The sequence below is a fragment of the Panicum virgatum genome, chromosome 2N (assembly GCF_016808335.1).
Source record: "Panicum virgatum strain AP13 chromosome 2N, P.virgatum_v5, whole genome shotgun sequence".
In the NCBI taxonomy this organism is placed as follows: domain Eukaryota; kingdom Viridiplantae; phylum Streptophyta; class Magnoliopsida; order Poales; family Poaceae; genus Panicum; species Panicum virgatum.
This window is the reverse complement of record NC_053146.1, coordinates 40242376-40312488: the sequence shown is the minus strand read 5'-3', so window position 1 is coordinate 40312488 and position 70113 is coordinate 40242376. Positions and strand designations below refer to the sequence as shown.

At 53.4% G+C, this 70113-nt stretch overlaps 4 protein-coding genes across 7 annotated transcripts; 1 reads left to right on the top strand and 3 right to left on the bottom strand.

The window, feature by feature from the left end:
* The first annotated feature begins 29872 nt into the window (after positions 1 to 29872).
* Positions 29873 to 31576, top strand: LOC120660456 (3-ketoacyl-CoA synthase 17-like). The gene has a single exon (XM_039938998.1). The coding sequence runs from the start codon at positions 29960 to 29962 to the stop codon at positions 31346 to 31348; it is 1389 nt and encodes a 462-aa protein (XP_039794932.1). The 5' UTR covers positions 29873 to 29959; the 3' UTR covers positions 31349 to 31576.
* A 4511-nt stretch (positions 31577 to 36087) lies between these two features.
* LOC120660455 lies at positions 36088 to 40076 on the bottom strand. Its single transcript, XM_039938997.1, has 3 exons — positions 39673 to 40076; positions 37072 to 37152; positions 36088 to 36707 (listed from the first exon to the last, which is right to left on the bottom strand). Exons 1-3 carry the CDS (start codon positions 39832 to 39834, stop codon positions 36363 to 36365), a joined length of 588 nt encoding a protein of 195 aa, XP_039794931.1. The 5' UTR covers positions 39835 to 40076; the 3' UTR covers positions 36088 to 36362.
* Positions 40077 to 45916: 5840 nt separating this feature from the next.
* LOC120658834 (transcription repressor OFP14-like) lies at positions 45917 to 47444 on the bottom strand. The gene has a single exon (XM_039936993.1). It carries the CDS (start codon positions 47138 to 47140, stop codon positions 46346 to 46348), a length of 795 nt encoding a protein of 264 aa, XP_039792927.1. The 5' UTR covers positions 47141 to 47444; the 3' UTR covers positions 45917 to 46345.
* Positions 47445 to 49920: 2476 nt separating this feature from the next.
* Positions 49921 to 67571, bottom strand: LOC120660454 (histidine protein methyltransferase 1 homolog). 4 transcript variants are annotated; one of them, XM_039938993.1, is made up of 8 exons: positions 67052 to 67571; positions 66888 to 66953; positions 65455 to 65521; positions 65271 to 65371; positions 64973 to 65017; positions 51118 to 51423; positions 50919 to 51021; positions 49921 to 50254 (listed from the first exon to the last, which is right to left on the bottom strand). In XM_039938993.1, exons 1-8 carry the CDS (start codon positions 67208 to 67210, stop codon positions 50172 to 50174), a joined length of 930 nt encoding a protein of 309 aa, XP_039794927.1. In that variant the 5' UTR covers positions 67211 to 67571; the 3' UTR covers positions 49921 to 50171. The 4 variants fall into 4 exon arrangements, with proteins under 4 accessions (XP_039794927.1, XP_039794928.1, XP_039794929.1 ...); XM_039938994.1 differs by having other exon boundaries at positions 51118 to 51351; positions 67052 to 67563; XM_039938995.1 differs by having other exon boundaries at positions 51118 to 51336; positions 67052 to 67563.
* Positions 67572 to 70113: the final 2542 nt, after the last annotated feature.

The window sequence follows — 70113 nt, the reverse complement described above, 5'->3', positions numbered from 1 at the left end:
CCCTGAACCTTGTTTTTAGCCTAGATTACGCGTTTTAGCTCCGTTTTAGGCGTTCTTTATGTCCACGCGATCGTTGTAACGCGTAGAATAGTTTTAGATTAGTTTAGTGTGCTGTTTTTATGTATTGATGTACTGTTTCTTAGTTTTTGTTAGTGTTTGCTTGTATGCTTATTTATCGTGCATTGTTTTGGCCATGTGTTCGTGAGTAGACGTTGATCCATCTGAGGAGCCCCAGTACCAGTACCAGGAGCAGCCGTCTTCCGAGCACTTTGAGCAGCAGCAGGAGCAGTACGAGGAAGGCAAGTATAACATGAACAACCTATCATCTTTAAATACAATTTCATACTGCATTTTAATATTGTATGCCTATAAGGATTTCCTAGCCACTTTATATCCTTTATATATATCCTTTGGGTTGCATTTTGGTTAGTTGTGCTAGGTTGCTGCGCTATAACACACTCTGGTCCTTTTTAATTAAATTGATTAATGGTTTACTTGAACTTAATTCTGAGAGTGGCCCTCTGTGTGGATGAGTGGCTCACGTCTCGTTAAAAGATGGTTTTTATAGAAACATGGTTTAGGGGGTCAGCACGGTGCTTAGTGCTTGGTTGGCCACTCTCCATAAGGACCGGTTCATAGAGCGACAATCTGGGACAACAGCGCTACCACAAGGCTAGAATGGGATAGACTTGGCTTACTAATTAGGTCTTTTTGGTTTGGAGTAACTTACCTGCGGGGTAAGAGTAGTAAGCTTCAATGGTCCCTGCTCCTCTGGCTTGGTCTGTGCTTGGATTGCGCTCCTGTGCTTGTACCCCCGGAGGTGGGCCCCATCGTCGCTGACCTATCTCTCGCGGTTACGCCTTACCAACGAGATTCTTTGTAACGGCCTCGTAGTGAGTCGCTAGTCATCTCACCTAAGGAAGTGTGATGAACAACTGGCGTAGCTCACGACTTGTGGGTAAAGATGTGCAACCTCTGCAGAGTGTAAAACTGGTATACTAGCCGTGCTCACGGTTATGAGCGGCCCAGATCCTCCTTTTGATTAGTGGGGTTGTCTCCTTCCGACGAGGGAGGTGCCTCTCGGGGTTACATTGGTGGCTTGGTTTTGGTTTGGTTCTCAGTAGTTTCTTAATTAATTCTGATTAAATACTATGTAACTGGGATAATGGTAATTCATCAACTCGTAGTAAATAGCTATAATAAAACTTGCCAAGATTAAAAGCTAATGCAGTTGAGTCAGCCAGCCTAGAGCCTCATAGTTTGTGTTATACTTGTTGAGTACAAGTTGTGTACTCACTCTTGCCTCTTCTCTACTTTTTCCTCTTGGCTACGCTACTGCTGCTCAGTTCCTGCCGACACAAGGGAGTTCGTCCAGCGCTACCAGGACTACGAGGATTTCTAGGTGTTCGTCTCCCAGTCGACGTCCCTGTGGCGCCCTGCTTTAGCTTCGGAGAGTTTTATTCGTATTTTGTACTTCGCTTCCGCTGTATCAGACATTTTTGTCATTAATGTAATAAATAACATTTGTATTCGCTTTATTATGTCTTTTTACGTGATATGTGCTCTGATATACTGTTCATTTTGTTGTATATACGTGTGACTTGATCCTGGCACGTATATGATTGCTCGGTTTATGTCCTTTTATAAACCGGGTGTTACATCGCCTGCGCCATGCGTCGCCGTGGCAGCGTCGCACTTGGTGCGTGCACACGCCGCGTTCCGCGCGCGCGCACACACCCGGACCACACTCACGCACACGCGCACGTTGTTGCCCCGCGCGCCACCATGGTTATCTCACGCCTGACCCCCACCGCTGCGGCCTAGGATTCTTGGACTCCGCGAACGCACGATCCCGCGCTCGCCCGCGATGTCGCGTCATAGCGAGCCAAGCTATGCTCTGTTCTGCTCCACCTTGGCCTGCCCCTTCTTTGTAGCCGCTCCGCCTTGACCCAACCTCGCCTCGACCTTGCCTTGCCCAAGCCGTAGGTGAAGGAAGATCGTCCCGTTGCCGTCGCCGCCTGGAGGTCGCTCCGCCATTAGCCCACAACGTCGCCGCCCGCTGTGCCGCTCCGCCTCCTGGAGCCTTCCTGCCTTGCTCTGCCCTGGATCCGCCCCTTGCGATGCCACTGCGGGCCCGGAGTGATGGATTCTCCGCGCGCATCGCGCACGCCATTGCCTCGCCATCATTCTCGTGCTCAGGCGCTACCCCATGCACGCGCTGTCATGGCCACCGCCGCAACCTTGGTTCCACAAAGGCCACGCCCCGCCACAGCTCAGACCCCGCCTTACCGCCGACCCTGCTGCCCGAGCACGCCACCATCCTGGCCGACCTCGTCAAGCCGCACCGCCGGAGTGCCCTCGCCGTCGCCGCTGGAAGCCTTCGCCGCCATCGTCCATGACCAGGCGCCCCCGCCAAGGCCCGTCGGAGCAGGTGAGAGAAGCAAGAAGAGGAGAAGGACGCGCTACCATGCGAGCCCCGCTTGCCAGTGAAAGGAAGAAGGAAAAGAGAAGAATAGAAGAAGAGATGGGAGGAGAAATGGGCGCCGTTACCCGTTACCCGTTGGCCCAGTCCGTGACCCGCCCTTCCGAGCCACAGCCTGAGCCAGCCCGACAAGCCGAGTCGAGCCGGCCTGCTTCCTTCATGAGCCGGCCTGCCGAGCCGCGACTCAACCAAGCCGGCCCAGACTTCTTTGAGCCCACGAGCACAGCCGCACCTCCCTTTTCTTTTACCTGTGAAACCTGACGTGTGGACCCCGACCGTCAGTGGCATAGCGCCGCTGAAACATGGGCCCAGCTGACCCCGCTGACCGCGGACCTCGCTGACCAGTTGACTGGGTCAACATTGACCGAGTCAACACTGACATCATCAAAGGCCATGATGACGTCAGCTTTTGGCGGACCCCGTGCTGACGTCATGCTGACGTCAGTCGGACACGTGGCACTCCCCGGTGCTGCCACGTGTCCGCTTGTGTGTTTTTCTTTTTCCGAGAACCTTTTATTTAATTCCAGGAATTGTCTTAAGCTTCAAAAAAATTGATAATAAATCAACCGGAGCTTCGAAAATTATGAAACTAGTTTCATAATTTTTCTAAAATCATGATCTACGCGTTAGAGTAGGTTTTGTTGTGATTTGGATCTTATTTGGATAGTTTTGGGCGTTCTTGCACTTTGACCCCTATTGTAATTCGTAATTACGGATAGGTCCTGCTGCTGAAGAGAAGATCGACGCCCCGGACACCCAGAAGACCCAGGAGGACGTCCCGGACTACGAGAAGACCTCGAGGACCCCGGAAGACCACGAAGAGCTTCCAGGTTCACGCCCATCTTTGACTTGAATACCTATTAGGCATTGCTTGCTAGAATTGCTATCGCTTTACTTGTGTGTGTGAGATAAGCCTGCATGGCCTACTTGTTTACCGTATTCCTTGCATCCCTATTATACCTTGATTGATTCTTGGATGCTTTGGCTACTATGAGAGTGATTGGGTATGAGATTCCATGATACGATAGTCTTGGCATGCATGTTATCCACTTTGTGAGGAGCCAGAGATAGGGCTTTTAGCGGGGGCAAGCGACTGGCCGGGGATGTGTGGTGGGCACATCCTAAGGAGCACCTGTGGCGGGTGCGGGATGAGGAGGGGTGTACCTGTGTGGTTGCCCAAGGAGAGGCGATACCTGTTATGGGTGCCTTTGGTGGACCTTTGCGGAGGACTGCGCGAGATGATGCTTACCCCGGCAATATAGTTCGAGATAGTGCCCCTGGTGACAGAACTATGTCAAACATGCACACCACTTACCCCCGTATGGGCAGGGGTTCCAGCCATTCCTAGCTGTGCGGTACCAGACTGTGGTTGTGTTTAAGGAGAGGGTAGACCGAGCACGCCCATGGGAATTCGGGGTGCGTTGGGCCCGGTCGGGTGTTCCGACCCTAGTCTCCAGGAGAGGGTAGACCGCGCACGCCCAATTTGGGGTGCGTGGGCCCGGTCGGGTTCTCCGACCCTAGTCTCCAAGATTCTCGAAGCCATGGCCAGGATAGAGATCCACAGCCCCGGAACATTCATTGCGGCGAATGTATCCCACCCCGGGAATGCAGGATGATACCGTCATGGTTAGGGAGTCATGGTTGTAGGCTATGTCTCAAGATGGCGACGGCCGTCTTTGCAGCCCGAGTGGGTACAGGTGTACAACTCCTGCAGGGTGAAAATTATACGTATAACCGTGTACTCGGTCATGTACAACTCTTGATCTGGCTGCACTTTCATAGAGTAGTGAACCCCAGTATTCTACCTCATCTAGTCTACGCTCAAGTGCTTCCTGTGATGATGAAGTTCGAGTTGAAGGATGCCTTAAAGACTAGCTACCGTTACACTTTTTCTGTTTATTCCAGTTTACCCAATAGGCTTGTAATAAAAGTTTTGTACTGCAAATCCTCTGGATATTGTAATAATTAAACCCATGTTTGAATCTTTTAAGTGAGTATGAACTGATTTACTGCTTGAAATGAGTTCTGTATGTGATAGCTACTGATCCAGGGACTATCACGACAATACAGGGATTCGGGTTGTCCGTCCGGAAACCCGGGTCGTTTTACAAACAATTGTCATTAATTATCAAAACACGAATTAGGGGCCTAGATGCTTTCAATCTCCCCCTTTTTGGTAATTGATGACAACACTAATTTTGGAGTGATAAAAAGAGTTCAAGTCAACTTTATACACAAGGCATAAGGTAGACTTGGAGTTGAACTTTGGAAGAACTTACTCATTTTTCTTGAAAATTTCAGAATTGATATGAATAAATTCACCTAAGTTCGATGAATAGAGAGAACTCCCCCTTGATGTGTGCATATAATTTATAGATGAAATCCAAGAGCACATATATATGAAATTTGAGAATTTTGACAGAGTTTCCCCTACAAGTGGAAATCGAGGCAATACAACGCAATATATATATATATATATGAAATGAACTTGACAATATTAGCACAACCTCAATAATCCACAACGATGAACATAAGCCACAAAGAGTATTACAAGCCAACGAAGTTCATCACACATTACAAACCAAATTCTCAAATCCAGTTCGAATGACAAACCAAGTCCATGCAAGACACAAAGCATAAACATGTAATGCAATAGAGTTCGACACAAATAAAACATGAGAGGCAAGCGGAAGCAAATCGAATAGAATCTCCATGCGAAGTCCATGAGCTCCCCCTAGAACCATGCATCACTCCAAGCTCTTCTCCCCCTTTGGCATCAATTGCCAAGAAGATCAGTCCATCGGCGGCGGAGGCGGTGGTGATGAGTAGAATGCCTGATGCGGATAGAACTCTGGAGGCGGCACTGGAGCCGAAAACACCGAGTAGAAGTGATCAGAGAACCCAGTGAAGGTTGTGCTAAAGGTGTCAAACCTCTGCTCAACCTGCTGCTGCCTCTGCTCAAGCTGCTCAAACTGCTCAGATGACGGCATATCCTCAAAGTGTGAGTCCAGGGCTGCTATGTCAGAGTGAAGACTCTCCTGAACTCCCTGCATCTGAACCATCATGGGCTGGAACATCTGTTGTTGTATGTTCTGGAAGCCAAGGTTCATCTGATTCTGCATCTGGTTAGCCAAACCCAATCTGAGAAGACATGATCTGCTGCATGGATGCAAAGTATGTGTCAAAGTACCCTACTGGAGGTGCCCACTGTGGCTGGACTGGAGGCTGTGGAGGTGGCATGGCATGCTACGCTGCGGCTGCTCCCATATGAGCATCATTAGCACTATCATCACCATCATCATCATGCCCATGTGCTGCCTCATCCATATCATCTCCAGGGAAAGGAGTCAATGGCCTCAGTTGAAAACCTGTGTCATTCTTGAAAGGCCTAAATGGTATATGCATGCACTCACAAATGCCTCTGAAGCTGGTCTTAGCCTTGATGATAGGCATGATGTAGGGAGCAAAGTAAAGGTTCATCTCAAGGTTTAACCTCAGATCTGCTAGCTGATCCATGATAAGTGCAATGATACTGATTCTGTTGCCATTCATCACATGAGAAATGACATTCCAGTACAGACCTCTGATCTTGTCCTTGTTGCCACTCTTAGGCATAAAAGTGACTCTAGCAATGTTGTTGATCACTGCAGGATGATGCCTAAGACCCTGAGTACCTCCAAAGACCCTAGCAACCCCCACATTTGCAGGCTCATAGTACATAGGCTAATCATTCTCATCTAGAGGGTTCTCCAACACAAAATTTATACTTTGCTCATTTGTGATGAAATCATAATCCAATTCATTTGCAGCAGCAAACTGAGCAAATATAGCAAAATAAGTCGTCTTCCCAGTTGTCCACCATAATATTTCCTCTACTATGTTTATCTCTAGGGTGGCATAGAACTAACGAATAACAGTCTCATTCCAATCACATCTATGCTGAAGGAAATTTGCTAACCCCATAGCCTCAAATCTATCAACTAGTGCAGAATAACTGGCTGTGATCTCATATATGCTAGGTCTATGGTCTGATGTTTGAATACATTTTTCTTAACTAGATAACCAAAGTAAGCATCTTTTTGTACCTCAGTTCTGAAGTAGAGAATGTTGGTGTCTCGAGGCACGTCGAGCTGATTTACTAACCTTGCATGTGAATAAGACTCAGTAGTCCACTGCCTGCTCGGAAGGTCCAACCCCATGAGATCTGTGATATCATCCTCAGCACCCTCAACATCCTCATCAGAAGAATCATCTCCTACACCACCCACTAAAGATGTTGCAGCCAAGTCACTAGAATTGGGAGCATAATCCACATCATCCGAGTCATCACTGTCTCTTTGCCTCTTTGATGCACCAGCTTTCTTGATCTTGAAAGTAGTAGTCTTTTGGATCTTCCGAGGTGGCCTGAGATCAAGAATTTACCATACGAACAATTACAAAAGCAATAGAACCAATCCATTATGATTTATATCAAATTAGCAACCATCTGAAAAATCTGACAATTGCGGACCGTCCGCACTTCTGAAAGCGGACCGTCCGCGGGTCACTGAAACCCTACAGCGGACCATCCGTTGTCAGGGGGGCAGACTGTCCGCGACCCATCTGTTCTGTGCAGTAACTTGAAATCGCCCAAATTTTGATTCAATCACAATTCGTGTTCTAGATCAAATCCACCAACCAAACTTTAACCAAAGTATCTCCTCATCACCAGGAATAAGATCCCCCAACAATTTTCTTCAATCCATGGCCCAAAATAGATCGGAGCACCTAACCCTAACTCTTTCCAATGATGAAATCCAAGAACAAGAGTTAGGGAATCGACAAAATACCGAGAGGACATGATGAAGATCGTCGCAGAGTGTCCGGGGATGTGCTCGGACTGTTCGGGAATCACGCCAAACACCCTTGACCTTGAAGTCTCCCCCATGTGCTTGAGAGAGAAAGAGAAAGAGCCTTTGAGGGTATGGCTGTGGTTTGGAGGGGGGAAGTGAAAGAGACACCCCATATAAGTCAAGTCTGGCCGACCCCACCATTCTGCGCTGGAGCGGACCGTCCGCTGTCCATGGGCGGACCCTCCGCCTTTGAAAAATCTGACCAACACCGACTAGAACTGCGTCTGGTAAATTTTTCTCACCAACGGCGGACTATCCGCGGATCCATGGCGGACCGTCTGCGCTTTGCCCAGTGGATACATCACCGGTGTATCCGCAGCCGTTTGCACCGATGACCGGCGGACCGTCCGCTATATGATTTTTTCGGCTGAAACCTTTCTGCAGAGCCTCTGGTGAACATTTTTCATGAACGGCGGACCATCCGCCTCTTACCCGCGGACCGTCCGCACTACCAAATTCCAGAAAGCCCAGAAATTTGCCAATTTTCTAAATTCCAAATTCAATTTAGGATCACTACTCATATAAAAATCCAAAAATCTCAAAACTTGCATGAAAACCTTCCAAAGACTCATATGAGCGAATAACAGCAAGAATTCAAAAATAAATCAAGTAAAATCTTGAAAACCCATAAATGGCTCAAAAATTCCTCAAAAATTCAAAAAAATGCAACAAAGGATGCATCAAAGAACCACATGCCATATGTACTAGTTTTCCAACCACATTTGAGAAGTCAGTGATGTTTAGCTCATTCCTCAACTTACAAAACCGAGATTCATCCAATGGCCTGGTAAATATATCGGCCAATTGATCATCTGTGCAAATTCCATCAATTTTGATATCACCCTTATTCACATGATCTCTAAGAAAATAATGTCGGATATCAATATGCTTGGTTCTGAATGTTGCACTGGATTAGTTGCAATTTTCACGGTGCTTTCATTGTCACACAATAAGAGAATTTCATCAAACTTCACACCAAAATCAAGAAGAGTTTGCTTCATCCATAATAATTGTGCACAACAACTTCCGGCCGAAATATATTCTGCTTCGGCGGTTGAAAGAGCCACGGAATTTTGTTTCTTTGAAGACCAAGAAACAAGAGATCTTCCAAGAAATTGACAACTACCGGAAGTTCTTTTCCTATCAATCTTGCACCCGGCATAATCCGAATCCGAAAATCCAACTAAGTCAAAATGAGCACCCTTGGGATACCACAAGCCAATATTAGGAGAATATTTCAAGTATCTCAAGATCCTTTTGACGGCGGTCAAATGACATTCTCTAGGTGCGGCTTGAAATCGTGCACACATACAAACACTAAATATGATGTCGAGCCTAGATGCGGTCAAATAAAGCAAACTACCAATCATAGAACGGTAAAGCTTTTGGTCAACCGGGTTACCTCTGTCATCTAGGTCGAGATGCCCATTGGTGGCCATAGGAGTCTTGATTGGTTTTGCATCTTCCATACTAAATTTCTTCAAGATATCTGTAACACCCGGTTTACAAAAGGACATAAACCGAGCAATCATATACGTGCCAGGATCAAGTCACACATATATACAACAGAATGAACAGTATATCACAGCACATATCACGTAAAAAGATATAATAAAGTGAGTACGAATGTTATTTATTACATAAATGACAAATGTCTGATACAGAGTATGCGGAAGCGTAAAACAAGTACGAAACTCGGAAGTTGGGCGCCACAGGGACGTCGACTGGGAGACGAATGCCTAGAAGTCCTCGTACTCCTAGTGTCCCCAAAGAGAACAAGAGGAAAAGAGTAGAGTAGGCAAGAGTGAGTACACAACTTGTACTCAACAAGTATAACACAAACTATGAGGCTCTAAGGTTGGCTGAGTCAACTGCATTAGTTTTTAATCATGGCAAAATTTTATTAGAACTAATTACTACCAGTTGATGAATTACCATACCCTAGTTACATAGTAATTAATCAGAATTAATTATGAACTACTGAGAACCAAACCAAAACCACCAAGGTAACCCACTAATCAAAAGGAGGATCCGTGCCGCTCATGACCGTGAGCACGGCTAGTATACCAGTTTTACACTCTGCAGAGGTTGCACATCTTTACCCACAAGTCGTGAGCTACGCTAGTTATTCATCACACTTTCGTAGGTGAGATGACTAGCAAACTCACTACGAGGCCTTTACAAAGAATCCCGTTGGTAAGGAGTAACCGCGAGGGTTGGATCGGCGACTATGGAGCAGGTCAAGTGGGCATCAAGACATAGAAGCACAGACGAGGCCACTCAATATGAGGGCCATAGAAGCTTACCACCCTTGCCCCACAGGTAAGTTACTCCAAACCAAAAAGACCTAATTAGTAAGCCAAGACCGTCCCATTCCAGTCTTGTGGTTGCGCGGTTGTCCCAGGTTGTCGCTCTAATGACGTACGGTCCTTATGGAGAGTAGCTAGCACATCACACAGTGCGAGCCTCCTAAACCAAGTTTCTAGAAAAACATGTTTTAAAGAGACGTAAATCACTCAAGTACAGAGCACAGAGGGTAACGCTCAGAATTAAGTTGCATAAGACCATTAACAATTTAATTAAAAAGGACCAAGTGTGTTATAGCGCGGCACCTAGCACAACAAACCAAAAATGCAACCCAAGGGATATATATAAAGGATATAAAGTGGCTAGGAAAGTCCTTATAGGCATACAATATTAAAATACAGTATGAAATTGTATTTAAAAGTAATAGGTGGTGTTCATGTTATACTTGCCTTCCTCAAATGTCTCCTGCTGGTCAAACTGCTGTGAAGATGGTGGCTGCTCCGGATACTGGTACTCCTCCGAAGGCTCAGCGTCTACTCACGATCGCAATGCCAAAACAGGGTCCAGCACATAAACATACATGCAAACAAAAGAAAACACTAAGAAAGAGTACAACGATACATAAAAATAGCAAACAAAACTAAGCTAGAACTGTTCCACGCATTACAATGATCGCGTGGACGTAAAGAACACCTAAAACGGAGCTAGAACGCGAAAACTAGGCTTAAAACAAGATCTAGGGGCTAAACTGTAAGAAAAATAGACTTCCCAGGGGTTTTCTGCAAAAACCAGGGGTGGACTACCGCAATTAATGGTTAGATCCAGGGGCTAGCGCATAAAAACGCAAGGGGTGGACTGCGGGCGCTATTTCCAGAAAGCTCGGGGGCTAAAACGCTAAAAACTGGGCCTAACTGTAAATTCTTTTGAACTAAGAAGGATGGCGGGTTGATTTCAAGGAAACTGAGGGGCTCTTTAGCAAATTGGCCAGGGCGAAGGGGTACGCGCAGATCTCGGCCATTGGATCACGATCCGGTGGCTCAAATCTGATCGGTATGCGGCTTCTAATCTCGGGTGTCGGCTGCGAATCGGATGGTCAGGGCTCGCTCGGGCGCGGGGACGGCGGCGCTGGATCGCGGGAATCATTTCCCGCGGCGGCGCTCGCCGGGAACTCGTCGTAGTTCGCCATATACGGCGTTCCTAGGGTCAATCCGCCTAGGGTTTGGGTCTAGGGTGGTCTACGCGGCGTGCGTAACCCACCTGGGGCTACAGCAGGGGTCGGCGAGGCACAGTGCGGAGCGGGCACGGGCGGCGGCGGATCTACGGCGGCGAACTCGACGGCGCGCGTGTGTTCACCTGGTTCTGGGCACGGGTTTGGACGCAAACAAGTGTGTGCACGTGCGTAGAGCAGAAACAAGTGTGGGCAAGGCCTGCGCGGGACGGTGCTGTGCTGCGGGGTGCCCGCCACGGCGGAGCAGCGGCGGCGGAGCACCGGTAGCAACGTTCCGGCCACCAGGGCGGCCTATGGGCCTGGAAACCCAGCGCAATAGAGAAAGAAGGCCGGGCTGGTGCTCACCAAGGTTTGGTTCGGGTCGGAGATGCCGTGCAGCGAGGTCGGCGGCGAGGTCCGGGAGGTGGGTCATGGCGGAGCTCGCGGAGGAGGGTGCTGCAGAGGGCCTCCGGGCGTCTGGGCTGCACGAATCGACTCAGGGTGCTCCTACGGAGATCTCACGGGGGTCAGGGAGAGGCGGTGGCGTGAAATTGCGGCGGCGGACGATCTTACCCGAGATGGCGTCCGGGCTCAATTCCGGTTCATGCAGGTCGGGATCGATGGATGGCCAGCTCCGTGAGGTCCCTGGGCTCACGGCGAAGCTGCTGTGCGGCTCTGGTGAGGCTGTGGCATGGCGGAGCTGGAGTTCCACGGCAGCGCAGTGTTTTGCACGGCAATGGCGAGGATGGAGGCGATGGGATTCAGGGCGGCGGCTGCGGTGTGGCGTCGTGGCTCGCAGGAGGGGGTCACGAGCCACTTAAGGAGGGGTCCGGGGATCTTGGGCATTCGTGCCCGGCGTGGACGCCGCGGTGAATGCGGCCGTGATTCGTGTGCGGAAGGAGCGGATCGCGCAACAGCATTTCGTGATCCGGGACTCGGGCAGGGAAGCTTCTGGAAGGGAGGGGCTCCGGGAGGCTGGCCGGTGGGTCTCGCAGGGAAGTGCGGTCCACCGGGCAGGCGTGGGAACCGGAGTTCATGGCGGAGCTAGCGGGGTAGAGCTGCGCGTGGAAGAAGGAGAGGGAGGTGAAGGCGCCGACAGGTGGGCCCTGCTTGTCAGGGGCAAGGCGCGCACACGGGCTGGACGCGAGGCGCTGGGCTGCAGGAGCGGTCTGCTGGGCCAAAGCAGAAGTGGGCTGTGCGTGCGGGGTGAGGGAAAAGGAGAAGGGCTGGGCTGGCCTACTGGTGTGGGAGAGGGGGGGGGACTGGGCCGGCCGGGTGAAAAGGAAAAGGGGTAGCGGGTTGGGCCAAGGCTGAGTTGGGCTGGGTTTTCTATTCCTTTTCTTCTCTTTTTTCTTTTCCAAACTACACCCAAAACTATTTGAATTCAAACTAAATTTTTAATTCAAACCCTACCCACTCAACCAATAAAATTTATGCACCAGCATGAATGCAACAACAAGTTTAAACCTAGAAAAAATTTAATTACTTGTGAAAGAAAATTAATTTAAATGCAAGTCTAAGCATATTAAATCCTAGAAAATTAAATAAAGCCAATTAAATTTATTATTAAATGCTGAAATTTAAATTAGGGTGTTACGGTATCCTTCACGTATTTTGATTGACACACAAACGTGCCTCCTTGAGTTGCTTGATTTGAACTCCAAGAAAGAAACTCAATTCGCCAATCATGGACATCTCAAACTCCCTAGACATCATTTCACCAAATTCCTCACAAAAACTTGGATTAGTTGAACCAAAGATAATATCATCAACATAAATTTGACAAACAAACAAATCCTTACCAATTGCTTTAGTGAACAAAGTAGTGTCAATTTTACCAATTTTGAAGCCCTTAGAGATAAGAAAGTTTCTCAATCTTTCATACCAAGCTCGTGGAGCTTGCTTAAGACCATAGAGACCTTTAGAGAGCTTGTATACATGATTTGGATTCTTGGGGTCTTCAAAACCGGGAGGTTGCTCAACAAAAACAAGTTCACTAATCTTGCCATTCAAGAAGGCACTTTTCACATCCATTTGAAAAAGTTTTATGTTGTGAGAGCAAGCATAAGCTAATAAAATTCTAATAGCTTCTAATATAGCAACGGGAGCAAAAGTTTCATCGAAATCCAAACCTTCGACTTGAGTGAAGCCTTGAGCTACCAATCTTGCCTAGTTTCTCACAACCATTCTATTTTCATTTTGCTTGTTTCGAAAGACCCATTTAGTACCAATGACATTGTAATTCTTGGGCGGCTTTCGGCGTTCACCAACAAGGTCCTGTGGGAGAGGCCGGACGCGTGGAAGTGGGGGGTGTCACCCCCCGAGCACCAGGCCAGGCTCAGGGTCTTCACCGACGTGCTGCGGCACCTGGTGAAGAAGGGACTGACGGCAGCTGCCAACATCGCGAATTTTCACCGGCAGAGGGTGATTCCCCTCATGGAGAGGAGGTTGGCGATCTTCGAGATAACTCCCAAGGCTGCGGCCAAGGGTTCGAGGATGTCAAATGGGCTACTCTCCCTCGACGCCGCTGCCCAGAGGGCGAAGAACGCGGTGGCGAACTTCCCCTCCAACCCTGAGGACCTCTGGAAGATCAAGATGCGCCCCGAGGAGGGGTACATCAGTCTGGTGAGTCCGGCTTTCGATTGTTGTTGATTCCGTGCTGTTTCTTATCCTTCTTCTTGTTCTTGATCTAGGTCATGCTTATAGGGACGAAGCCATAAAGGCTATGTCTCGAAGCCCCCACTCCAAGAGGTACGCGAAGCGAACTGCCTGCACGTGCAGGCGGAGAAGAAGAGGAAGGACGACGCGAAGGCGACTGCCCTCAGGAAGAGGCTGAGGAGGGAGAACCATGAGAGGGAGTGCATCAGACGGGAGAGGGAGGGCCTCTCTCTGCCGACCACGCCCGAGTCCACCCCGGAGGAAAGTTTCTCGTCTGCCGGGGTGGATTTCTCGGAGTCCGAGGACTTCGAGGTGGTGACGGCCGGAAGCCCTCCGCCGGTCCAGCAATGGACCGGCATTGAGGCCTCGACATCGGCGATGATTGAGAGGACGCCCGTGTCGATGGCGGGCAGGGAGCAGGAGGTCACCCGCGCTAGCGGCAACGATGGGCGGGCGGACGCCCATGTTCGCGACGCCGGCGGGCGGCAGGACGTCCGCGGCGAGTGCGGAGACCCTCGGGCAAACAGCCCCGAGGGTTCAGGCTAGTCCAAGGGCGATGCACCCAAGCCTTTCGTAGGGAAGTGGTAGAGTTCCGCGAGCCCAGAGGAGCGGCACGGGCAGGCACAAGCTGAGCGCCCTATCGAGGTAAGTAGTTTTATGTTTCGCCCTTCACGTTTGTCGATCGATCCTTCAGTCTTTACTGATCTCCCCTGTTCGATCCAGCCATAAGGCTGCCACCCCGGACGCGGCCCTGCTTGCACCGTCCAAGATCCTCAAGTCGGGGGCGAGTGCTACGCCATGTTTGGTGGCGCAGCCCTCGACTGGGGGGCCTCCGACGCTAGAGGCGGCCACTGCGAGGCTCCGGGAGGCGCTGGCCCGGGGAGCCCAGGGGGTCCGGGCGCAGACAGGTTCGAGCAACGCCGGCCAGGGCAGCACAATAGTGGCTGCTCGGTCGAGCGCCGAGGAAGAGGCCGACCGAGGCAGTGAAGAGCGTGCTGCTCGGCCGGATGCCGTAGACGAGAACGGCCGAGGCAGCACGGAAGACGCCGCCCGGCCGGGAGCTGTTGATGATGCTGGCCGAGGCGATGCTGATAACGGCGCCTAGCCGGGTGCTGTTGATGATGCCGGCCGAGGCGACACTGATGACGCCGCCCGGCCGGGTGCTATAAGAGGAGAGACTGGTGGGGATGCATCGGAGTGCCCCGCCAGCCAGACAGAGGGAGAGGTCTTCGCCCCCAAGCCTGCAGGGGCTGGGGACGAGGGTGCCGCAGTGGCAGCGGTGGCACAAACGGCGCTAGCGGTGGCGTCAGAGGAGACCCTCGCCCATGAGTCCACGGGGGCTTTGGGTGAGAGGGCTGCCGCGGCGGCAATGACGCAGATGGTGCCGGAGAACGTGGTGCCGGTGGTGGAGATGCCGCCGGACGAGGAGTTTGGGGACTCAGAGGAAATCGACCCGAATGCTGCGGCTAGAGCCGTTGCCCGGATTACCAAATTCATCTCGACCTCAGAGGTTGTCCTCGGTGCGGGAACGTCGAAGGGGCCCCCCGTGGGGGTCGAGTGGACAATGGTCCAGCCCAGGGTCCCCTCGGATTTTGATCGCAATGAGCGGGAGGAGGAGGAGGTTTGCAAGGCGCAGCACGAGGTCGGCTCTCAGATCCAGGCCGCCCTTGACCGTGCCTTTCAGCTTCATCAGAAGACGGACTTCCTTATTAGCAAGGTAAATGCCTTTCCCTGGGAATTGTCTGTTTCTGACCCCGTTTGTGTGTCTTCCGCTTATGTCCTTCCGTTCACAGCGACTGAAGGAAATCTCGTGTAGCAAGAGCGCCGAGCTGGCCCGGCAGTATTCCCAGGTGCACTGGCTCGAGCAATGCAATGCCAGTATGGTCGCATGGATGAACGAGGCCAACATCTTGGTGTCCGACCTGGGGGCGCGTCAGCGTGCGCTGGAGGCGGAGCTGGCGTGAGCTGTCGACGAGCGTGACGCCCAGAGGGCCGCGGCGGAGCAGAAGGCCCAGGAGGTCGAGGCGCAGGCTGCCGAGCTGTGGCGGAACGAGGTGGCACTGGAGCAGAAAGACAAGGCGCTCGAGGCGAAGGAGGCTGAGCTCCAGCGCAAGGAGACCGAGCTCTAGCGCGACAAGGCGGCCGTCACCACGCTCATTGACACCCTTGTGGAGAAGGACGTCGTCCTTGAGGAGCAGGAGGTGGCCATTCGCGACACAGAAACTTCCCTTAGAGAGAGGGAAGCCTTCTTATCCGTGCTCCATCAGCAGGCAGACGCTACTCGGGCGTTGCTGGAGAAAGAGAAGGAGCATACCGAGGGTAAGTATCCCAAGATCCGCTTAAGCTATTTTTGATTCACTGGATCTCATCTTTGATTTCTTGTTAAGCGCTGAAGAAGGCGGTGACGGACGAGACCGCGGCGAGAGAGGCCCTCCAGGTCGCATATTCGTCGGTGCAGAAGGACCTTAAGGACCTGGAGGGCACCACCGTGGCCGTGTGCCAAGAACTTGAGGGGGAGGGGGGCTCGTCCGGGAGCTCGGTGGCCAGTCACCTGCGATCGCTGGGCGGTCAGGTGGCCGAGCGCCTCAAGAGCGCCTTCCGCCTCGGTGTTCAAAGGACCCTCGCCGTGGTGTCGACGCACTACATCATGGATCTCGATCAGGTGGCGATGGGATATGTCATTACCCCTGGCGTCGAGGGAGATGACACGGTGGCTGCTATGCAGCAGGCCGCCGCGGCCGCCGAGGTCCCCGCCTCCGCCTTGTCCAAGCTGCTCGAGGGCGACCTCCTTCCTGACGCCGAAAATGAGACTGCCGAGGATGCACGCGACGAAGAAGGAGGCCTGTAGAAAGTCTAGGCCATGGAGCCCATGTAAATAAATCAGTATTTTGTCTTAACTATTTTTTTGCGTGAGGAAACTAGTTGATGACATACTGACAGTGTGGCCGCTCGAGGCCTTGTGGATTTCGTGTGCACCGTTTTTTGTTACTAAGTTTTCGTGTTCTCGTATGCAACTTAGATAAATTTCTGCAGGGAATTTCGCGTTCATAAGCAACTTAGGCGAAGGGTGGAGAGTGGGGATGCCGTATCCCGGAGGCGTAGGCGGTCCCGTGGCTCGGCCGGCCCCGTAACGTAGTAGCCCCCAAGGGAGGTTTGGCTTTGCCGAGGGTAAACCCGAGCCTACCTTAGTGTTCGTGCGTGCCCGAACCCCCAAGGGTTCGGATCGTTCCCAAAAAACAAATAAGTAAAGCATACTCTTTATTGCTTTGGGACATTTGAAATACAAGTACAAACTATGTATAAATAGTTTGGAATTTCAATGATAGAAACGACGTAGCTGCTGAATGTTCCAAGCGTTGGTGAAGACTTCCCATTCTCATTAGCTAGCTTGTTTGTGCCAGGCTTGAGTACTTCTGCAACGATGTATGGGCCTTCCCATGGTGGTGAATGCTTGTGGCATCCTCTGTTGTTCTGCCGGAGCCTCAGCACCAAGTCCCCTTTGTTGAGGTCTCGGCGCCGAACCCTCTACGCTTGATATCTCCGCAGAGACTGCTGGTAGCGTGCTGAGTGTAGGAGCGCCACGTTTCTAGCCTCATCCACTTGGTCTAGCGAGTCCTCGTGGGCTTCCTGGTTCTGCTGCTCTTGGTAAGCCTTGAGCCTCGGCGATCCGTACTCCAAGTACGTGGGGAGGATGGCCTCGGCGCCATAGACGAGGAAGAACGGGGTGAAGCCCGTGGCTCTGCTTGGGGTTGTCCTCAGGCTCTAGATAACCAAGGGTAGTTCTGTGAGCCACCTTTGGCCAAACTTGTTCAGCTTGTTGAAGATCCTTGGCTTGAGGCCTTGCAGAATCATGCTATTGTAATGCTCCACTTGACCGTTCGTCTGTGGGTGCGCCACAGCTGACCAGTCCACGTGTATGTGGTAGTCGTCGCAGAAAGCCAAGAACTTCTTGCCTGTAAACTGGGTGTCATTGTCAGTGATGATCGAGTTCGGAACCCCGAACCTGAAGACTATGTCAGTGAAGAAAAGCACGGCTTGCTCAGACTTGATCTTGGCGATGGGTCGGGCCTCGATCCACTTCGAGAACTTGTCAATCGCCACCAACAAGTGTGTGAAGCCCACGGGCGCTTTTTGTAGTGGCTCGACAAGGTCCAATCCCCACACGGCGAATGGCCATGTGATGGGGATGGTTTGTAGGGTGTGAGCCGGGAGGTGCGTCTTCCGGGCGTAGAACTGGCAACCCTCGCAGGTTCGTATGACGTCGGTGGCGTCGGCGACCGTGGTGGGCCAGTAGAATCCCTGCCGGAATGTGTTGCCCACGAGGGTCTGTGGTGCCGCGTGGTGGCCGCAGATGCCGGCGTGGATGTCTCGGATCAGCTATTTGCCCTTGGGAATGGGGATGCAACGCTGCAGAACGCCCGAGGGACTCCGCTTGTACAACTCGTCGTCAATCAAGACGAAAGACTTGGCCCATCTGTCGATGCGCCGCGCCTGAGCGTGGTTCGAGGGTAAGACCCCTCGGGTCATCCAGTCGAGGTACTGGGTATGCTAGTCTCGCGAGGGTGGGGCCTCGTCAATCTCCATTGCTTTAGCCTCATCTGCTGAGGAGGTCTCGGCTTCCGTGTCCATGGCCTCGGGCTCCTTCGCTGAGGGGTCTTCGGCCGAGGGCTTGGCGGTCGCAGCCCCCGAGGATTCGGGTGTTGCTCCGATTGTTTCTGCTAGATTCTTGAAGTCGACGGATGGCTTAGTGAGGTCGCGGGCGAAGACGTTCGGGGGAACGGTGGTCCTCCCAGACACAATCTTGGCCAGTTCGTCCTCTTCCTCGTTGTACTCGCGCGCGATGTGGGTGAGCTCGAGCCCGTCGAACTTATCTTCGAGGCGACGCACTGCGTTGCAGTATGCCTCCATCTTCTCGTTGTGGTAGCTGGCCTCCTTCATCACCTGATTGATGATGAGTTGGGAGTCTCCCTTGACGTCGAGGCGCTTGATGCCGAGCTCGATGGCGATGCGGAGGCCGCTGAGGAGGGCCTCGTACTCCGCCATGTTGTTGGACGCCGGGAAGAGCAAGCGTACCACGTAGCGCATGTGCTCTCCGAGGGGTGAGACGAAAAGCAAGCCCGCGCCTGTGCCAGTTTTCATCACAGACCCATCGAAGTACATGAGCCAGCACTCGGCTTGGATCTGAGGTGGGGGCAGCTGAGTGTCGGTCCACTCAGCAATGAAGTCTGCCAAGATTTGGGATTTGACCACCTTGCGAGGTGCATAGGTGAGGGTCTCTCCCATCAGCTCCACTGACCACTTCGCTATCCTACCCGTGACTTCCCAGTTGTGGACTATCTCTCCGAGGGGGAAAAGACGAGACCACGGTGATGGGGTGAGCCTCGAAGTAGTGGCGTAGCTTGCGCCGAGCCAAGATCACTGCGTAGAGCAGCTTCTGGATCTGTGGATACCGTGTCTTGGTTTCAGAAAATACTTCACTGATGAAGTACACCGGCCTCTGGATGGGTAGAGCATGTCCCTCCTCTTGTCGTTCCACAACGATGGTTGCGCTGACGACCTGGGTCGTGGCTGCCACGTATAGGTAGAGGGGCTCGCTGTCCATCGGTGGTGTTAGAATTGGAGCACTAGTGAGCGACGCCTTGAGCCTGTCGAGGGCTTCCTGAGCCTCGGGGGGTCCACGAAAAGTGCTCAGATTTCCTCAAGAGCTGGTACAGAGGCAAACCTTTCTCACCGAGGCGTGAGATGAAGCCGCCGAGGGCTGCCAGGCAACCCATGACCTTCTTTACCCCCTTTAGGTCTCAAATCGGTCCCAACCGAGTGATGGCCGAGACTTTTTTAGGGTTGAGTTCAATGCCTCGCTAGGAGACGATGAAGCCCAAGAGCATGCCTCGAGGGACTCCAAACACACACTTCTCGGGGTTGAGCTTTACCCCTTTGGCCCTAAGGCAATCGAACGCGATCCTAAGATCGGCTACCAGGTCATCCGCCTTCCTGAATTTCACAACAATGTCGTCGACATATGCTTCTACGGTTCACCCTATATGATCCTTAAATACGTGGAGCATACATCGCTGGTACATAGCTCCGGCGTTTCTAAGGCCAAAGGGCATCGTGACGTAGCAGTACATGCTGAAAGGGGTAATAAAAGAAGTCGCAAGCTGGTCGGACTCCTACATCTTGATTTGGTAGTAACCGGAACAAGCATCAAGAAAGGATAAAAGTTTGCATCCCGCAATTGAATCAACGATTTGATCAATACATGGCAAAGGAAAGGGAACTTTAGGACATCCTTTATTTAAACCAGTATAATCTACACACATCCTCCATTTCCCATTTTTTTTCTTAACTAATACAGGATTAGCTAGCCACTCGGGATGAAATACCTCCTTGATGAATCTAGCCGACAAAAGCTTGTGCACCTCCTCACCGATCACCCGTCGCTTGAGCTCGTCGAATCGCCGCAGGCGTTGCTTGACCGGCTTGGAGTTCGGCAGGAAATCAAGAGAGTGCTCGGCGACCTCCCTCGGAATGCTAGGCATGTCCGAGGGGCTCCACGCGAAGATGTCAGCATTGGCGCAGAGAAAGTCGACGAGCACTACTTCCTATTTGCTGCCGAGGGTAGTGCTAATCTTCAGCGCCTTGCCGTCGGGGGTGTTCGGGTCGAGGGGGACATCCTTGGTACGCTCGGCAGACTCGAAGCTGCCCGCGTGTCGCTGCTTGGATTCCATGGCCTCGTTGGCCATCCTCTGCAGGTCCGCGGCGAGGGCCTCGTCCACCACCAGAGCCTCGGCGTGCTCGACGCACTTGACGTCGCACTCGTAGGCATGCTCGAACGAGGAGCCGACGGTGATGACACCCTTCGGGTCCGGCATCTTTAGCTTGAGGTAGGTATAGTTGGGGATCGCCATGAACTTGGCATAGCATGGCCGCCCAAGAATGGCGTGGTATGCTCTCCGGAACCCCACCACCTCGAAGGTGAGCACTTCCTTGCGAAAGCTGGCCGCCGTGCCAAAGCAGACGGGCAGGTCAATTTGGGCGAGGGGTTGGACTCGCTTCCCCGACGCAACGCCGTGGAACGGCGACTTGCTGGGGCGAAGCTTGTCCAAGCCGATCCCCATGAGCTCCAAGGTGTGTGCGTAGATGATGTTGAGGCTGCTGTCTCCGTCCATGAGCACCTTGGAGAAGCGAGTGTTGCTGATGATGGGATCAACAACGATGGATACTGCCCCGGGTTTGGGATGTAATCGGGGTGGTCCTCGCGGCCGAAGGAGATGGTGTCCTCCGACCAGTTGAGGTAGGATGGCGTGGTCTTGGTGACGGAGAAGACTTCTCGGTGCTCGCACTTGCGCTGCCGAGAGGTCATGTTTGTCGTGGGTCCTCCGAAGATGAAGAACGCGTTCTCCACCAAGGGGAAGCCGCCGTCATCCTTGTCCCCTGCATCCTTCTTCTTGTCCTCGTCGCGACGCACGACGCGGTTGTAGTACTTGCGGATCATCTCGCAATGCTCGAGGGTGTGGTTGACCGAGCCATTGTGGTAAGGGCACGGCTTCTTGAGCAAGTCGTCGAACAGGCCTCCACCGTCCCGAGGGGGGCCTCGGGGACCCTTGCGATCCGGGGAAGCGACGAAGGCCTCATCAAAGTCCTCCACTTGCCCCTACCCGCGCTGGTTCTGCGGTACCGGCTTCTTGCCTTTCTTCCCCCGCTTTTGCTTCTTAGCGGGGGCCTTGGTCTTGTTGTTGCTGCCCTCCGCGGGCGCATCTTCCTTGCGCCTGCTCATCTTGCCGTCGAAGATGGCACTGACTGCCTCCTTGCCGGAAGCGAAGTTGGTGGCAATGTCAAACAGTACGTTCGCACTGGTGGGTCGGCTTCGCGCAAGTTCGTGCACCAGGTTCCTGCACGTAGTGCCTTCGAGAAAGGCGTTGATGACTTCGACGTCGGTGACACTGGGGAGCTCTGTGCACTGCTTGGAGAAGCGTCAGATGTAGTCGCGCAGGGATTCGTTGGGCTTCTGCTGGCACCCTAGGAGATCCCAGGCATTCCCAGGGCACGTGTAGGTGCCCTGGAAGTTGCCTACGAAGATCTTGACCAGGTCGCCCTAATCGTGGATCTGGTTCGCGGGGAGGTGCTCGAGCCATGTCCGCGTAGAGTCTGCGAGGTGCAGAGGAAGGTTGCGGATGATCACGTTGTCGTCCATCGCGCCGCCTAGCTGGCATGCCAGGCGGTAGTCGTTGAGCCAGAGTGCGGGGTCCGTCTCTCCTGTGTACTTGACGAGGGTGGTGGGCTGACGAAAGCGCGGGGGAAAAAGGAGCAGTGTGGATCTCACACGGGTGCCCGGAGGCTCCGGTGATACACCCCTGTCGTGCTCAGGGTCGAACCATCCACCCTGCCGAGGGGTGTACTTCTTCCCGTTGATGATCTTACGGGCGTCGTCATCGTCAGCGTGCCCGCGCGTGTCTTGGAGGCGCTCCTTCGCAGGAGGCTTCTTGGTCCGGTCATGCACCGAGGGTGCTTTTGTGTTGTCGGCCGCGGCTGCCTTGCCCCGTCCTCCCAGTGGAGTGTGCACCGAGGCCTCATGGTTCTGCTGCGCAGTGCCACCAGCCTTTGCCGAGGCCACCGAACGCATACGAGATGTGGAGCTCTCAGCCTGCTACAGTGCAGCCTGCTCGATGAGTGCTCATGCCTCGTTGCGCAGGTTGCGACCCGCAGGCGTAGAGGGCTCGGGCATGGCTTGAAGTAGGTAAGCTGCAGTGATGAGTTTTTGGCTAGCCCTTTTTAGTTCCAGCGGGTTGTCGACGTCATCGTCGGCCAGGATCCGCTCCTGGGAGACACGCCCCGCTGCCCAAGCAAGCGCACCGCGCGCGGTGCGCTCCTGCTCGAGCGCAGTACGCAGTATTCGTGTCTGCCGACGCTCCTCATCGAGCCTGGTCTTGAGCTCTTTGAGTTGCGCCAGCTGCGCCTGCCGCGCCGCCGAGCTTGATCAAGCAGCGGGGTTCGCAGTAGGCACCACCGCTTGGTTCGCTGGTGGGGGTTCTTCGTTGTTTTCGTCGTCGCTCGGCGCGTCGTCGATAGCCCCATCTGCCAGTTCGACCATGAAGCACTCCCGAGTGGGATCGTAATCCCCCTCGCTGGAGTCCTCGAAGCAGGTGAGGCAGTAGTCCGCCGCTGTTCGGAACGACAAGAAAGCATCGAGGTTGCGGATCCCGGAGTAGTCCCACTCCGAGGCCGTGAAGTTCTCCACGAAGAAGCTCATGTCGTCCGCAGTGTCGGGGTAGGAGTCGTTGGGTGAGGATGTGATGACCCGGCAGATCCTCGTACGCGCTCATTTTGGTCCTGACCGACGAAGCGAAGGTTGCAGCAGCGGAGCGCATCCCGAAGGGAAAGTGCGATGGCGCAGTCGCGCCCTCCTTGGGAGGCACCGGGGCTGCACTCGGTGGTGGTAGAGCGGTGACATCCTCCGCCGCGGCACCAGGCTGCGGCGCGCCTGTCTCGACCCACGAGAGGGAGCTGAGGCGAGCCGCTCCATGAGCACCTGTCGCGCGCGCTGGCCCGAGTGCCTCCTGCGCCGGGGCGGTGGAGTCGGAGTGTCAGGGTTGGCCCCGGCCGGAAGGAGCTCCATGTCGTAACAGTTGCCGAACCGGTCCACTGTGCCCGCCGGGAGCAAGCGTGGCCCGTCTGCCATCTAGGGAACAAGAAGAACGAAGACAAAGTTACGCAGCTTCCCCTACCTGGCGCGCCAACTGTCGGTGTCCGGACCTGGCGGCCCGGAACCAACTAGTGATGATGCTGCATGGTCCCTAACCCTAGATAGTTGATGCAAGAGGCAACACAGTAACGCACGGATTTATCCTGGTTCCGACCACGGGCCGTACGTCCAGCAGGAGTGTGCGAGTGCACTGTATAATGTTGCACCGAAGTGCCTGTAGTAGGGGGTACAAGCAAGGCGAGAGAGGGAGGGAAGCTCCCAAGTCTCTGCTAGTGATTGAGGCGAGTGCCAATTTCAGGAGAGTGAGCGAGTGAAGCTAAAGGAGTTTGTCGTATGAATGTCTGAGCGGATCAGATCGTGGAGAAAATGGAGCCCGCCTCCCCCTTTTATAGACTCAAGGAGGGGCGGAGTACATGTACGGGGAGATTAGAAGTCGTCGTCTTCTCCCCGAATCGGGGGTATGCAGTGGTCGATCACTGTAGGAAGTACACTGTGGCGCACTGGAGAGTAAGGCGTTGGGCGTGGCAGTTGTCCCGGGTGGCTCCCCGGTCTTGCGGAAATCGTGCCGGCGTCCTGATGGCTCCCATGGGCGTCGTGGTGTCTTCTGTTGAGGGTACCGTCCTTCATGTTTGCCGTGGCAGAGCACCAAGGGTCCTGCAGGCGGGGGTCTTGCTCCGGTCAAGGCCCAGGCCGCGTTCGAGGGTCGCGCCCATGCCGGCCGAGGGTTCTGCAGCAGAGAAAGTACGAGGGGTAGGCTGCACAGTGGTAGGAGCAATGTCGGGCACGTCTGCACAGGGCGTCGCAGGTTCCCACAGTGTCGCTGCAGTGCTCCGGTCACGGCTGCTATGCGGCGTGGTGACCTGACATCGTCTGACTCCGTACTCCGCGGTGGAGTGATTGGCATTTAATGCCTCCGTCAGACGGGCAGGTGCGCAGATGGGTTACTAGCTCCGTCCGCCGAGGGGTGGCCTCGAGCGAGGCGGAGTTAGACTGCCTTCCGAGGGTAGGTCTGTTACCCTCGAGCGAGGCGGAGATGTGGTGCGCTGTCGAGGGCCTCGGCGGGGAGGCCTCGTGCGAGGCGGAGATTGTTCCGCGGGTTCGAGGGGGATGGGCTGTACCACGGGGCTGGGTCGTGTTCGGAGTGCAAATTGGGCCTCTTAGGGATCTGGAGAGGATCTAGGCATTGTGGGCCTAATTGCCCAACTGCGTTTTGCGTTTGTTAGGGCGATTTAGTCTCATGATCAGGGTGCCCCTAATCATGGTAATACCGATGCCATTTTTGTATCCAGAAATATCGTATTATTTTTGTTTTCGATGAAAAAATATAAAACTAAAAATGGTGGAGCATTTCGCCGATCATTTCCAACCATTTTCAGTCCCTAGCGGCACGCAAGAGGCATGCGTATGTGCTGCGACCGATGCTTTGCTTGCAGGCCGGGTGCAGCGTGCCAAGCTGGAAGGCTCTCCGTTTTCCCGGCCGGGCCGGCGGCCGCGCTGATCTGCCAGCGTCCGGCAAGTGCGCGTCCGTCCGACCGAGAAGGATATAGGATAGGGGTCCGAGCGGGCCGGTGCCGGAGTCGACTGCAGCGACGCACCACCGGCCGCATCGGCGGGCGGGCGGGCAGGGGGTGCTGCAGTAGCGGTTGGTCTGGTTCTGAAATCTGAATACGTACGCCGCCCTGGAACAGGGGCAGTAAAAATCGAACATGCATGTCTACAGTAATCGTCTTGGTACTAGATGTAGAAATGCATGTGCCTGTTCACCGGCCCAATCCGGGCATGGTATACGGTTCGGTTACTACCACCGCCCGCCGGGCGGCCGTCCTTGCGGCGCAGGCCCCGTGCGCGTGGTCCTTGAGATCGATAGTGCGCAACGTAGAGTACTAGTCCTGTAGCAGCAGGTCCATATACGCACGTAGACGTAGGCGCTTGCTCGCTCGCGCTGGCAGGCAAGGCTGGCGCACCTAGCAGCACACAGGCGTAGCAGTGTGTGCACAGCGTGATGGAGGGGGCGGCATGCAGCAGGTAGCAGCAGGTCATCCGTCATCAGGTCGGGTCGGCTCCCCCAACAGCTAACTAGCGCGCATTGATCGTCCCTCACATGGCCGGCTGCAGCGCGCCATGGCTGCCTGCCGCTGCTGGCTGAGGCTGCACACTGGCGCCAGCCCGGCGGCCTTGGTCTTGCATGCCTTCGGCTTCGGCGTTTGACCCATTCGTCCGGCTGATCATCGGACGCCCAAGGGACGTTGACACGATGCCACCATGCCGGCTTGGCCGGCTTCGTGCAGCGAGCGAGAGCGAGACAGGCCGGCCGGCTAGGTGCCCACGCCGCCACCTGCATGGCATTGCATCTCTCTGCCGCGCCGGCCGGCGGCCGCCTCTAGCTGTGTAACAGGTAAATGGGCAACCGTCGCCGAGAAGCCGCTAGTAATAGCTAGGTCTTGCTACATTCATTTGGTCGCATGTACCCGGCTTGCTGCTGCTGCTGCTGCTACAGTACTGTGCTTCACTCTTGCCGTCTTGCGGGCGGCGCGCGTGCATTCAAGTTTTCAAGGGCCGGTAAGATTTCGGTTTCCATGCATGTTGCGTCGATCAGGTGGCATCCATGCCGTTGCGACCACGATCCATCGATCGAGATCGGACAAAAAGGAAACCGGAGGAGGCACGGACGTGCATACCCGATCGAGACTCTGTAGAGCATTTGGCTAGCTTCCTGTTCCCGACCCGGCCGGCCCGGCCTCGGCATGGCGACCGACAGCAACCCTTGCTCGTGGTGGCCATGCATGCCCATGTCTCCATCTCAATCTCCATGGATGATGCATGGGTCGTGCTGCTCATCGACCACATCACCCTCCATCATCTTGGCGGTTGGTAAGCAAAGCACAGTACCATCATTCATCACGAGCCTAGCTAACACAAGACGCTCCATTGATGCTTGGGAGTTTATTTCTAGTGCCCATGCCGGCGCCATGGCACCGGCCAACTAACCGAGAATTTCCTTCTCTAGTCTGGAGAACACCGGCCATCAGGGTACTACTACTGTACGAACCCAAATTTCTACGCGCGCACGTACTCAGCAGCAGCTTTCACGACCGGTGTGAACGCGCTGGCGGGCTAGCTTTAATAAACCTGTGATCCTGCACATGAAGCCCAGCAAAAAAAGTCTGCGATTTCAGGTATGTAACGTCGTCCGGCACATCAGCAGATCGATTTCATTGCAACATTAAGGGGCATCATTACCCCTCTCTCTCACGCACAGGTACGGTGGCTGGGTTTCAGAGAGTTTGACAATCGTTGAGTTATATCTTAGAAATAGATATTTTAGTTAAAGGTTACCTACCAACAGCCTCTTTAATTGGATTTCTAAATATAGACCTCCTTTATTTCAAATTTCTCGCTAGACAAAGATCAGAAACAAGAATTGCTATCTAGACTACACACAAGATATAGAGAAACTGTTAAGGAGTACAAATATATAGAAAATAATTTTTATTCAAATAACTCTCTAAATAATCATTTAGAGACCAGATTTTAGAAAGACTATTTTTTTTGAAAAAAAAAGCTATGTTGATCTTAAACAATTACATCAAAATGATACAATCATACTAAGATCTAACTCGACTTCTGCATAACTAGGATGCACACACAACAATGCAACATCCAAAGAGAACTTGTATAGTGCTCAAGATTGTTTGCTAATGAGATCAGATGGCAAGACGGTCGATAGATTACGAGATATTCATGATGACTATTTCAATTTCAAGATTTACTGGCTAAGTAGTCTAGACATTTTCATTGCAGGAACCTAGAACTTGTATTAGCATATATTTTTTATCAAGTATCTAAAAATATTTCTTCAGCGGTAGGACGCGTGCTCACGCTGGTCGCAGTGGATACTGGACGCCATACGCTTCCAGGTACTGAAGTATCAATTTGGCGAAAAAACTGCTGCACCGGGGACCTCTAAAGCTTCCGCTATCTTCCCGTTTCACTTCAGCTCCGCCAAATTTACCGGGGGTACCGGAGCTACGCTACCGCCGGCGCGGGCCCACTTCTCGTCCGTTTCACTTCAGCTCCGCCAAATTTACCGGGGTACCAGAGCTACGCTACCGCCGGCGCGGGCCCACTTCTCGTCCGACCGAGCGCACCGCTCCGCCTCTGCCTCCCTGCCCCATTGCGCCCTCCTGCGCCGCCGCGTCCCGGCCGGTGAGCCTCCACCACGCCGCTCCGCCTCGCCCTCCAACCCCGATGTCCAGCCCGCCGCCGACATCTAGAATCTCGAGGCGCGGCGCGGCTACGGAGGAGGAAGGAGGGAGAAGGAAGTGCGGCGAGGGAGGAGGGCCGCCGTGGCCGGACAGTGCCATGGGCGCCAAGAGAGGGAGCAGGGGGAGGGCCGCCATGGCCGCCGGAGCATGGAAGAGGGACACCGCCCGGCCTCTCCGCAGCACCAAGCAAGCCCAGCCTCCCCGCGGTCCTCCGCTGTCCGCGCGCTCGTGCCAGTCCGCCGCCGTCGTCCGAGCGTTGAATCCCGTCTCCGAATTGTGGCTGGTCGCGCCTGATCCGTCGCCGTCGGGGGTGGATCCCCACCGTCCAGACTGAGCCCGCCGCCGGGGGCGACACCGCGAGGCGCGCCGCCGGCCGCGGTGCCCCTGCACCGCCGCGCTGCCGCGAGCTCCAGCAGAGGGAAGGAGGCCGCCGGGATGTTGCTCCACCGCGCGCAGGGGAGGGGGCGCGTGGGTGGGAGGCGGGAGAGAGATAGAGGAGAGAGAGAGAGGGGAGAGAGGGGGCGTGAGGGAAAATAGAGTATGACGTGTGGACCCCACTATGTGGTAGTTGATATAGAGGTTGAGATGTAGAGTATGACGAGCACGGAAAAATTGAATATATAGGAGTGACCAGACAGAAGGATGGATTTAGAGTTCGAAGAGTGCAGACAGCCTCATCGATAACGACACCCTTGCATTGTATCGCCTACCATGGCGATCCTGGAAGAACAATCAAATGATCCGTGTAGATACAGTAGACATTCGAATTATCCGTATTCGTATCCGTTTAAAATGTAAATCTGGATATCCGTATTCGTATTCGATTTTAATATGGATGTCATATGGATGCATCCGAGTCCGATTTTAAGAACTTTTCTATATCCGATTCCATATTCGTATTCGAAGAATATCCGATCACATCCGTATCCGTCTGTATCCGTAAAGAAAAAGTGACTAGTGAGACAATGTTAAACTTATCTTTATACCTAATTACTTGATGATATATACTATTTAAATTACTTGGAAAGCTTGATAACTAATAATATATTTATTAAAATTAGTAATGATATAAAAATTAACTTTAACTATTTAATATATTTATTTCATGATTAAAATTATTTGATACGAGTCAAATTAATTATTTATTTAATGATAGAATCTTTTTTATATATCTTAATTATTAAGTATTTAAATATTTATTTATTTTACATTTATAATTAGTATTATATATTTAATATAAAAGCTATGCATAGATAATTATATTCTTTTTATATTAGCTATCTTCTAATCCTTTACTCCCTACTTGTATAATAATTTTGATTTACTATAAAATTATTGACAAAATAAATTGATACTCATGATAGCTCTATGTTTCAAATCGAGAAAGTATCCGGATCTGAATCCGGATTCGAACTATCTATTTTGTATTCGTATCCGATGAGATCCGCATTCGCATTCGTATCCGGATTAAAATATGGTAAAAGGTGACATCCGGATCTGATTTCATCCGTATCCGATTCGAATCCATCCTTACATCTAGGCCCATTGGGTTCGCGATTTTGGGATGAAAAATTACTGTAGCACAGTTCGTTGTTTCTTGACAAATAATGTCCAATCATAAACTAATTAACCTTAAAAGATTCATCTCGTACTAATCAGTTAGACTATGTAATTAGTTATTTTTTCAACTACATTTAATACTGTATGTGTCCAAAAATTCGATGTGATGTTACTGTAGCAACTTTTTTGGAAGTGGACGGGGCTAGTAGATCGGTGGATCGACGGCCCATGTGCTCCCATCATCAGCAGTGCACGTACGTCTAGCAGTACTACTCCTATTTGGTAAGGTCATTCGAGACGCGTGCAGTAAAAAGGCGCACCTTATTAACCCATCAGTATCTGATACTACTAAATCAGGGGATACCGCTCACCCCTATTGTGGAACTATTCAGGATGCTGCTGCACGAAATTAGAATGCGGATCTTCAAAAAAGAATGTGCTGTGACCATCAGTGACTCTTCGAGCATTTCAATTAACTCTTTTTCACCGGTATATTTCAAATTAACTCTTAAACTTTTAAAATGGTACGGTTAGGTTCGTCTTCAATGGTAGTTTAAAAATTTTCTTTTGCTAAACGGCATTGCTAATGCTATTCTTAAGCGTACTAAGCACTAGTGTGTGTGCTAGGGCCCTTTTTAAGTAGATTCGTAGTGCACTTAAAAAAGGATGGATCCGGAACGAGAAGCGACTGACTGAGATGCATTCATTTCCGAGCACATGGGAGTGCCCAAAGTCTGGACACTTGGGCGCCACCATCCCTGTCTGGGCGCCTATAAATACAGCCAATCCATCCTTAACACTCCACAGTGCACGCTGCAGCAGCCTCCAGCTCTCCCAAGGCGGCGGCGGCGGCAGCAGCAGCAGAGAGAGCTCAGCTCGGTGGTCATGCAGGCATCGTCGACCACGGCGGCCATGGCGTCGCTGCGCGCGCTCCCGCTCCCGGTGCTGGTGCCCCTCGTCGTCTCGGCGCTCGCCTTCCTGGTGACCGTCCTCCGGCTCGTCCTGCGGCGGCAGCGGCCGGTGTACCTGCTCAACTACAGCTGCCACCTCCCGGACGTGGACCGGCAGGTGAACCTCGAGGTGTGCGAGTACTTCGGGCTCAAGTGCCGCCGCTACTCCGACGACATCGCCGACTTCATGCGGCTCATCTACAGCAAGTCCGGCCTGGGGCAGGAGACCTTCGCGCCGCCCTTCATCTTCTCGGGCCGGTTCGACAAGACGCTGGCGTTCGCGGTGCAGGAGGCCGAGGAGGGCCTCTTCGCCGTGGTCGGGCAGCTCCTGGCCAAGGCCGACGTGACGCCCGCCGACATCAGCGTCCTCGTCGTGGCGTGCTCCATGTTCTCCCCGATGCCGTCGCTGGCGTCCATGATCGCGCACCGGTTCAAGATGCGGCCCGACGTGAAGGCGTACAGCGTCGCCGGGATGGGCTGCAGCGCCGGCACCGTGGGCATCGACACGGCGGCGCGGTCGCTGCGGTGCCAGCGGCGCCCCGGGTACGCGCTGGTGGTGGTGACCGAGAACACCAGCCTCAACTGGTACTTCGGCGAGAACAAGCACATGCTGGTGACCAACTGCATCTTCCGCGTGGGCACCGCGGCGGCGCTGGTGACGGACGTGCCGGCGCGCCGCGCCGACGCCAAGTACGAGCTGGTGCGCACGCTGCGGACGCACCACGGCGCCGACGACGCGGCCTTCCACGCGGCGACGCAGATGGAGGACGAGCGGGGCAACCTGGGCGTGGCGCTCACCAAGGACCTGGTCCGCGTCGCGGGCGCCGCGCTCCGGCGGCACATCACGGCGCTGGGGCCCCGGGTGCTGCCGGTGGCGGAGATGCTCCGGTACGCGTGGCGCGTGGCGCGCGCCCGCGCGGCGGGGAACCGCAAGGCGGCGGCGGCGGAGGTGCCCGACTTCCAGCGCGCGTTCGAGCACATGTGCATCCACTCGGGCGGGAAGGCGGTGATCGACGCGGTGGCGCGGCTGATGGGGTTCGGGCCGGCGGTGGTGGAGCCGGCGAGGGCCACGCTGCACCGGTTCGGGAACACGTCGAGCAGCCTCGTGTTCTACGAGCTGGCCTACTTCGAGGCCAAGCGCCGGGTCCGCGCCGGCGACCGCCTCTGGATGCTGGCCTTCGGGACGGGCTTCAAGGCCTGCAGCAACGTGTGGCGCGCGCTCCGCGACTGCGGGCCCGACGCCGACAACCCCTGGAACGGATGCGTCCACCGCTACCCGATGCCGCTGCCGCCGCCGTCCAAGACGCACAAGCCCGCCGCCTGACGACCAATCCTGCTAATGATTGGCGGCGCCGCCGCCGCATCGGCCGTCGTTCTTGCGTCCGGGTTAGAAATAATTAAAAGGAAGATTCATAGGGGCCGGTGAGTTGTGCTTGTTGATTGCTTCGTGATGATGTGATGATGATATTGATGAGATGGCCTCTCAGCTCCAGTACCTACGCCAATATCATGAGAAAGTGAATATACACAGGAGCATTCCGTCTTTCTACTATAGTTTTATACTCAATTCGTTGTGGAAATCTTCTTAGCTGAGCAAAGCTAAGAGCATCTCCAGCAGTTTGTCATATTTTACTTGGCATATCTTGCGTTTTGCCAACTTCTAAAAAGATATACCAAGTAAAAAAAGAGTTTATCTCCAACAGTTTGGCATAATTCACTTGCCAAATCCAGATCTAACTTACATCAGGAATCCTGAGAGAGAAATAAAATTATATTTATGCCCTTCCACCTCTTGAAAACTTAAATCAGGAACTCTTCTCTGTTATTTATTTCTTTTTTCACCTTCCCACCTAACTAGAAATCACGATGCCAACTGCGTGCCGCGCGCGTATATTTGCGCGCTGGAGACTGGTTTTTCCCAAGTTGCCAAAATTTGCGAAGTCTTTTGCCAAACTGTTGGAGGAGTATTTTTAACGTTTTTGCCAAAAATCAAAGATGGCAATTCGATTTGCCAAACTGCTGGAGATGCTCTAAGTTAATGTGTAAGAGTTTAGAAGCTTTAGCTATATTGATCTGAGCATTAATGGCCTGTTTTGGAAACTTTAGCATCTATTAGCGTTTATATCTTTGTTATCCTTACTATCCAAACTTTAGCATCTGTTAGCACTTACATCTTTGGGAAAGTTTGAGTCTTGGCTAAAGTTTAGCCCATCCTATTAGCACTCATGTCTGGATAAGATAGTGCTAAACTTTAGCATTAGTGTATCCAAACATAAATGCTAATAAGATGGATTAATGTTTAGCCAAGACTCAAAAATTTTAGCAAAGGTAGGAGTGCTAAGTTTAGCACTCAACTTTATTTAGCTCATCCAAACAGATCCTTAAAGCTTGTTTGGGAAGTGAGGGGTTTAATTTAAGCTAATAAGCACTCATGGTATTGCCATGACCGGTTTAAAATAAGCCTCAGAACTTTAGCGTCGGTTAAATTTTTATTTTATTCAGTTAAATTCTTGATTTATTCGAAGTGCAGTCCATGGCTTCTCCGCTCTAGATTCAACCGTACAAAGATCGCGGATGGGTGCAGCTAACAAAGTTTGGTCACCGCACTGTTTCGCAAAGTTTAGCAAGAAAACAACTATTACGACAAGTATAAGGCTCATGAAATTTATTTGGCCATTCCAGTGTATTTGCAGGCAACTGAGTAAGGCTCTGTTTAGTTTCCACCTCATAAACCCCGTAAACAAAAAAAACATCACATCGAATATTTATTTACAAATTTTTTTTTGCATGGATGGGCTGTAAATCGCGAGACGAATCTAATGAGCCTATTTAATTCATGATTTGCAACAGTGATGCTACAGTAACCATCCGATAATTATTGATTAATCATGAATTAATTTGCATCATTAGATTCGTCTCGCGATTTACAACACATCTGTGCAAAAAGTTTTGTAAATAGACTTCATTTAGTACTTCAAATTAACAAGATTCCAACGCAAAAAAAAATTGCGCCGGAACTAAACACGGCCTAACTGTGGTCTGAGGCATTTATTTGGTGAGTAGTAGTAGGTCTGGGCGCATTGAGTAGTAATTAATCATTTTAAATTTTCTGGTTTAAAAGTGTGGTGCCCGCATTGTCATCGGGATAGATCATAGATCTATCAACAACAATTATTAATGTAGCAGAATCTATCTGGAGAGGGCCATGGCTAGGACAGAGACCGGTGATCCCACTTTCTACTGCCTGGTAAGTATTCTGTTCGGAATAGCTAAAATTGAGTGCTAAATTTTAATCCGTTCATATGACTACTAGCTAGCTCGTAGAAGTTACATATTTTGCTTCTTTTTCTTCTTCATTCTCACTTATATTACTATAATAACGACGTTGTTCTTTTGCCTAAAGTGGAGGGCTCGCTCGAGAAACCCAAATAATGCCCGTGCATGCATCCCTCCTGGACCTGTACCCCGGCCGGCCGGCCTTTGGATAGATCTGCTTCGACGACGGTGTGCAAGGACCATCGTGCGTCACGGCGTCTGAGGGCCATTTTGCATGGGTGGACAGCTAGCGTTCCAAATTACAGATCATTTGACTCTCAAAAATAACTTAAATTTAACTATGTTTGCACAAAAATTTTTAATAAGATGAGTGGCCAAAGTTAGTGTTAAAAAAGTCAAACAAATCTACAATTTCAAACGGATGAAGTAGGTGGCACGCATAGTAAGAAGAAGAAGAAGGCGATCGATCCAGCAGCCTCGTTCGTTAGTTGGTGCCGTGCGTGGCGGCGTACCAACAGAATTTGTTCCGCGCGATCAATGCCGATCGGTACGAGTGGGGCGTTGATGAGCCGCGGGTGGGCAACGTACCATAGTGCAACGTGCACGGCGGCCGCTTTGTCGCCGCGGTCCAGGTCGACTGCAATGCGAGGAGGGGAGGACCATGACCATGACGACGTGGGGAAGGAAGTGATCCAGGACCAGCAGGGGAGAGACAGGGGCTGCCCGAGACATGGCAGGCGGCTAGCCGAGCTGAGCATCGATAGATCAGACGAGCAAGGTAAGGAAGGAAGGCGACGGACGGGCGTACGCGTCGATGGCTGGCGCCAACATAAATCGCTCCGAGGAGCCGGGGACCGGTCGATGCTGCGGCGACGGTTGGTCGGCTACGCATCCGTCGCCGTCCGTGGATGGACAGGGCAAGGCAACGTGCGCGGAGACCACGCTCTGTCGCCCCGGCCGCCGCGGTCCCGATCGACCGGCCGCCCTGGACCCTGTGGCTACTGCTGCGCGCGGCGACGGTGGTCTCGCCGATCGCTGGCTCTACGACCTCGGCGGCGGCGGCGTCTCCTGTCGCCGGTGGCTCTCCGGCGGCCTGTACAGAGCCACCGAGTACGGGTTCCAAACTTTCGGCGGGATTAGAGAGCTGCGACGCCTGTCTTTCCAAACTTTCGGCGGGGTTAGAGAGAGCTGCGACGCCTGTCTTTCTTTCTAGCTTCCGAGGACAATCAAACGACAACAATTTCGTGCTCCCGCTTTTCGTTATCACCAAGTCCCCGGGCCCTCCGACGAACAATGATGCGAATGGCTTAATCTGACACTAATCGTGTTCTTAGTCGGCAGGCAGCCCGGAGGATGTGACGCAGCTTTAGTCCTCGGGTTTGCAGATGTCAAGGTGCTAATGGTTTGAAGTCCAAACCAAAACCGCACCGAATTAATTACAATTGTCCTCAGCAATCAAACCCCACCAAACCAATCTGCTTGCGTCAAAAACCAAACCAAACTAAATTGCCGACAACAAAAACCAAAATGGATCCAAATCGTGATGTGCGCTGTCACTCTCCTACCTAATCTAGCCTTCTAGGCTTGATCAACGCACTAAGACAAGACACTACCGACGCTGCCCGAAGCTCGAGACGAGACACTACTGGCGCGCAACAGCCAGGATCTGATCTGACGCTGGATGGAACCGAGCACAACCAATTCATTCTAAATATTAATCCCAACCAAACCAGCCCACCAGCTCTCTCAACCCATTTAGCACCAAACCAAATTAACCCAAAAGAAAAAACAAACCATAATACCAGGTTTGACTCCAAATCATTACCACCTTGATGCAGATGTCGCGGTAGAGCAGATTCGCCACGTATTCAGACGGCCGTGGTGGAGCCGCCAACCGAAGAAGCGTATCTTGGTCGGCTATTTATAGAGCCAGCTACAAGAAAATGGCTTCCATAGCGGATATTGGATCCGTCGTAGGTGCCGGAAATGGAATGGGTCATATCTACCTGGGAGCCTGAGACTACACACCATCAGATAAACAACATGAGCATTGTCAACATGCTGAGCCGTTGGTGCGTGCTCTTGAAGCCGGACAAGCGCAAGCGAGATTGGAACATGCCGCACACCGCCTTCTGGAGGAGGGAACCAAACCGCCGAGGATACTATGGAGCACTTCTTCGTAACAACAAACGTCAAGTTCGGATCAATCTCGTGGGGCACTCTCCTGGTTGGACTCCATCGCTGCTCCTCCGATCATGCCAATGCCGCCTGATGTGTACGCGGTTGATCCGATCGTGCCAATGCCACCTGATGTGTGTGCGGTTGATCTAAGCTGTTCAGCCTGTAGCTATGTTATTTTTCTCTGAACTGTACCGGCGGTAGCGGGTGCGCCTGGAATACGCTGAGCTCGGAACCTTAAAACTCAGTAAGCTTTGTTCTTGCAATAAAGCACGGGAACCCTTTTATCAAGAAAAAATAAGCAACATGAGCCAAGTACATTATTCTCTTTCATATATTTTGAACTAGCGATCAGTAACTACTGAAGCAGATCTTCAAGCGTTGGGCCTTACGGTCGCAGATCATAAAAGTTGGTAGACACGACACATCAACAGAAGGCACATCAGTCATGTGGTTTCAATGCTATATCTATGCAGATTCAGTCTGAACAAAAGCAAAGACTGCTAGTTTCAGCGTCCACGTGAACGACAGCAGCAGCCAGAGATAAATCAGGATCATCACTCAGGGCAAAGCACAAAGGTGGTTAGATGCTATAATTCTTTCCAGTGGTTCGTCCCCCGCACTCGTCGCATACCAACAGCAGTAATATGCACAGATAAATAAAATGATACAGTATAATACATGCAAATTACAGTATCCTGGCAAAGCAACAGGTGGTAAGCAGCAGTAGTAGCGGTAACAGCAACACAAGACATCACACGCTTAGTGTAAGAGGCTAGACAAGGTGTCAAATTGAATAGACCTACTTGACCTGTGAAGATGGGCTTCTTCCGCTGGAAGTGCTGATATCTTCCAGCTTTTCATGGTCCGAGCGAGCTGCTCATTCAGTAGGAGTCGTGAGCGGGGCTGTCTGAGTGCATGTCCATGGACGAGTCGTTCGAGGCCGTGGGGTTGGCGTCACGGCTTACGCCGTTCGCAAAGTACCCTGCGTCCCCGCCTTGTTCTAGGTGGTATGGCTGCAGGCTCCGCCGGATTGGGCTGGATAATGCGTTCGAAAAGACCATGGAGTTCTTGGACTGTGCCAACCCAGGGTTTCCTGGCACGAATGAGCTTGGCGATGGTTGCTGGTTGCTTGTGTTGGGGATGTGCACTGTAGGTGCGGTGATTTGGCTAGGATATTGTGACCTTGGAGAGGCTGATGCGTTGTCGCCTCCGTACTGAATCTCATGCTACACATACAAGCGATTCATAAGCATCTGCAGTCATTCTTTGCCTAGAAATGTGCAAAAGGAAAAACAATGATGTAACTGTCTGCTAGGATGCTTCGGCTGGAGATGTGAATAGGACAAAATAATAGCCAGTGGATAGGAAAAGGGCAGTAGGTAAGTCTTTAAGAACAGTAAGTTTATCTTATCTGATCCATCGTAAATCATTGTTCATTAATTGTAGGGAGCATAAGTTAGCACATATTTCAGTACTCTACATGATATATGAAATGGCAATATATCCAAGTTTTTATCCCATGCTTTAAATCCAAAGAGCCCCCTTTTCCAATTGGATAGCAATACAAAAAGGGGACTAATGCAAGCTTACCTGGATGTGGGAGGCTATATCAGCAACTGTCAGCCTCAAACCATTTTCGTGCTGCCTCAAGATCCATTCATAAAGCTTCTCCTGCATCAACCAGATGAAGTGGACCTTTAGTTACCAAGGTCAGGGGGCAAAGAAAAATAGCAGATGTTACCTTATCATAACAGATAATGAAAAGAAATAAGAGGTGCCGATACTAATGTGAGCATTATGGATAGGTACATCATCAGCCTACAATCTCTGCATTTGCATGACAACCATACAGCCTCTAGGTTTATCCACCACATATTTGTACACGAGAATAGAAGTCACAGCGAGGGATCCACATAAATCAGATCTGCACTGTATATGTGATAGGCTTTGGATGTAACACACAGAAGGGATACAAGACACAGGGACGGGATATGTCACAATCAAAATGGATGAACAACAAACCCTGTATATATATAGCTTTGTGTAACTGGGATAACAACTGTTGAGTCAAAGCAGAGTGAGAAGGAAGGGTTCCCCAATAAGGAAGGTTGACCTGATACCCAGACAGGACAGTATTTTTTACTATGTTTTTCCTGTATCGCTCACAGCTCAATCTAATGTTGAGATATAAAAAACATAACTTGCACCTTGGATACACCACAGTAAAACTGCATGGGATTGTAAGTACAAAATGGCCAACATTGTGTTTGTCATTAACCCCAGGACATGGGAAGAAGTTCAGGTGAATATTCAGCAAAAGAAAGCAAGATACTGCCATACCATAGACAATATCAGCACCATTGGAATGTCAAAACAGTGGTTAGAGGTACAATTACCGTAATATATTGGTTGCATGGACCATGTGCAAAATTTAACTGGTTTTAAAACAATGTGACTGGTCTATTTGAAAAGGTAGAAGCACATAGTGAGATGAATATAGCTAGTAGAAAAGGATGGACAAGGATAATGAACAAGAAGGGCATTAATTGTGATTGCGCCATGGGTGACCAACTCCTTTCTATACCTTAATTGAAATGCTTTGGCCTTTGGGGGCATCTCTCCCCACAGGTTGAGTTTTTTAGATGGACATTAATTTGGGGAAGGACAAAGCAGTTTGGCATGCAAATTTCTTCAGAAAAGGTTATAGCCAACCTTCCAAATTTGACATTCACAAAAAGTTTCGTGAAGAGCTAAACACAGATGATCGCCTGTTGTGAGATCGCGAAAACCATGCATTCATTCCAAGAGCTACTTGTATCACTTTGCTATCTATATTGTTCTATAACAAGCATAGGCCACCTGAGCTGGTATCTCAACACATTGTTGCGCTTCATTGGCATTGCAACAGACTAGCAGAAAGCCCAGAAGAAGTGCAGCCCACAAATCTCCAAGTGGTTATGCATGAAACAAAAGATGTAGTGCAAGTAACCACAGCAGGTAACACATGCACTCTGTAAACTAGACACCACTATTTACTGTTCAGATGCATTGGCTAGTGTTCCATTAGATGAGGGTGTACTAGTCTAACTATTTAATGAGATAAGCAGAACAGATTTTGTTCAAATGGACTTAGCAATCATCCTCCATTGTACTACTGTTAACTTCTTGGTTCAATTTAAAAGAGATAGATGGTAACTTCTTACCTAACACTAAGACACAGCATGTCATAAAACAATACCTCCTCTCATACACAATGAGTACTGCAATCTCTGACTACAACCACAATCAAAGCTGCTACAAGTTACCGTGCGAAGAAATGTCTACCAAGACTGGGGTTAGTACAGACGTACCCAGACCTATAAGACATCCCATATAGCAGTGCAGAAGCAAAGAAAAGCTGAAAAGGATGCATCCTTGGTACCACTGCAGAAGTAACCTGCCCCATAAGTAAAGCCGCTCCCACCTCCTGTTTTCGCGCACCCTCACTCTCGATCTAACCAACCCTCCTAATCTGACCCTAGCAAGTTGCAACGTACAAAGTGGAGATGCCCACAGCCGTTTCCACCCAGAGTGGAAAAACTAAAGCAACACGGAAGAATCAAACTAGGCAAGGAGTGGAAACTGGAGTTGGTAAAATTCCAATCAGAGTGGCCTCAGGTGTCAATGCAACAGTTGTCATTTTTATCGATCAATTTCGTTGGAGCCTCTCAAATGAACAGAGTATTGGGAGCGGTCAACACTCAACAGGGCAACCTAGCAATGAACAGGAACTTATATCAGGAAATGTTGGCAGTAGACATGGATCGAATTCAATCGTGCATCCATCCACGAAACACGGTCAGAAACTGCATCGAGGGACCTCGAAACTGCATCCATCCTTGCGCGGTGCCATATCATCTGGCATGGCAAGCGACGAGCCAAATCAGTAACGAATTGAACCTAGGAATCCAATCTCCCCGCAGCAGAAGAGGCGTTCGCCAACCAATCGAGCCAGGAACACTACAAATTCCCACCACCGCAGGCACTCCCAAACGCCTAAAGAGGGTGGGGTCCGAATTCACCGATCCCCCGCAACACAAATCTCCTCCACCAGCGCCGCCGGGACTCGGAACCCGGACACCCGAATCCGCCGCGGTGAGACAAAGAGGAGAGGAGAGGAGATGCAGGGCCGCGTGGGTCCTGCGCACGTACCATGGCGTGGCGCTCGCCGGCGTGGAAGGAGGCCTTCTGCGCGCCCATGGCGAGCGTGTAGAGCTGCGAGAGCGAGTTGGCGGCGCCCCGGAAGGCCCCGTAGAGCGCCCGGTCCGTCTCCTCCAGGCGCGCCGCCTCCGCCTTGCGCTTCTTCCCGGCCATCCCCCTCCGCTCTCCCCTCGCCCCTCGCCTCCTAATCCGTCCGGCACACGCCCAGCCTGGTCCCCCCCTGGGGGGAAGGGAGCCCGAGACCCGCGGCGAGATGCCCCCCCCGGCGGCGAGGTGACGTCGACGCGCACGAAGCGGCGGCTTTACGTCTCTCTCTCTCTCTCTCTCTCTCGCTCGCTGTGGTTTTTTCCTCTTTTTCTTTTTGGGCTGCTTCGTCTCCTCCCCGTGGTTGGTTTGGTTGCCTTCTCCTCCCCTCCCCATATCATCTGGCTTGCTGTGGTGGGCGCGCGCGGGGCGGGTGCTGATGCCGACGCTGGGGCTGGGCTGCGGCCCGCATGGCGGTGGGAGAGGCCGGAGGCGGGTGGGGGCGAGTGTACGTAGCGCCGGAGGCCGGAGGCGGCCCGCACGTGGGGGCTCGATCCATTGACGGCGTGGCGGAGAGGGGCTGCCAGGTGGGGCCCCGGCGACTGCCCGCCTGGCAGCGCCAGTGTCACCGTCGAACCGCCCGGGCCCGCCCGCCCTGGGTTGTGAGTGGTGGCCTGGTGGCCTGGTGGGGTCGTCGTCGTCGACCTGCCACTGTAAGCGATCTTGGGTCGTTAAGGCTTTCTCCAATCATTCCCCCCATCCAACTCCCCCCAAACGTACTATTTACTATATTTTACTACCTCCCTCCAAAAGATTCCTCCTATAACTCCTTCTCTCCAACCATTCCCCCCATATCTATTCCCTCTATATACTATCACTCATTAACTAACTATTTATTTATCGTTTTTGAATTTTAAAAAAATCATACAATATTTGTACTGTCATAATACGCATTATCATCATATTACGGAGCTCAAACAAGATTAATATCATAAAGAAACAGTGTGATTAGAGATATAGGTGGAGTTGAAACTCACTCTATATATAGAGGGAGTTTCAACTCCCCCCGTATATAGGGGGAGCTGTGGGGGGAGCCGTTGGACCGCTCGCTCCCCCAAAGCCCCCCTACGTAGGGTGGGGGGCCTTATACGGTGCCCCGTTGGAGAACGCCTAATGCACCCAGCCTGTTACAGTTACCATGCAGGTCGAGGGGTCTTCTTCTCGGCCCACTGTAAGCGGCGAGCAGGCCCAAGGCCGAGCCGTCAATCGAATTTGGGGCCATTAACATCTTCTTAAGCGATATTGACCGCCGTACATTCCAAATTATACTTCCTTTTAGTTTTCTTTATTATACTAGCCAACATGCCCGTATATTGCTACGGATAAAAGATGTGTGTATATATTATCACACCATAAAGGCTAGATGTAACTTCATAAAAGTGTGATATATGGTGTGGTGATATATACGGATGAAAGTTGTGAACATACAGTTGCGACGATATATACGGACGAAAGTTGTGACGGAGACCTATTGGATCGAAGTTCCAGCGGCGAGCGGGGCTTCTTTGTATGCCGCAGCAAGATCAGTAGCATCGAGCTCTACGTTCATGTCATCATGTGATGGGGGGTATGGCATATGGGCAGCACGTCCTCAAGTACATGCGACGGAGATGTATGAGCTTATGGACAAGCCAAGCCCTCGTCGACAACCGGCAAAATCCTCATACTACTCCTCTATAGGGATGAAAGTGGGATGGAAAATTTCCGTACTGACCGACTCGTTTTCCGTATTATGACGATGATATCGTTTCCGACCGTTCCAGTTATTAGAAAAATATAAAAAATATTATTTTCAATTAATTTTATAATCGTTGTATTTGATTTTTTTAGTTTTATAAATACAAAAAAAAATCCCGACCGTCACAGTTTTCCGTATTATGATATCAATTCCAACCGTTTTGATCTCTACTCCTCCACGGCTCCACCGTCGAGCCTGTATCATTGTCTGTTTGGACCCAGCAAGAGCCCAGCAAAGTCGTGCTCGCCTCCAACTCCATCTACAGCAATATCCTCATGATGCTCCTCCCTAAAGACCCTAAGACTGACTTCAACAGGAGGAGGCAAAAGCATTTTGCCTCTCCACGATCTACTGTTCACGCGAGGTAAACCCTCCAACAGATGAGCCATATTGAACAGGCATTTTGCGTCGGAGGAGTTGCATCGCCTCTCTCCTCGAATGCATCTGCTCCGCCCCCGGCGCGAAGCACGCAGCTCCGCCCCGTCGGCCACGTCGCGTGCTGCTCCGCCCCGCGTCGCGCGCTGCTCCGCCCCGCCGCGCCGCGCGCCGCTCGCTTGCCCAGCACCAGTGCGGTGGACCGGCGGTGGAGGCGGGGACCGCCGGCGACGCCGTGTTCGGCGGTGCGGCCCGCAGCGAGCTCACCTGCAACGGCGGTGGCGAATACGACGACGGGCTCCTCCCGATTCGTAGTACACATGGCGGTGGTCGCCGCCGTGGAGTGCACCGCGGCAGGGCTCCGTGCCACGCTCCTCTAGCAGCCCGCCTGCACCGCCTTCGCCGGGGTCGGCGCCATCGTAGACGACGGCGACGCGGAGGACGCGCAGTCCTGTTGCTTCGAGACCTCCCCGCCCGCCGACGACGCGGCGTCCCGGGGCCCGGTGCCGCCCTGCAGGTCCTGCGGCGGCGGCAACGAGGGCATGCTGCTGCTTTGCACCGTAACGGTGCCGGCCGCGCGCTGCTCCGTGGCTCGCCGCGGCGGCGCCCATGGCTGCCCGCGACGCCGGAGGACCTCACGCGGAGGGCAGCTGCGGGGCTGCGGAGCGTTGGCGGCGCCGCGCACCTCCACCTCGCCGGCGCCGCGCTCCTGCACCTCCACCTCGCCCTCACGGCCTCACTCCCTTGTTCCCCATTGCAGCCGCCGCCACCTCCATTGCCGCCACCGGTCGTCGTCGTTTTGCCCGGTCCGGTGAGCCCCTTCTCGATTGCTCACGAGGCTCGACCCCACCTCGCCCCCTGCCCTGATTCCCCTCTCGCCACGGCTCTGTCTGTTGCCTCGCGCTGTGCACTTGCCGGGCCGGCGTTCCTGCAGCGGCGGGGCCCGCTGCGGCGTGTCGCCGCCGCGCTTCCTCTGTAGCTCTGACGAGCTAGGCTTCCTCTGCCCCTGGAACGTGCAAAGACGTGTCACGACGGCGACCGCACGGCCGGGAAGGCGAGGCGGGACGGCGGTGCTCAACGGCGGCGGCGGCGGCGCGCGACGGCGCTACCGCGGGTGCGCGAAGGAGGGAGGAAGCACGGGGGATGGCGAGGCGATGCTCGGGGCGGGCGGCACGCTAGTCGAGCGCGGGCGGATGGCCAGCAGGGCGGGCGGATGTGTTTGCCTCTCCAACTGTTGGAGACATAAAAAAATATCCTATTTCAACCACTGTAGACGCAAGGCAATTTGTATTTGCCTATCCAATTTGCCTCTTTGTTGTTGGAGTCAGTCTAACGTATGATGGCCGTCCATGTGTGAAGCCACCGTGAGCACCGGGCACGACAGAGTTGGGGAGCCGCGGAGGAACAATTGATAATAATAAAGAAATCACTTTTGGTGCGCCAAGGGAAGCGCGGGGACGGTGAGTACCGCCCTGGACAGGGAGGAGGGGCGGACGCCGATTGGAGATCGTGTCAGACTCAAATTGGTGCCGCTCGAGCAGTCGATTTTTGGGCCCTCTTGTCAATGATTGATGACATACGAAAAGTTAAAGTATCGTAGAATCGGTCCGCTTTTTAAAAATAGGTAAAGATAAAAATAATATTTGTTTATATCTAGATGTATAGCAAATATCGTATATCTAAAAAGATATGTAAATAAAAAAGTACATATTAGTGGTATTATAAGTCAACTAACGTAGTTTCACGTAGAATTTTAATAATATGGAGAGAGGATGACAGAAAACGAGATGGTTTTTAGAATGTTTAGTATATGTAGGAATGTGCCAATATGGGCTAATAAATAAGGTGAACTAAGGTTATTTTACCTTTTAATTAATTAATCATGATTTTTTAACAAATTATTTAAGAGAAAAGTATGAAATTATTTTTTCACCATTGTACATGTTGTTTTTGTAACACAACTTATAATGTATCTTTTTCTCAGTCCACAAACTCGTCTTGCTTTTACTCTATACTGGCCATCTAAATTTTGTGAACACGCATACTAGTTCTTTTAGAGAGAAATTAAGTATCTTTTAGGTGTTTAATAGGAAACTAATGCGCTGCCAAAAATTTAGATATTTCCTCCATCCTAAAATACAAATCATTCTAGGAAATTCTATGATAGATTAACAAGTAGATAAAATGATTTGCCCTATTTATCATCTATATTTGTTGCATGCACATGGATCTTCTAAATAGGATCAAATGATTTATTATGGGGACAAAGTTTGAATCTAGAATGACTTTGAACTAAGTTTAGTCCATTAGTCCATTGAATCCACCCAATTCCGACTAAAGTTTAGTATCACTCATGGTGTCTTCGCTTGGCTTGTCAGCCAACCAGCCAGCAGTACTGTTCTCTCATACTAAATCAGCACCAGCCACCAACTACCAGCCAGTCAGCAGTACTGTTATCTCATAACAAATCAGTACCAGTCATCAGCCGCAGCCAAGCGAACACAGCGATGTGTTTCAAATAGTTTCCCACCTAAAATTTAGTCTATGGATTTAAATACGCATAGACTTAGTTACCTAATACTAGCAAAGATGTACGTGCGTCACACACATATTTTCAAAAAAATATAGAAACTAAATTTTAATGCTAAACTATATGTGCAAAGAAATCCTCATTCAACTTCTCATCTTACACACACATTGCAAATTTCTACCAGAATGTTCTGCTTGGCCTAATTGCATAATCTCATTTATAGTGCTACAAGACTACCAACCAAACCATAGAAAATGATTATTAGAATAATAGCCTTACGCCGGGCTGATCCAAGGCCAGCTTGAGGCCCCGTTTAGTTTCAAAATTTTATCCAATGCTACAGTAATTTCGAACGTTTGACCACTAATTATGAGTATTAAATGCGGATAACTGACAAAACTCATTCCATAACTCTCGAGTGAAATCGCGAGACGAATCTAATGAACCTAATTATGCAATGATTAGACAATGTCGTCGTACAGTAAATAATCTCTAATGACAAATTAATTAGGCTTAATAGATTCATCTCACGATTTTCCGTCCATCTATATAATTAGTTTTATAATTAGTCTATATTTAATATTTTCTAATCAGTGATGTAAAAATACCTAAAAAGTTTTGCCCACAAAAATTCGATAACTAAACTGGCCCACAATCCTACGCCCTCCGGACTTCAAAATCGGGTCGATAAGGCATGCCCTGGAGTAACAACCACGGGCACCAGCGAGCCACGGGCGACCTATAACTCGAGCAGCGAGCTGCCGACGACCAGCACAGCGTTCAGGCCCTCCTTAAGCACCCGACCAGCAATGCACCGCCTCGGCGCTCCGCCACATCTTCAGCCTGGAATGAGGAGAAGAGCAGGTCCACATGTGCCATGTTGCTGAGCTCGGTGGCGCGGTGAACTAGAGCAGGGGCGGAACTGGATTTAAAATATAAGGGGGGCCAATTTACTAATACCAACAATCAGAGGAGCCACATCTTGTTAATGAACAATATTAACAATGAGATTAGTGAGTTTTTTGTGTAGTTACACCAACGTGGGGGGGGGGGCATGGCCCCTGCCCGCCTCCCCTGTCTCCGCCCCTGGACTAGAGGGCCCGTAGGCTTGGGTGGAGGCAAGAGGTGAGGAGTAGGCCATGGATCTGGTTGAGCTGCCGTTTGCTGGACTAGAGGGCCCGTAGGCTGTCTCCGCCCCTGGACTAGAGGGCCCGTAGGCTTGGGTGGAGGCAAGAGGTGAGGAGTAGGCCATGGATCTGGTTGAGCTGCCGTTTGCTGGCACAATACATGAGGAGGATCGGGACGCGGTGTGAGAGCTGGAAGCTCATGACCTCACATAACCAGGTTGCGCCGGCTGCCAGCGGGGGAGAAAGCCGGAGTTGAGTATCGAGCGGGAGGGTGCGGCGGGTACAACGGGCAGGTGATGGGAGATCGTGGTGAAAAAATATTATATTTTGGGCAGAAATATCCTTCAACTTATAATTTTTATTCCTCCCACCTCCCTCAACCGTTACAAGTAGGTCCAACATAAGGTGCACCGTGGACTAAATTTTAATCACAGATGATCCAAACGGTCATTAAATTTTACACTACATGAGCAAAGTTACTGATACAGTAGAGTCAGTATGACAAGAAAAAAAAGAGATTTTTTTAAGAAATAAAAAAAGAGATTTTCATACGATGAAATACTTCTAGAAGTTTAATCACTATGCCACTTTACATTAACACTGGCAACAGAGTAATTAACATGCAGGTTACTTTATCACATTCAATAGGACTCATAAAAATGTGCGCGCGACCGTTAACTCGTAAGGACGCCGGCTAACCGGCCGTGCGCGGCGGCGAGGCGGGGCGCCGCACTACCGCCGGCCGGCTTACCTATGCTCCTCCTCGTCCTCGGCACGTATCACGACGCCGCCGTGGCCTCCACGTCGCCGTCACCCGTTGCTGTCCGCTCCAGCGCCCCGCCGGCGCGCCCGCCCGCTCTTCGCCGCCGCCCTGCGTCTCCTCCTCCGCCGGAGCGCGGCGACCGTGTCGGTGAAGGCGCGGAGGATGTCCCCGTGCACCGCGCGGTCGTTGAGGCGGAGGTAGCAGAAGAGCAGCTCCTCCATGAAGTCCCAGTCCACCGCCGGCGCCGCCGAGCCGCATGCGGCGGCGTCGTCCACCATCTCCCGCATGGACCGCCGGAAGTCCTCGTACGGCGCTGCGGAGAAGGTCACGACCGCGACGCCTGCGCCGCCGACGACCGACGCCTTGCTGGCCACTGCGGCAGGTAGCGGCGGCACCACGCCCTCGCGCTCCCTGCCGCCGTCGCTGCTGTAATGGTCCTGCAGCGACGACGAGGCGCTCGAGCACTCATTGGCGACAACGGCATCAGCCGTCGTGCTGCCGACGATCCGGAGTGACCGGAAGTTGACGGCGAGGGCGTCCTCGCGGTCGTCGTCCTCGTGCTTGTTGTGGCGGCGGGCGGAGGCGAAGGAGTGGGTCCGGGGATGGTGCATGCACCCGGAGAGGAATGAGGCGGCGGCGGAGGACGACGGCGTCTGCGGCGGCTCGGAGGCGCCCGCGGTCGCTGCCGCCTGGTGGCCGCGGCGGGCGTGGAGCTTCTTGAGGGCTCTGGACAGGCGCAGGAACGACCTGTGGAGCCTCGCGCGCTTGTTGCATGCCGCAGCCTGCTGCTTGGGGCTCTCCTCGGCCATGGCAATGGCATCGGCATCCTCCCCCTCCTCCATGTCTGAGTTCCTTCGACTCTGTCAGTCTGTCTAGCTCTGTGGATCTTGAGACCCTGTTTGTTTCCAGGGACGCCTTTAGAGAGAGAGAGAGAGAGAGAGAGAGAGAGAGAGAGAGAGAGAGAGAGAGAGAGAGCCTACATTTATGTGCACGGGCACGGGAGAGAGAATTAATCCATGGATGTAAGGTGCGCTAGGTAGGGGAGAGGGTTTCAACTTTAGTAGGTCGACCTTTGATGGATTCTCCCTCCCTGCTCCACTGTGGTACTCCTTTTCTCTCTTTTTCTCGCAAGGACAATCCACGCACACACACGCTGCATGATGCATCGACATGGCCGCATCCATCGTAGTGATGCACGCGCAGCTCTGTCAGAACACGTGTGTCGCTTGGAATGCCGTCTGTAGTAGCAGTTGATTGCTACCCTGTTTTTTGGGTGTCTATCCTGAAATTTTACTCATCTTCTACCTCCAGCCATCCTGCCCTTCCAGCGCCGGTCCGCCACCCGCCACCTTCAGCGTGGCCGAAGCTCGGACGCAGCCTTAGCTCACATGCACGGACACCGCACCGCCGCCTCCCGCCACGTCGGCCCCGCCCCGGCACTGGCCCGACCGCCTTCCTCCACAGCCACCAGCCTTGCCGCCACCGCGCCCGCCACCACCGCCAGGCCGGCCTACCGCCGCCGGGCCCACCTTCTAAGGCCGAGCAGTAGCCTCCTCCAGCAACCCCGAACCCTAACCTCACCGGAATCTCGCCAAAGTTGGAGAAGAAATAGAGGATTTAGAGCCAAACAAATTCGAGTGAGGAGAGCCTCCAAACCACGAGGGTGAGAGGTATAGCTTTTCCCTTTTTTTTTTTAAGATTGCTAACCATCGATGAAGAGCACAATGCATGCCGTATTGCTGTTGCTGCAAGGACGCACCATGATACGAAACTGTGGAAACGCGGGAATAATTGCTCTCGATTACGACGTCCCTGTGTGAAATTTTCTGCATTCAGAAAGAGGCCTCCGTTTATAGTCAGTCCATGGCGGCAAAGGCCTACAGAGCTTTGCGACGACGAGGATACACACCCGGCCAAACAGATCACCTGACTGGCACTGGCAGCGAAGTGAATACAGAATAGCATCAAACTTTGCATTCGCTCACAGCAACTGGAATGCACTAGCTAGGACAACAATCTCTTTTTTTTATCTTCAAATGATCATCAGATGCAATCACCCCCCCCCCCCCCCCCACACACACACACACCAAAAAAAAAAGCAGAGTGAAACACAAAGTTCAACAAAGCACATCGCACATGGATGGCTCGCTTGGTCAGTAGCCTTTCATAGCCAGCGAGTGGCACAAGACTGACACCACCGAGACTCCAGGCCTGGTGGTGCCTACTTGTCAGTGACTCACTTTTTGCGCCGAATTTCAGGGCAGCTTCCGGCCTCAAGCAGCCACCAATTGAACGAGACCTCTGTTTGAGGTTGGGAGTGAATGAAACTGACAGTAGGCTATGGACGAGAGACCCTGCTCAATCTGCGCTCATGTTTCTGCACAAGATCTGACGAACCTCTGGTCAGGATCAAACAGCAGAGCAGATCGACCCAAGCTCAGATGCAGCTGCCAGCACGACGACACGACACGGGTATATATTGCACACAGATCAAAATGAAAAAAAAAAATCAATACTCAGCCTACAGGGCAGGACCAACTACCTCATTTTCCACTCACACACATATCATACACACGGTATTCATGTCGATACCATCACCGGCCAGGAACACGGATCTCTGGTACCTGCTTCTGCTTGCTTCTCGACCAGAAGTCAGAATGCACCCCTCCCATGGCGATACTGACACCTGCTCCTGTGGCCGGCCAGGAGCGGCCGGGAGAGCACCGGGAGCCCCCACGGCGACATGAAGATGACGACGGCGGGGCACGTGGCGCCGGCGCCCGCATGCCGGATCTTGGCGGAGAGCTCGGCCACCTTTCTCGGGATCCTGCCCCACCAGAGCTTCTTGGCATGGAACAAGCAGGGGGGAGACGAAACCGCCTTACCGTTCAGCGCCGCCGGCAGCCACCGCCACCGGGACCGCGGGGCGGCCGCGTCGTCCCGGCGCTCCAACCGGCGCTCCAGCCGCTGGTACTGGAACAGGCTGCCGGCGCTCCAGCCGCTGGTACTGGAACAGGCTGCCGCCACGGCCACCGCCGCCGCCACCGACGCCGGTGTACTGGAAGAAGCCCATCATGGCAGCTTCACCGTGAAAGCTGCAATGCAGGAGATATAGACACTACGAGGAGGGCGAGCGTACACGCAAATCACAAGGACTAAACACACACAGTAGGCACATGGAATGAGAAACGTGGAGATAGGGACAAAGCTTGCCCTAATGCCTCATTCCTTGCATCACATGGGGCTATGGACATCCTCTCACATCCATGTCCCTACCCCATTGGCACCTCTCGCTGTCAGTCTTGCTGTTGTTTGGATGCATGACATCTCGAGTGTTTACCGGGACAAAAACATTCTTCTTGGCTGCCATGAGTCACCTCCTTGGCCCCATGCCAGCAAGCATGGTGTATCATTCCGGATGGAAAGCTGGAAGGGTGAAGCATCCGGGGTAGAATTTTGTCCCTGGGCCCTTTTTTTGACTTGTCAGGTGTTACTCAATCAGTTGTGTCTGCCATTGGAACTAGCAGGAATCTTGGCAATGATGTTGAATGGGAAGTGGAAGCTTTTGTTTGTTCTAGGAAGGGGATACTTTTGTTGGTGGAAAATATGAGAGAATTTGGGAGATCATGGATAATTCATGTGTTAAGGAGGGGCAACACGAGTTTAGAACATGATCTGGAGGTACAGCAATTTCTTGATTATGGTCTGGAGGTTCATAATCATATCAAAATTCCAAATGAAAAGTTCGGCTTTTGAAATAGTCAAAGGTACATTAGCCGAATAAGGGAACTCCTAGACCAAGGCTTCCCTCTACCAATATGGAGTACAGTACATGTTTTCAGTTTCTTTGACAATCGCAAGGGAAGTGCTAATCTATTTGAACGAGAATTTCCAAACCTCCCTAACATTAGATGATCCATCGGCAACATCATTGAGCCGCTCAGTTAGCATAGCGCCTAGAGAACAACAAAAAGTCAGTAAAAAACAATGCTTGAATACCACACGGTGTTCAGAGAAATAGTTCATAGTCTACAGTTATGTCCCCATCAACAAAAAGATAATACCATCTATTGTTATGGAACGTAAAATATCATATTAAGCATGGATAATCTACATTTTACAACTATACATTTAGAACACATGTTGATACCATTCACTAAGAGTAGAAAAAGAAAAGAAGAAAAATTTACCCCTCTCTTCAACAACATATGACACATTGGACAGACAAGATAATAAGCAATGACATTGTTTGTAGTAAAATGTTAGTAGAAGTACCTTCTCTTATACTGTAAAAGTACATAGCATAACAAATCCAGCTAATTAAATATCATTATTTCCTTGTCACCGATCTAAATAGTTTTCGTATATATTAGCGGTCAAAGTTGAAGAAGTTTGATCATTTGAAAATATAAAATGTCGTATAATTCTGAAGTGGCATATGTAGAAGAAAGAGGAAATGAAACATAAATGATCACCATGAAGCAGTCAGATATCATTTCCCTCATGTTTTTCACAAGTTTACAAATCAAGCATTTGATCCTACTGGGAAAAAAAGCTATGGTGTACACAAATAAAAATCTTGCAGATTAAAGTTCTACATAGGAAGGACAAACAACTTACCATCTTCTTCAACCAAGCGTAGGAACGGTCTTGTGCCACCACCCACGCCAAAATAATGCTTCTTCCCTGCCATGTAAACCACACCCCCAGGGTAGCGCAAGCACTGCACAAGGCTTTCAATGTGTAAGAAAGACAATATTCAGCAACCTTTAATCTAGAAGAAAGAATATTCAGTAAAATGAAAATTTTGAATGTTGACCTTCTTGATAAGCCTGTAGAGATTTGGAAGAGAAGATAACGCATAAACAGTCTCAGCCATCATGATGATATCATAACCATTATATGTTTTATCTTCTGTAACACCACTGGTTGTTCTGTCTTGCTCAGCATCTCCGCAAAGAAGTAGCTTATCCATTTCACTCCAATCACCAGCAAAGAAACCAACACTCGTAGATGTACGTGTTCCTTCAGGTGGCTCCTTGAAAAGATTGACCTTCGCATTTGGTATGGTCAGGCATTTAAGAACCTCAGCATTGAAATCTTGGAAATGAATCAGACAAGCACCCTGACAGTTCGAGTTTCGAAAAATCAATATATATGTGTCGGGTACCACGATTAGGGACACCCTAATCGGGGTACTAAGATCACTCTGAAAAACGCAAACACATGTTAAGCGACTGAGCCCACGAAGGCCCACGGCCTGCTTCCCATCCGGAAGAAAGGAAAGGACCCAAAGAAGCCCAGCGTGCGGCCCATTCGCATCCCCCTCGAACCCGCGGGACGATCTCCGCCTCGCTCGAGGGCCCCGTCGAGACCCCTCGACTGCGCCCCGCGTCTCCGACTTGCTCGAGGGTAGCGCACCTACCCTCGAGCGGGCAAAACATCTCCGCCTCGCTCGAGGGTAGCGAACCTACCCTCGAGGGAGTAACCCATCTCCGACTCGCTCAAGGCCACCTCTCGACATAAGGGACAAACGGCCCTGCCGCTCACCCGCCCGTCGTACGAAGGCATTAAAGGCCAGCCACTCCACCACGGCACCCAGGACAAGCGGCGTCGGGCCTCCATTCCCCACAGTGGATGTGACCGGGGTCCCATCCGCTTACTCCGGTCACCACTCCGCCATCCCGGATGTTGTAGCAACACTGCGGGACCTGCGACGCGGGACAAGACAGGCTCGGCACTGCTCCCGTTACTATTCTGCTTACACCAACCGTCCGGACCCGCCTCTCGCTGGGAAAAGGGTCCGACGACGTCACGTGTCCTTTGGTCCTTTGGAGAGGGGCGCTCAGCACACACGGACGGAGTCCGGGACCTCCACGTGTCCCCCGGACCTCCTAGTGTGCACGCCCGCACTCCGACCAGGGGGTCCGGGGCCGCCGCGTGCCCCGCTACCGCCGGTGCATGCAGGACCCTGGCCGCAAGGCCCACTAAACGCCACCGCGCCGTATATAGAAGACCATACACCAGCGACGACCATGCCGCCTGCAGGGGATGGCAGGACGCCGGCGCGATCTCCGCGGGACGAAGGACGATATCCAGGACGACTGCCACGCCCGACGCCATGCCCCACAGTGTACTTCCTACAGTATTCGACCACTGTACCCCGCGATTCGGAGGAAAGCGACGACTTCCACGCCCCTACTCATGTACGCCGCCCCTCCTTGTGACTATAAAAGGAGGAGGCAGGCTTCCTTTAGACAAAGAGCACAAAAAAAAACGCCTTCGGACGCGATCCATCATCACTTACGCTCCGGCATCCCTATTCGCCACGTTCAACCCCTCTTCTAGCAGAGACTTGGGAGCCTTCCTCCCTCTCTCGCCTCGCTTGTATCCCCTACTACAAGCACTCCGGGTGCAAGATAATACAGTGCCCTCGCACACTCCCTTTGCTGGACGTACGGCCCCGCAGCCGGAACCAGGATAAACTGTGCGTTACTGTGTTGCCTCTTCCATCATCATCTGGGACGAGGAAACACGCAGCATTTACTAGTTGGGATCCGGACCCCCGGGTCGGGACACCGACAGTTGGCGCGCCAGCTAGGGGCCGCTGCGTGACATTTTTCTCTAGTTCCCATTTCATTTCCAGGGATGCCGAGCAGATCCAACCCATATCCTATGGGTGTTTCGGATCCGCTCCCAGCGGGACACATGATCTGGTTCGGGAATCTCGAGTTTAGAGCAACCGGCAACGATTACCTCATGCGGCTCCTCTCGCTCGGACGCAACCCCGTCACCCCGACTTCACCAGCCCGGCGCAACAGGCGCTCGGGTCAGCGTTCGTGACAAGCACGCGCGGAGCGGCGTCGTGCGGCACGCCACAGCTCCCCCACATGGGTTGAGGCTGGCATGTCAGGACTCAACATCACGGCCAACGGGGCCACCGCGTCGTCATCACGTGCTTCGGCGTCATCAGCGCCGGCACTGTCACCTGCTGCAGCACCAGTGTCTCCCAGGAGGGGCTCGACCTCGCCGTCGCCCTTCCCCTTCGGGATGCGCAACACTGCCACCCACGCGTCGTCAACCAGCGCTAACTTCACCAAGTATGAGGACCTGCCGGGTCATCATCTCCTGTCGATCCACAGCCTCATCGCGTCGTCTCCTGACGAATCCTACCCCAAGACGGCGAGCTCAATCCCTGACGACGTCAACTTATTCATGAACAACTTCACTCGGACTACTCCGGGGTTCGCGACCCCGACGCTCTCCGCTTGTTCCAGCTGGCGACGGCCTACTGCCTCACCTGCTCTGAAGACTCCGGCGAGGGGGATCACGATCCTGCCCGGGAGTGCTTCATGTTCCAGCTCGCGGACGGGCAAGACGACAACATTCCGGGCGACGACGGGGACGGCGGCGCGGACGCGCAGGCGAACCAACCTTTGGTGCCGCCTGCAGCCCCTTCTTCTTCGTCAAGCTCGGCGGCGCGACAAGCTCAGCTGGCGCAGCTCAAGGAGCTTCAAGCTAAGCTCGACGAGCAGCGTCAGCAAACCCAGGAGCTGCGCACCGCGCTCGAGCAGCAGCGTACCGCGCGTGCAGCACATGCCCAGGCGGCGGGACGCGTCGCTTGGGAGCGGATCCTAGCCGACGACAACGTCGACAAACCTCCGGAACTGAAGACGGCCGGCGAAAAACTCGTCGCTGCGGCCTATCTACTCCAAGCTATGCCCGAGCCATCGACGCCTTCGGGCCGCAACCTGCGCCGCGAGGCACAGGAGCTCATCGAGCAAGCTGCCGTGCAGCAAGCCGAGAGTTCTGCGTCTCGTATGCGCTCGAAAGCCCCGGAGCAGCCTGGTGGGACTGCGCACCAGGACCGCGAGGTTTCTGTGCACACACCACCAGCAGGGAAGCGCAAGGCAGCCGTAGCGCCCGGTGCGAAGGCACCCTCGGTGCACGAGCGCGACGGGGTACACCCTCTCGACGGGGTGGACGCTTCGACCCCGAGCACGACAGGGGCGAGTCACCGGAGCCTCCGGGCACCCGGGTGTTCAGCCGGGAGATCCGAACTGCATCTTTTCCCCCGCGCTTTCGACAACCCAACACCCTCGTCAAGTACTCGGGCGAGACCGACCCTGCAGTCTGGCTCAACGACTACCGCCTAGCGTGCCAGCTAGGCGGCGCGACGGAGGACGCGGTCATCATCCGCAACCTTTCTCTTCACCTTGCTGACGCTACACGAACGTGGCTCGAGCATTTGCCCGCGGATCAGATCCACAACTGGGCCGACTTGGTCTAGATCTTCGTGGGCAATTTCCAGGGCACATACGTGCGCCCTGGGAACTCTTGGGACCTCAAAGGGTGTCGACAGAAGCCCAACGAGTCCCTGCGCGACTACGTGCGGCGCTTCTCCAAGCAATGCACCGAGCTCCCCAGCGTCACCCACGTCGAGGTCATCAACGCCTTCCTAAAGGGTACGACATGCAGGAACCTGGTGCATGAGCTCGCGAGAAGCCGTCCGACCAACACCAACGAGCTGTTCGACGCCGCCACCAACTACGCCACCGGCGAGGAGGCTGTTAGTGCCATTTTCGACGACAAGTCGAGCAAGCGCAAGGACGATGCGCCTGCGGAAGGCAGCAACGTCAAGCCCAACGCCCCCGCCAAGAAACAGAAGCGGGGGAGGAAGGGAAAGAAGCCGGTCCCACCGAACCAGCGCGGGTCGGGGCAGGCAGAGGACTCCGAGGAGGCCTTCGCTGCCCCCCGCAAAGCGATCAAGTCCCAAATCTTGGCAGACTTCGTGGCTGAGTGGACGGACACTCAGCTACCCCCACCGCAGATCCAGGCCGAATGCTAGACCATGTTCTTCGACGGGTCGGTGATGAAAACCGGCGCCGGAGCCAGTCTCCTTTTCATGTCACCCCTCGGAGAACATATGCGATACGTGATACGCCTACACTTCCCTGCGTCTAACATGGCAGAGTATGAGGCACTCCTCAGTGGCCTCCGCATCGCCATCGAGCTCGGCGTCAAGCGCCTCGACGTGCGCGGTGACTCTCAACTCGTCGTCGATCAAGTAATGAAGGAGTCTAGCTGTCACGACCCGGAGATGGAGGCGTACTGCAATGCAGTGCGCCGCCTCGAAGACAAGTTCAACGGCCTAGAGCTCAATCATGTCCCGCGCAAGTACAACGAGGACGCCGACGAATTAGCCAAGATCGCGTCGGGGCGAACCACCGTCCCCCGAACATCTTCGCTCGTGACATCACCAAGCCCTCCGCCGAATTCATGGATCCGGCAGAGCCAGGCCCCTCGACCGCTGGGCCCTCCGGCGGGAACCTCCCGGCGGACGAGGTCGAGCCCATGGACATTGACTTCGGGACCACCTCCGCGGACGAGGCCGAGGAGATGGAAGTTGACGAGGCCCCCACTTCGCAAGATTGGCGTGTTCAATACCTCGACTGGATGGTTCGAGGGATCCTACCCTCGAACCGCACCCTGGCGCGGCGCCTCGCTAGGCGGGCCAAGTCCTTCGTCCTAATCGACAACGTGCTATACAAGCGCAGTCCCTCGGGCGTCATGCAGCGATGCATCCCCGCCCCCGAGGGCAAGGAGCTGATCCGCGACATCCACGCCGGCATATGCGGCCATCACACTACGCCGCGCACCCTCGTGGGTAACGCGTTTCGGCAAGGTTTTTACTGGCCCACCGCGGTCGCCGACGCCACTGACGTCGTGCGGACCTGCGAGGGTTGCCAGTTCTACGCTCGAAAGATACACCTCCCGGCCCATGCTCTGCAGACCATCCCCATCACGTGGCCGTTTGCCGTGTGGGGACTGGACCTCGTCGGTCCGCTACAGAAGGCGCCCGGGGGCTTCACCCACTTGCTGGTGGCAGTCGACAAATTCTCCAAATGGATCGAGGCTCGACCCATCGGCAAGATCAAGTCCGAGCAAGCAGTTCTATTCTTCACCGACATCGTCTTCAGGTTCGGGGTCCCGAACTCGATCATCACCGACAACGGCACCCAGTTCACAGGCAAGAAGTTCTTGACGTTCTGCGACAGTTTCCGCATACGCGTGGACTGGTCGGCTGTGGCACACCCACAGACGAACGGGCAAGTGGAGCGTGCCAATGGCATAATCCTCCAAGGACTGAAACCAAGGATCTTCAATAAGCTGAACAAATTCGGCCGGAGGTGGCTCACGGAGGTACCCTCGGTCATCTGGAGCCTGAGGACGACCCCAAGCAGAGCCACGGGCTTCACCCCGTTCTTCCTCGTCTATGGCGCCGAGGCCATACTCCCCACTGACTTGGAGTACGGGTCGCCAAGGCTCAAGGCATACCAAGAGCAACAAAACCAGCGAGCTCGCGAAAACTCGCTGGACCAAGTGGACGAGGCTCGAGACGTGGCGCTCCTACACTCTGCGCGCTACCAACAGTCTCTACGAAGGTATCAGGCGCAGAGAGTCCGGCGCCGAGACCTCGAGAAAGGGGACTTGGTGCTGAGGCTTCGACGGGACAACAGGGGCCGCCACAAGCTCTCACCTCCATGGGAAGGACCGTACATAATCGCCGAGGTGCTCAAACCCGGCACGTACAAGCTGGCAAACGAAAAAGGCGAAGTCCTCACCAACGCTTGGAACATACAACAGCTACGTCGCTTCTATCCTTAAAATTTCAAGCTATTTGTACATCGTTTGTACTCGCATTTTCAATTTCCCGAAATAATAAAGAAGTACGCTCTACTTGTTTTTTTTTTTGGGAACCCTCCGGAGTCCAGACCCTCGAGGGCTCGGACGCGCACAAACACTGAGGTACGCCTGGCTTTACCCTCGGCAAAGCCAAGCCTCCCTCGGGGGCTACTACGGGGGGAACCACCGAACGTCCCCAAAAAATCGCCAATGTTTTTTCGAAATATTTCCGTCTCGACCCTAAACTTCTCGTATCCTTGGAAAAAAAGGACGTGAGGCGTAAGTAACTACGGTACGGGGCCGGCCGAGTCGCGGGACCGCCTACGCCTCCGGGATACGGCACCCCCCTCACCACCCCACGCCTACGTTGCTTATGAACGCGAAATTTCCTCGCAGACGTTCATCTAAGTCGCCTACGAGAACACGGAAATAAAGTAAAGAAACATAGACTCGAACGCACAAAGGCCTCGATGGGCCACACAGTCGATTCAACGAAAATAAATCTCTTATATTCATAAGATGCGATTAAAAAGTGCGACTACAATAATCACTAATCTATTACAAGGGCTTCGAGGCCCAGTTTTCCTACAGGCTACCATCCCCCCTTATGGGCCTTCAGTGGCGTCGAATTCGGCGATGGGAGGGATGTCTGCTTCGAGCTTCTCGGCGAGAACGGTGGCGAACTCCTCCGCAGTTGCGTCGGCTTCGTCCATGATGGCCGACGCGGCGTCCGCATCAGCATCATCGGGAACGACGTACCCCGACGACACCCTCTGGAGATCCATGAGGTAGTGTGTCGAGGCCACGGCGAGGGCCCGCAGGACACCGAGACGGAAGGTGCTCTTGGCGTGTTCGGCAATCCGGCCGCCTAGCGCGCGCAGGCGGCTGATCACCGAACTGCCCGAGACGGCACCCTCCCCCTCGAGCTCTTAACACACGCTCACGGCGGTTTGCTCCAGCTCAGCAAACTCCATCTGCGCTCACGGGTGTGGACCGCTTCCTTCGCCGCGGACTCGTCCGCCACTTTCTGCCTCAGCTCTGGACAAAGGAAATCAATGTAAGTTACGAAAAAAAACAAATCGACGAAAACTCGAAGGTACTCACCCGTGATGTTCCTCTGTGCCTCCTCCCTCTGGGCTCGGGCGGCCTCTTCGAGCGAGGACAAGGAGGCTTCCTTCTCCCTAAGGGCGGCCCCCACGTTCTGGATGGCCACCTCCTTCCCCTCGAGGGCCTCGCGGCCCCCACCGGTGAGCGCAGCTACGACCACCTCCTTGTGGAGGAGCTCGGTCTTTTGCTGCTCGAGCGATGCCCCGAGGCGCTGTAGCTCGGCGCTCTGCGCCTCAGCTTCCCGAGTCTTCTCCTCGAGCGCCGTCCGGAGGCGTTGCAGCTCGGCAGCTTGCGCCTCGGCCTCCCGGGCCTTCTGCTCCGCTGTCGCCTTCTGGACGTCCCGCTCACCGGTAACCCGCGCCAGATCCTCCTCCAGCGCCTGCTGACGCGCTCCCTGATCTGCCATTTTCGTGTTGGCTTCGATGTTTTTGAGCACCAGCTCGGCGTTGTGCTGCCCGAGCTGGCCCATCTGGGAGTACATCCGGGTCATCTCGGCGCTCTTCTCGCACGAGATGTCCCTCAGCCGCTGCAGGTGGGAAGGCGTGGGTAACAACATGTTAAGGACGAATCGAATCCGAGCAATTTTCAGGGGAAAGCATTTACCTGGCTGACCTGGTAATCCGCCCCCTGATGGAGCTGGAACGCGCGGTCGAGAGCTTTTAGGATCTCGCGGCCGACGCCAAGCTGTGTGTTCCAGGCTTCCTCCTCCTCTTGCTCCTTGCGGAGGAACTCCGAGGGGAGCCCGGACGGGACGATTGCCCCGTGGTGACGCCCCTCAGACGTCCCCGCCTCGAGCACGCCCGCGCTGGCCGACGCGAACTCGGCGATATGCGCGGCGGCGCTTGCCGCAGCAGCGGGGTCAATGTCCATTGAGTCCCCGTACTCCTCGCTGCTGTCCGGCAGCTCCACCACCGCCGCCACACATCCTTGCGCCGTTGGCGCGGGGCGCGGGCACCACCGCGACGATACCCTCGTCCCGGGCCTCGGTGGGCTCCGAGACCGGGCTCCTTCCGCCCCTTGCGTCGTCTCCTCCTCTGCGACGCCCTCGCCCTCGGCCCTCGGGGGCTCGAGGACGAGGGTCTCCTCCTCTGCTTGGTCGGCAGGGCGCTCCTGCGCGCCCCCACCAGTTTCTCCTCCCATATCCGTCCGGGCGGCGCTAGTCGCGTCGCCCTGGCCGGCCTCACTTCAATGATTGCCCGGGCGGCGCCGTCCGCGCCGCCCCGGCCGGTCTCCTCGGCGTCGTCAGCCTGAGCGGCTGCTTCAGCACCGCTCTGGCCGGCATCGCCACCCTCCTCCTGTGCTCGAGCTTGCTGGGCCGCCTTGGCCCCTCGAGCCACGGCCTACCGCAGCTTCGCGGCCTCCACCACGAGGTCCACGGCAGGCAGGGGCTGCGGCGCCGTGTGCGGCGTGCTGCGTGCCCCAGTCTTGAGGGCCTTAGCCGGGGCAAGCTGCACCGCATCCTTGGCGACGGCCCCGGGGCTGAAAATCGAGGAACACAAGTTGAGGACAACAGGATCGAGAAATCGACCAAACACGCAACAGAAACGAAACCCAAGTTTACTCACCCGGATCGAGTACTCATGCTCCGCTTCCTCGTGGCGCTTCTTCGGGCCCGAGGCACCATGCCGCCCCTCGAAGACTACCCCGAGGGCGCCCCCCTCGTGTCGGCCCGGTGACTCGAGGCTGCCAGCTCGGACGACTCCGCACCAGCCGCAGCCTCGTCGCCACGGATCAGCACCTGGTGCGCAGGCGTCTCCTCACCGGCTGCCGGAGGCGACGACTCCCGCTCTGCCCCCTCGAGGGATGGGTGCGCCGGTGACTCTGCCACGGCCCTTGTCTCTTCCGGCGCCGCCGGCGTCCCCTCGTCTTCCTCCCACTGGTAGGTCGGCGGGGGGCGTCCCCTCGTCTTCCACCCGCTCCCGCCCCGTCGCCCCCCAGAGCGTGGTCCTCGGCGTCCGAGGCCTCCTCCTCGTCCTCCTCCGAGGACTCGGGCGTGGCGGGCCGCGGTTTCCCCTCCGCGCGAGCAAGCTTGCACGATTTGTCGTGCTTCGCCTTCCTCTTCCTCTTCCTCTCGGCCTTTGCCTCCGCCGCGTCCTTCCGCCTTTTCATCTTCTCCGCGTGGAGGCGGTTGATCTGGCGTTGTTCCGGGACCGGGGGCTTCGAGGTGCCGCACCTCAACCCCTGCAAAGCACGCCCGAGATGGAGTCATGAAAAGGGGGCTACACAACACACACCGGATTCGAAATCAAAACTTACCAGAGAAATGTACCCCGGCTCGGGGCGCATCTTGATCCTCCAAAGATCCTCGGGATTTTGGGGGAACTCCGCCACCGCGTACTTTGCCCTCCGGGCGGCGGTGGTGCGGGAGAGCAGCTTGTACGACGTCCTCGAGCCCTCAACCTGGCTCCCGGGGGTGAGCTGGAAGATCGGCAGGGCCCTTTCCACGAGAGGGATCACCCTCTGCCGGTGGAAGTTTGCGATGACGGCCGCCGCCAACCCCTTCCTCGCCAGATGCGCCAGCGCGTCGGTGAGGACTTCGAGCTTGTCTTGTTGTGCTGGGGGCGACACCCCCCAATCCCACTTCGGTGGTCGCTCCCGGAGCACCCTGTTGGTGAATGCCGGGAGCGCGCCGCTGTAGTTCCGAAGATAGAACCACCCTCGGCTCCACCCGGCGTTGTTTGTCGTCATCTTGCTGTGGATGTAGAGGTTCCTCCGGGATTGACGCACGTGGAACGTCAGGCCGCCGGCGCGCGCGAACTGCCTCGGTTGGCCCCGCCCGCTCTCAATGAAGAGTTCGCCGCGGAACAGGTGGATCCAGAGGTCCCAGTGCACTTCTATCCCGAGGTACCCCTAGCAGACGGCGACGAAAACCGCCGCCTGTGAGATGGAGTTGGGGCTGAAGTTGTGCAGCTCCGCTCCATAGTAGTCGCACAACGCCCGCATGAACCTGCTGACGGGGACGCCGAAGCCTCGCTCGTGAAGGCGCACGAAGCTCACGACGTAGCCTTGCGGGGGCTTCGGCTCGGTCTCGTCCGGATGCGGGGAAATCCACGCCGGCGCCCCCGAGTCGATGATCCGCGGCAGCAGCCGGTCGGTGACCAACTGCTCCAGAACCGCCACGGTGGCGGAGGATTTCCCCCACGGCAATGGCTCCTGGATGTCCGACATCTTTGCGAGTCGAGGGGGGATGCGGGAGTGAAGGCTCCGAAATGGCTAAGGTGCGCTCTCTCTCTCTTTCTCTCCTTCTTCTTCCTCCTTTTCGCTCTTGGCTGCGGGCTCAGGATGCAGGGGAGGCGGAGAAGGCGAAGTAGGATGAAGGCAAATGGTTAGGTGAGCCCAAACAACCCTTTCCTCTTCGTTTTTATTCACCGTGACGGACGGAGCCGCGGCCACAGCCCGAATCTACCACATTCAATGCGGTAGATTTCGCTGACGGCTGGGCCCCATGGCCAAGAGTCTCCCACGCGCGCACGCAGCATTAACTGCGGCACGGTAACCGGCGGGCGCGGCGCGACTGTTGTGCTATCCCATCCGTCAACCGCCGCCCACGCCGCTTCGTCTACCCGAGGCTGTCGCCTTAAAAGGCGCGCCCCGCGTCGCACCGCACGAATCGGGCCACGTCACCCACCACCAGCGGAATACCCACGCGCGTGACTCGCGACTCTGCGTCGTTTTCGAATCAAGACGGAATATTCCTTCAGGGGTCTCTTTACCCTCGAAGGAATCGCATTCCGAGGCCTTACTGATCAGGGGTTCGAAGCCAGAGTCAGGGACTGCAGGGATGTGCCATACAAGCTACCCTCGAACGCGGAGTTCGAGACATCATACGCAGTGTTCAAGGCCAGTCGAGGGTGCCTAGAAGGGGGATGCCATCGAGGGAGAGCATCGAGCCCTCGGACCCTATCGAACGGGTCCGAGCCCCGCCTAGCGAACCCTTGCAAGCGCTTTATGTGACGTGTCCATGGACCACGAGCCGACCCTTATCGAACAGGACACGGACGTCCGCTTGAACTACCCGCTAACAGCTCACTAAAGCAGCCATAGCTCGCGGCCCGGGCATGGGTAGCATGGTGCGCTTCACCCCTCCTCCCTGCGAAAGGGCGACGAGGGTCGTAATCTAAGACGAGGGCTCCCCTGAACGCCTTCACACGGGCCTAGGCTCGGGGGCTCCTCGCACGCCACGGTTTAGACCGCACCCTCGAATAAGTCGACGACCGTTGATTGTGAAGCTCCACGTGTCTAACCAAATCCTCCGCTGTCAACGTGCGCTCTCCTGATGGTTAAGCTGAACGCCGGGCCGCTGTAGCAGCACTGAGAATGCCGAGGCCGGCTGAAAGAGTGCCGATGCCTGCTGAAAAAGACGCTGGACGGCCACCCCAGTGAGGCAACCCAGCGGTGCAACGTTTATAGCCCTTGGACGAGTACAAACACTCCTCCAAGGCCTCGGGGGCTACACCCGCGGGTGCGCGGACGCGCACCCGCGAAGGAAACTTCGCACATATTCGAGGGTCGTAACTCTCTGTACATCCCTATACCCTCGGTCATCCTCCCCGTGGAGGAGAAAGGGGACTTTATTGCTCAATGCAAATAAAAATTACAAAGGATTACCGGCGCGAAGCCGTCGAAAGATACAAACACATTGCCACCTACGTGGCAATTTTCCCTGTCTTGGGGAGGAGCGAGTGACGAAGAAAGGCACCGAGCCCCTGACTGACGCAACGGCCAGGCTGCTAGGGATGCGAGGAGGAGCCCCCAGGCCGCACGGGTCCAGCGGAATGCTCTCCTCGCAAGCTTTCTTCTACCGTCTCCCCCACCAAAGACCACGCGGGGGGTCGAGCTGGCGGACCGCGCCCTCCGCACCGTCTCCCCGAGAGCAACCTTGTTGCCGGGGGGGGGGGGGGGGGGGGGACGACGCGAAGAACAGCCGCCAGACCTGGCGCCAACGCCACGGTCAGGCGTCTCCATCCCCCTTCAGGCTAGGTGACATCGTAGGAGCAGGACCCCACGGGCCCAATGCTCTTCTGCTGATCCCACTTAAGCTGAGGGATGGTACGCACGCCCACTCCGGTCTTCCCCCACCGCTCGCAAGCATTCTTCTAGCGCCAAGGCCTAAAAAAGCCAGGCCACCCCGTCTGGGGGCCGACCACGAAAGGCAAAGGAAAACATTACAAGATTTAGGCAATGCTAGAAGAAAGAGCTGGGAGGTTGGAGAGGAAAGGGAACCCCACGACCCCTATTTATAGCTGCGCCGGGCACCAAGCTTCAAGCCTGTCGAAGAGCGGAGGCTTGGATCGCCCGTGACGGCGCGGCACTCCACGAGCAAAGGATGCCCTCGGTCACCGCGCCGAAACACGACCGAACAAAATAAAGCGAAGCTGAGCCCTGGACGCTAGGCGGCACAGCATCGGCTCAGGCCGACCGCCCTCGAACGGCGCGCCACAAGGCAACCAGGGAATGCAGGACCAAGCGAACACATGTTAAGCGACTGAGCCCACGAAGGCCCACGGCCTGCTTCCCATCCGGAAGAAAGGAAAGGACTCAAAGAAGCCTAGCGTGCGGCCCATTCGCATCCCCCTCGAACCCGCGGGACGATCTCCGCCTCGCTCGAGGGCCCCGCCGAGACCCCTCGACTGCGCCCCGCGTCTCCGACTCGCTCGAGGGTAGAGCACCTACCCTCGAGCGGGCAAAACATCTCCGCCTCGCTCGAGGGTAGCGAACCTACCCTCGAGGGAGTAACCCATCTCCGCCTCGCTCGAGGCCACCTCTCGGCATAAGGGACAAACGGCCCTGCCGCTCACCCGCCCGTCGTACGAAGGCATTAAAGGCCAGCCACTCCACCACGGCACCCAGGACAAGCAGCGTCGGGCCTCCATTCCCACAGTGGATGTGACCGGGGTCCCATCCGCTGACTCCGGTCACCGCTCCGCCATCCCGGATGCTGTAGCAACACTGCGGGACCTGCGACGCGGGACAAGACAGGCTCGGCACTGCTCCCGTTATTATTCTGCTTACACCAACCGTCCGGACCCGCCTCCCGCTGGGAAAGGGGTCCGGCGACGTCACGTGTCCTTTGGAGAGGGGCGCTCAACACACACGGACAGAGTCCGGGACCTCCACGTGTCCCCCGGACCTCCTAGTGTGCACGCCCGCACTCCGACCAGGGGGTCCGGGGCCGCCGCGCGCCCCGCTACCGCTACCGCCGGTGCATGCAGGACCCTGGCCCGCAGGGCCCACTGAACGCCACCGCGCCGTATATAGAAGACCATACACCAGCGACGACCATGCCGCCTGCAGGGGCTGGCAGGACGCCGGCGCGATCTCCGCGGGACGAAGGACGATATCCAGGACGACTGCCACGCCCGACGCCATGCCCCACAGTGTACTTCCTACAGTATTCGACCACTGTACCCCGCGATTCGGGGAAAACGACGACTTCCACGCCCCTACTCATGTACGCCGCCCTCCTTGTGACTATAAAAGGAGGAGGCAGGCTTCCTTTAGACAAAGAGCACAAAAAAAGACGCCTCCGGACGCGATCCATCATCACTTACGCTCTGGCATCCCTTTTCGCCACGTTCAACCCCTCTTCTAGCAGAGACTTGGGAGCCTTCCTCCCTCTCTCGCCTCGCTTGTATCCCCTACTACAAGCACTCCGGGTGCAAGATAATACAGTGCCCTCGCACACCCCCTTTGCTGGACGTACGGCCCCGCGGCCGGAACCAGGATAAACCGTGTGTTACTGTGTTGCCTCTTGCATCATCATCTGGGATGAGAAAACACGCAGCATTTACTACTAGTTGGGATCCGGGCCCCCGGGTCGGGACACCGACAATATGAGGAATTATTTCAAATGCCAGAAAAGAAAGGATAAAGAGCAATACCTTAAGACCTGCAAAAATGCCAGGGAGGCCATGTCCACATCCAAGCTAAAGAATCAAAAGGAATGGCTGATGTAAGCAGCATGATCAACACAACTGTTTGTTTGAATAATTCTGTTAAGAATTTGGTCACTTGGACATTCTACTGCAGATTATGATCCCAGGTTCATTTGTTCAGTACAAATACAGAATAGAGGAAGGTTACACAAAATATAACTAGGCTCAGTAGTTTCAACAGAAAAAAGAATTGAATCAATAAGGGTACATGCAAAAACATGACACCTGAGAGCAAGCATCGCACCTCTAATACACGTTTGCTTTCTAGAAGCAATCTACCTTCTTTGATATCAGAATTTAGAGCCTTCACCAAGTCTAATGAACCTTCCCACAGCTTCAGCCCACCTGCTGCCAATTGTTTTGCTCAACTTCGCAGAGCCAAATAAATACAAATATGGTGTAAAGAACAAAATGTATTCAGTCTTCACCTTCGTATTTTCCTGGGACCAAATCAGAGTCTTTAACTCCAAAAACATCAGATGTACTCACCCTCCCCTGGTAAGATTGAGAAAGAAAACTAGTTTAGTTTAGCATCATCACAAGGATATGAATGACCAGAGGTGGACACAGGCATGGACACTGTTTAATGCATCTAAATAAAATTCAAAATTTAATAAAACTAAGTGTCTAAAAAATACCATATTCAGTCTTAATCAATATCAACACCAGATAAGCAACCATAATCATATTCCACAGCTTAGTCCCTGTGTTGCTTGTTGTTGCCCACCCACGATGTAGGTGCTAGCCACTCTATCATGCCCAAAAAATGATAGCTGCAGTGAATACTAGTGGTCATATACTGGAGTTCCCTTTGGAGCCCTGATTCACAAAATAGGCTGAGAATAACCCATTGGATATGGTACACGAGCAAAATCTTGTCGAACAGCAGTAATAAACTTAACATTATAGTTGCTGTAATGTGTTTATGTGCAATCAGGGTGTTTGGCAAGGCAACTATTCCAGTTTTAAAATATATCTTTCCTTTTTTTTGGTTTAGGGAGAGGGGAGGTGAGTGCTTGAACTTTGGAGTCTTAAATGTTCCAGCTAGGGGTGGAAAAAGGGAGGGGTTGGGGGTGTGTGGGAGGGGGGGGGGTTATAGAATTAAAAAGAAAAAGACATTGAGATGGAGGTAACTCAAAGCTATAGTTGGCCGATGGGAAGTTCAAAGTGCCAGTTTTTGGCATAAGCACAATTTAGTGCCCAAACGAGAAACGACACAGTGATGTGGCATGCTAAAAAGCTAAGCAAAGGAGGTTTCCATCCCCACTTGCATGTTAAACAAGCATTGCATCACTCTCAGCAGCACAAGGTAAGAAAATGATTGATAAAGCAATTTAACACACTGTTTCCGCTTATCACTTAGTGGGATAAATGAAGCAATTGCAGCATGGCAGCATATCAAATGCAACCATATCTTGATGTGTAATCATGCAATTGACCTGTACTCTGGGTACAAATTCAACATAAACAATTTTATCAATTCAACACGATCAATTTTATTATGATATAGTCTCTGTTTGGTTGGGTAGCACAATTTGTTTAAGCATGAAACTCGAAATTATGTAAGAAGTAAAAGAGGTAAACTTGCTAATAATAGTACGTATTGGTCTCCTTTTTATTATGATTCACTGTCTGTCATTTGTCTCCAAACATGTACTCCATACATATATAAGTTTGGACATGTTATCTAAGGTAGAGTAAATTAGAAAATACATACATAGTTTTCCCATTTATGTATTTGTTAGCCCCTGAATCCCTGATTGCTTCCTTTGCAGTATAGCAGAGTTCAGGATTACACGATGACAGAAGCATTCCCACAAACGCAAGGCAGGCAAGCGAGCAAGCACATTTGCAATCGTACCTTGTAGATCGTCAGGGAGTCATCAACCACAACCGGATCCAAGCTAGCTGACGCAACGGGCGATTCCTGCAAGATCACCCAGCAGAGATCAAAGCTTTAATGCTATAACAAAAAACAAAAGAACAAGGAAACAGAGCAGAAAAGAGGTCGAGATGAGAAGGTACCTCGGAAAGCTGGACCTCGACGGCCGGCGGCGGGGGCGGCGGAGGAGCGCCAGAGTCGAAGCCGAAGCCGAAGGAGGCGCTGCCGGGGTTGGAGAAGGAAAAGAGAGGGGAGGCGAAGCCGCTGGTGGTCGTGTTCTTGGCAGCCTCCGTGTTCTCCATTGGAACAGCTGCGGACCTGCCGCGGCGGAGCCGGCGGCTAAGAAGGGCAGGCGGAGGTGAAGGCTTCGGGACGGAAAAGAGGATAAGAAGAGGAGGGCGGGCCGAATCGTCCGGCGCCGGCCACGAACAGCCCGTCGGTGGCGGTATCTGGCCGTTGGAGGCCGCGGCGACGACGGAGGTAGGGGCGATGCCTCGGGGAGGCGAGGCGACGGTCGGTGCGTCGCCTCGGCAAGGGGATGAGCGGCTGCGAGGGCCCGCGAGGGGAGGGGCTGCGGCGACGGCTGCGGTGGGCGGAGGGGCTGACGAGGCTCGGGGCGGCCCGGACGGCGGCGCTGCGGGTGCCTCCGGAAATCCTACTGCGCGAATGCGTCATGCGTGTGGGTATATGGCTGGGCAAAAAACCCAATACCAGAGGTCCGAACCCGAAAAACCCGAGCCCGAAAAACCCGAACCCTAATACGGGTTCGAGCTCACGGTACCCGAAATTAATACGGGTAGTTCGGGTTTTGGGTCACGGTACCCGAAATACCCAATTTACTCGAAAAATTGGTCAGCCCATTAGCCCAAATAAATTGCAGCCCAGCCCACCACCAACACCAAGCGTCCAAGCCTAACCCTGACCCCACGCCGTGCCCCCAGGCCCCAGACGGCTAGACGCGACTCGCCAGACGCCCAGACCCCACGCCGTCCCAACCCCGCGCCGCGCCACCGCCCCAACACCGCGCCGCGCCGCCGCCCCCCATGCTAGCCCCAGCTGCCCACCGCGCCACCGCCCGCCGCCACCGGCACCACCTTCCGCGTGCGCCTGCGCCTGCGCGAGCGGCCGAGCGTGCAGGCCCCCAAGCCCGAGGCGGCGACTGTCGAGGCCCATTCTTCCCGAATCCCGGCGACCGGCGTCGCTCTCCGCCTCGCCCTCTTCTTATCCCCGGTGACCTCGGCTTCCTGTCCACATATGGCGGCGACTGTCCATATGGAGTGCTGGGTGGTTTGGACTTTGGAAGCGAATCTGTCTTAGTCATGTAGTTTTTTCATCTATGATTTGATTTGTTTGCTTCAAAACTATGTTTATTAATTGTGATATGTGAAGTGTGAACTGTCACGGTTTGGACGTGTGAAGTGTTAGTTAATTTCGTTTGAACTGTCAGTTTGGACGTGTGAACTGGATGTATGGTTGGGTGTATTTGATTTGATTTTATACCGCATATATGGAGTTCCAGAATTTCGGGTAAAACCCGAACCCGAATCCGAATTTTCGGGTACCCGAATTTTCGGGTTCTTCTTTTTCCCAACTGATTTCGGGTATCATTTTTGGAAACCCGAAATTCCTAAAATCCGAACTACCCGACCCGAAAATTTCGGGTAACCCGAATGCCCAGCCATACGTGTGGGTGGGGTTAGCGGAACGGCTGGCTGGTCAGCCCACCGGCCGAACGGCTGGGCTGGTCAGCCCAGCCAGATTCAGCCCATCCCAATAGAGAGTCTTTAATCAGTATACTATCAAAGTTATTTTTGATCTACATGCCCTTAAAAAAAATCGGTCGCACGTGTATATCCTGTCGCTAATTTTTTTTACCCACACATCCTTTTGGACGGAATGGGGTGTAACGGTGGCAAACGGAGTTGTAAAAAGACATTTTTGCCCCTGAGCTGGTGATTAGAGCACCGGACTGGTCTGGAGGGAGGTTGGCGCGCAGGAGCGCCTGGGCGGTCAGGTGCGGTTGGTGCCCCTGGGAAGCGCCTGGGCAGGGTGTGCATCCGGTGATTCAATTTTTTTTGTATTGCAGATGTAATAAAAAATAAACACAATGGAAAATAAAAAAATAAAACAAGAATAAAGGCATCCGTGAGGAGGGCCTCCTCCCGGACTGTTGTGCTATTTTTTATAAAAAAAATCAGATATAATAGGGGACATAGAAATTTGATTTGACAATTAAAAAAAATAGAAATATGCCCTAAGCATATAGAATTTAGAACAACAGTTAGGCACACACCATTTTTCATTCTACAATTAGAGCAACAAATTCACATCAACAAGTACTTATTCAATTCACCAACATAAATAGTAGAATTGCAAATGAGAAGTGCCCTAAATTACATAAACATGGCATGAAACATCACAACAAAAGAAATAGTTCTCCAGATCATAAGTACGGCCATGCCAAAAAAAACTGATGCTTCATGACAAACAAATGCTGCAGCCAAAATAATACTTTGGAATCACACTTTATTCAAGCTGGAGTTGCTTCTTGCTTCTGGTATTTGAAGCGGGGCTGGACGGGCTGGCTGCCACAACTGCAGGAGCCCTCTTTGGTGTAAGTTTTTTCTTGATGGCACACTTCTTCCTTGGTGTCTGCACTGTATTCTCTGTGGCTTCAGGGCACCCGGTGTCTTGAAGAAGAGGCACGGGTTGCAAAACTTGGAGAGGAAGAGGGTCATTGGATCCAGTTCCAGATTTTGTGTAAAAAGCAAAAAAATATGTATTGGTGAGGTGATTGTACATGATAAAGAATGAAACTGAGAATAGCTTAAGACAACACCTGGTAGACCTAGTAAAGGCAGTGCTTGTCGAACTACTGGTTGCTGTCCCTTTTCTTTTTGTGACACCTGCTTTTGTAGATGATGTTCTCTTCCTTATCTTGTGCGTAGCATTGGCCACTGCCTCATTGTGTGGGAAGACCATTCCTAATGCAGGAGTGGGCACAACAATGCTAGTCTCTGTGCTACAAGTGGATGCTTTCTTGAGCTTTTTCTTTGGTGGACCCCTGAAATAAAAGCGAGTGGTGATCTACAATGATAGTTATTGAAACCAGTGAACTAAAGTGAAGTAATGTTTATAAAGTTTACCTCACAGCCTCCATTGCAGCTATGTCTTCTGAATTCCCATTCTTACAAGTGTACCAATG

Excerpts from the sequence above, each read along its gene's own strand:
- LOC120660456 (XM_039938998.1), top strand. The coding sequence starts at position 29,960 with ATGCAGGCATCGTCGACCACGGCGGCCATGGCGTCGCTGCGCGCGCTC.
- LOC120660455 (XM_039938997.1), bottom strand. The coding sequence starts at position 39,834 with ATGGCCGGGAAGAAGCGCAAGGCGGAGGCGGCGCGCCTGGAGGAGACG. Across the intron at positions 37,153-39,672 it reads CCGGCGAGCGCCACGCCATG|GAGAAGCTTTATGAATGGAT; the intron begins GTACGTGCGCAG and ends TGGTTGATGCAG. Across the intron at positions 36,708-37,071 it reads ATATAGCCTCCCACATCCAG|CATGAGATTCAGTACGGAGG; the intron begins GTAAGCTTGCAT and ends TTGTATGTGTAG.
- LOC120658834 (XM_039936993.1), bottom strand. The coding sequence starts at position 47,140 with ATGGAGGAGGGGGAGGATGCCGATGCCATTGCCATGGCCGAGGAGAGC.
- LOC120660454 (XM_039938993.1), bottom strand. The coding sequence starts at position 67,210 with ATGGAGAACACGGAGGCTGCCAAGAACACGACCACCAGCGGCTTCGCC. Across the intron at positions 65,522-66,887 it reads ACTCCCTGACGATCTACAAG|GGGAGGGTGAGTACATCTGA; the intron begins GTACGATTGCAA and ends CAATCTTACCAG. Across the intron at positions 51,424-64,972 it reads GCATTTTTGCAGGTCTTAAG|GGTGCTTGTCTGATTCATTT; the intron begins GTATTGCTCTTT and ends TCGAACTGTCAG.